The 72,089-nt window shown below is 37.8% G+C and overlaps 3 protein-coding genes across 4 annotated transcripts; 1 reads left to right on the forward strand and 2 right to left on the reverse strand.

Moving 5' to 3' along the window:
• The first annotated feature begins 11,701 nt into the window (after positions 1-11,701).
• Positions 11,702-24,642, forward strand: LOC143859981 (long chain acyl-CoA synthetase 4-like). Its single transcript, XM_077370473.1, has 19 exons — positions 11,702-12,090; positions 13,444-13,507; positions 13,624-13,713; positions 14,795-14,851; positions 15,145-15,193; positions 15,430-15,506; positions 18,550-18,589; positions 18,671-18,765; positions 19,840-20,007; positions 20,185-20,295; positions 20,376-20,463; positions 20,670-20,736; positions 21,066-21,141; positions 21,766-21,883; positions 22,115-22,360; positions 22,532-22,671; positions 23,427-23,609; positions 23,754-23,873; positions 24,347-24,642. Exons 1-19 carry the CDS (start codon positions 11,939-11,941, stop codon positions 24,380-24,382), a joined length of 1,977 nt encoding a protein of 658 aa, XP_077226588.1. The 5' UTR covers positions 11,702-11,938; the 3' UTR covers positions 24,383-24,642.
• Positions 24,643-29,214: 4,572 nt separating this feature from the next.
• Positions 29,215-37,739, reverse strand: LOC143860962 (Leucine-rich repeat (LRR) family protein). 2 transcript variants are annotated; one of them, XM_077371830.1, is made up of 7 exons: positions 37,417-37,739; positions 36,515-36,669; positions 35,840-36,057; positions 34,985-35,597; positions 34,371-34,895; positions 34,182-34,257; positions 29,215-29,561 (listed from the first exon to the last, which is right to left on the reverse strand). In XM_077371830.1, the coding sequence occupies exons 1-7, from the start codon at positions 37,605-37,607 to the stop codon at positions 29,534-29,536; spliced, it is 1,806 nt and encodes a 601-aa protein (XP_077227945.1). In that variant the 5' UTR covers positions 37,608-37,739; the 3' UTR covers positions 29,215-29,533. The 2 variants fall into 2 exon arrangements, with proteins under 2 accessions (XP_077227945.1, XP_077227944.1); XM_077371829.1 differs by lacking the exon at positions 29,215-29,561 and adding an exon at positions 30,602-33,026.
• Positions 37,740-50,717: 12,978 nt separating this feature from the next.
• LOC143860873 (spermine synthase-like) lies at positions 50,718-66,961 on the reverse strand. The gene is made up of 11 exons (XM_077371716.1): positions 66,753-66,961; positions 65,688-65,918; positions 65,451-65,495; positions 59,235-59,311; positions 58,983-59,105; positions 57,778-57,882; positions 57,599-57,671; positions 57,354-57,425; positions 56,412-56,607; positions 53,962-54,091; positions 50,718-51,045 (listed from the first exon to the last, which is right to left on the reverse strand). Exons 2-11 carry the CDS (start codon positions 65,878-65,880, stop codon positions 50,950-50,952), a joined length of 1,110 nt encoding a protein of 369 aa, XP_077227831.1. The 5' UTR covers positions 65,881-65,918; positions 66,753-66,961; the 3' UTR covers positions 50,718-50,949.
• Between the last annotated feature and the right edge of the window lie 5,128 nt (positions 66,962-72,089).

Below are 72,089 nucleotides of genomic sequence, written 5' to 3' on the forward strand. Positions count from 1 at the left end.
TGTGTGTGGAGAGAGAGAGAGAGAGAGAGAGAGGTCAAATGGTGGGAAAACCTTAGCCAGCCGGGGGGGGGGGGGAGAATATCAGCGCCCTATACTTTTCGTGCAATCCAGAAGGTGGAAATAAAAAGACTGGGCGGATAGTCATTGTCAGGATTAATGATAACATGCACTTTTTGGGCCAGGGAGACAGGAATGTGTGTAATCTGGAGTGTTGACAAGACTTTTATCTTGTAGAATAGTATGGGATCAACAGTCTTAACATCCCATGAGGAACCTTAGGCCGAGGATCATCCGATCATGATGTGATTTGTTCGGATTTATGATCACTATTTGGACAAACAGATGACGTTGGTAGGCACATGCAGGGCTTAATCAGGGTATATTTAGAAAGGAGTCTAACAATCCATTCTTTTTATCATTTTCCTTCTACAAAACATTTTTCTAATCTGGTTAGTCCTCAACAGATTGTACCTCTTTTGTGTAGTCTAATGGGGTTGTTCTCCATGCGGATAGCAAGCGGGGGGCTAATTTTATCCTTGGATAGGCTTGATCTTGGCAATATTACACGTAGAGTAGAGTAGAGAGAGAGAGAGAGAGGTCATGCCATGATCAAACGGTTCACAAGCGTTTGATGTACACTTAAATTGTAATTTGGGTCATTTTAGAGTGTAATTTATCCCTAAATTGTAGTTTAAGGACGCCGAATTCAACCCAAGATGTAATTTTCTTCTGCATAGAAATGCCCCTTAAAATCTGATTTCTATTGACAAGTTCATTCTATAGAAGTGTTTTTGGGTGTCTTTCTTCCCCACAAGATCAGCTGTCTTGATGACGATATTCACATGCCATATGTTTAGGCTTAGAAGGGGAGGGAAAATAGTTATAAAATTTCCTACTTTTTTTACACCACCAAAAAAAAAAAATCAACTCGAACAAACCCTACTCAATATTTCTTAGAGGGACCTTCAATTTATAATAATATCCATCAAAATTAACCATAAGCATTTCATCTGCCTCTAAATTTATAAGAGTCGGGTCGGTTTCCGGTTTTTTTACTTTAAATCCGGCCCTACCCAAGATTGAGTCGGATTTTCTAATTTAAAACCCGTCCCTACCCAAGACCCATGATTTCTAAACCCGACCCATGTTATTTTCTGGTTAGGTCGATGCGGGTCGGGTTTCCCAACCCAAGTTGCAACCCTACTGTCCAAAAAAAAAAAAATATAGATCAAACAAGCCCCACTTATTTTGCTACATGTGTGTTCGGGTCTTCTTCATTTAAACTCTCTCTGGGGCCCCACTTTTTAGCTAGCATGATGTTCGCGTGTTCAAATGATATGGTAACCCCAGGGCGCCACGTGGGTGGAGGGATTTGTGAGGTTATATTGAATTTCTGGAAAAAAAAAATCCATGCAAAACGATCCAAGGAAAAAGAAATTGAGAGCTTTTTTCCATTGATCCAAGCAGCCCCATCTGCTACATTGACTTAAGAGGAGTGCTAAAATTGAAAGAAGAGTTCCACATGAATCAAGGAAAAAACATGTTCCGCATGATTTAGTCTCCATCAGCTAGTTTGACTTAGAGTAGTGCTAAATTGAAGGGCGCTCTTTCATTTGGTATTTTTCAGTGCCTTTATAAATGCGGTTTGATGGGGTGGATCCAATGGGAGCGCCATACACTGCCCCAATGGCACCCCATTGGATCCACCATATCCAACTGTATTTATATCTGATACAGATGTTGGAACCAAAAACTCTACTCAAATAACTCTCTTTTGAAAAATGATATTTGCACCAGTGTATTTCTTCTACCGGATTAGGAGAAAGCTGGGGGGGAGAGAGATGTTAAGATTCGTCTGTCTTTTATTTCACACACATCATGCATTATATAGAATGCATGTCATTTTCATGTTACATTACATAGCACCTAACACATTCAATGCCATAAATACAATACGAAGAAAAATCAATACTAAAGGATTTTTACGAATCTTATTTGCATGCCTTGATATTTTCGGATTTGCATGCTTCGCATGCCTTGATATCTTCGGATTTGCATGCGCCAAATTTTTGACCAACCACCAAAGATCTACCAATCTCAAGAGTTGTCAACAAACATTGAAATATCGATCGATTTAATTTTCAACAATAAATGGGGCCTACAGTTTAGCACTTCTCATTCCACCAACCGCCCTTGACACTCTGAAAAGCCACGGATTGAATGCAACTTTAATGCCTCGAATGCCCAGTCCTTAAAACTGTCTTAACATTTAATTTAAATTAGTAAGAGGAAAATGATATTTCCACCCTTTATCCTCGAACATCAACATCGTGGTATTTATCGGGATTTTCTACTATTTTGGGGGCGTCACGCAAGCCATATTCATCACTTAATTGCCATTTCAAAATAGAAATCCTAGCCATTTTTTAGAGATATTGTTGGGGGCTCCACGCAAAAGCAAAGATCCGAAAAAGTTGAAGGACGTGGATGGGCATATAAGGATTTGGTCACCCTCGCCTTAACGGCTAGCTTTTAAGGGTGAGTACTACTACCCGGGTCCCAACAAGTGGTATCACTGCCAGGGTGTGTCCCCTTCTACTACTAGATTATCCAATTGATTGCCCTCCATCATTTTAATTCCATGGGCGCTGCTCTTACTTCTGCTTCATTAGAATCTTTAATCCCAATTGGACCTGAGAATGACCAAATTGTGCGTCCCTTAGGAGCCCTCCAATACCTTCTGGGCCCAGGTTGCCCAAATTAGAGCCATCAAAAATCCAATTTAAACCATCCAGGATCACTGGATCAAGAGGAGGCCGTTTGGGGCAACCAGCTCTTTATGCTCCCTACTCAAACAAACCTCCTTCCAACAACGCCTAATATCTGATGGTGAGTACAAACTGAAAATTGGAAGTACTTTGACCTAGGATATGACTAAAGATAATATCCTTGAGAAAGAGGATAGAGAGCTGAGGGCCACATTCTTAAATGACTGAGCATTCCTTTCTTTCCAAAGGACCAAGGAAAAAGCCAATAAAATCTTTTTCCATTACGTTCTTCCCTTGCTAGGAGCCATGTTGTACGGCTCAGAATGTTGGGCCATCAAGAAGCAGCATGTGCATAAGATGAGGGTAGCGGAGATGCAAATGCTTAGATGGATGTGCGACCACACTAGGTTAGATAGAATTAAAAATGAAGACATTCATAAAAAGGTTGGGGTGGCGCCAATTGAGGAGAAGATGAGAGAGCACCGTTTAAGATGGTTTTGAAATATCCAATGTTTGCCTTTGGATGCTCTGGTGAGAGGAGGCAACTCGTGCCAAATTGATGGAGTAAAAAGAGGTAGGGGCAGACCGAAAACAACTTGGGTAGAAACAGTGAGGAAAGACTTGATAGCTAGAAACATAATAGAGAACATGACATTGGATAGGATAGAAAGGAAGAAAATGATCCACATAGAAGAACGCAACTAGAGCCTGGATTAGAGCCGGATAGATTAATTCTTCAGGAAATTTTCTAAAGGATTCATTTAGCCGACCCCAACTAGTTTGGGACAAAGGCTTTGTTGAGTTGACTTGAGTTCTTCCCTTGCTGGGCAATGGCATAAAAAACCAGCTATGTAGGAGATCCATGACCGATGCCGAAAACACCCAAGAGACACGGGTCCAAAATTCTAGCCCAAACCTCCCTAGCAAGATTGTTCACGTTGTTTCCGCGTGGAGCGGGAGATTGTTGGGGGTTCCATGCAAAAGCAAAGATCCAACATTGAAAAAGTTGGAGGATGCATGTGGACGGGCTTATAAGGATTTGGGCACCCTTCCTTAACTGCTAGCTTTTAATGGTGTGTCCCACCTAGGCTCGAACGCATTCTCAATAACTTCTTTAAAATTGGAGGTAAAACATCGGGTAACTCCTTGGATTTGCTCTCTCTCTCTCTCTCTCTCTCTCTCTCTCTCTCTCTCTCTCTCCCCCCAAATCCCATAAAAAAAATCAGTGGCGTAAAACCAGCGGCGACAACAAGCTTCTCTGGTTGGCGACAAGGAGCTTCTCCAGAAAAAATCTATGGTGTTATGGAGATTGACGATGGTTTTCTGGGTTTCATTTTTTTCTCTAAGATATATCGGTTTTTTCGTCGTTGGAAGAAGAAACCAATAAAAAAGACAAAATAAGATGTAACTAGTATTTTACATTTTGTTCTTTGGGGACATGATACGATTGGCTTTTGACAATTTCATTTACATTTTCTTTTTCCTCTTCTATCTTTTATTCTTTTCTTCGATTTCTCCCGCAACCAAACAATAGAAAGCCAAATAAGTTCTAGGGTTTTCCAATTCCTGTCTCCTCCCTGCTTTCTACTTACCCCACTACTCTACATTCACCTTGAATCCAACTATGCAGCCCTTAGGCTCTGTTTGGACTGCAAGAAAAAATATTTCTTGAGGAAAAAATTTAGTAAGATTTTTTGTTTCCACAATTTAGAGGCAAATGATAAATTTTAGGGATATCATCATAAATTATAGGGCCTTGTAGATAAAAGTTTTACTTCTGTGGTTCAAGTGACTTTTTTTCATGTGTTATCAAATGATAGAAATTCATGAAATTTGGATTAGTATTTCTTTCCCAAAATTTTTCAAACAAATCGTGTGATCCTGATAGAATCAATCTTTGGGTCTCACACGGGACCCATGCGAATGAGCATTCATCCTAATTCATTTATGATTAGCCATAAAAACAAAAACATTAGTTGAGGAATGCAGAAAGTTCTGTGGATTTCCTCCATAAAATATCAAAGTTGAATTGTTCATCCATTACGAATGAAAAGAAACCAAAGGAGGACCAAAGACATTTGCTTTTTGAATATGGACCATTTCTTAATTTCGAGGTGACCTCTTCCAAAAAGGGATTTAGATTGGAAAATAGAGACAAGTGGAATTGATAGAAGATTTGGTCGTTTCCAGTGTTTTATTGCAATTCGTGAGGACCCGAGCCCACTGCCTCGCCTTCTTGCGCATGTGTCACGATGGGGTCCCAGTCTTTATTTTCCAATGAAATCCGGTTTTGCCAGTAGCCCTCCAATTTCTATTTTCTAACACCATCCATTTGTAGTCCTCAAAATCTTCCAATTGGGTGGAGTAAAACCGTCGGGTAATATTAAAGGCCACGAAAACTAGCAATTTAGGCTATGTTAAGTTGCTCAGGGTGGCTTGGAGAGGAGTAGAATAAAAAGTCAAAAGGGGGAAGACAAGCATTTGATTTGTCTAGAAGAATAGTGTAATAGTGGTACAATACTTCTCTCCAAGAGTAGCAGAAAAAGTAGGGGTGTCATTACAAAAAAAAACAGAGAGTGAAGAGAGAAAAAGAGATAAAAGGAGAGAAAGACAACCCCTTTTTCTACTATTCTTCTACTTTTTGAAAAAAATTGGTTGGAGGATGACGAGGGGACATTAGTGCCACATGTGCAAAAAAGCAATATTGATATCTAGAAGATGTTTGGGAGTCAAATGGAACTTCAATAGAATATTGGCAATCAAATAAGGAATCGGCATTCATTGGCATTTGAAATTCTGATGAATGCCAAGCATTTGTGGATCAATTGGTTGAGTCATATCTTTTGCTACCGTTTGAGACCAAGGGGTTGGGCCGATAACTGAATTGGTTTAGGCTTTGTATCTCAACTTGAGGTCGCAGGTTCAATCCCAACTTACCTACCAAAAAAAAAAGAGGCCTGGTGGATCAAGAGCTTTGTATTATCCCATCATCGTATTCTCAATGGCATTTGTCCAGACTTATATATGGTTGTCATTGGCACAATGGATCTGATCATGTAAACAATCCAAAAGTGACGCTCACTAAATGGCCTTTAGGAAGGAGCATAAAAGTGGCTTTCTTCTCAATGGCATTTTCCGGCCTTATGTTGGCGTTTGTCAAGTGAAAGATACAAATTCTTCTACAGCGAAAAGGAAACAAAAAACATTTTTTTGGTCGGTGAAACAAAGTACTTAGCAAAAGTTTGTTATTGTTGAGAAAATCCGCCGGGTAAAACAATCCGATCACGCACAAATTAAACGGAAAAGTAAAATAAACAAACAAGCCACAAGATGAACACTGGTATTTTACGTGGTTCGGCCAAGCCTACTCCACAGGCGAGAAACACGATCTTCCACTATGAGAAAAACAATATACAAGGATTACAATGGATTAATCGCAAACCCAAAAACCCGCAACCATTTTCTTGCTTCTCACCCAAGACCGTACACAAGAGATAATGCTAGAGATAAACCCAAAAAAGAACCCAAGAGAAAACCCCGAGATGAAAGACCTCTTCTCCCTTTCTCTCTCTTTTTCTTCTCTCTCCTTTGGCAGCCGACACACCAAAGACGTCTTGCTTCGCCGCAACCCAAGAGAACAACATTTCTCTTTTTATAGTTTAGTTTTCCCCAAAGGCTAAAAATAGAAATCTCTAATTTTGCCTTTGCCTTTGCCTTCCCACCCAAGCAACTACCATGGGTGGGAAATAAGGCAACTTTCCCAACAGTTATATTAAAGGTTTGTATACTCAATCTCCGGTATTTTGTTTTTTGGTTTGTGAAACAAAATACTTAACAAAAGCTTGTTATATTAAATGTTTGTATACTCAATCTCCTCTCTTTCTTAATGCTCTTACGAAATTACAAGAGGAGCCCTGCATATGTGAAACGATTCACCAATTCCCATTGGTTTGTTTTTTAACGACCTAAAGATTTTTAATTAGTGTTCTACTTGTTTGTCATCAACAAAAATATTCATTGGTTGCAATCTTTGGCTACATATCATCGAATCATCTTGATCCTGACTTTACTTAACATGATAAAATTGACTAATGCAAATGTGTAGCTTGTTATGAGTAAACTATTACTTACCCAACTCTAGAGAGAGCACTTGATCTATTCTCTCAAACTCATCATCGTCTATCTTTTTTGGCTTATCATGTTCCCTTTAATGCAATTGCACTAATTGTGATCTTAGGAATGTGATGCGGACAAAAATCACCAAGAATAGTTCGGTTTATTGGCGTGAACAAGTTTCTTATTTTCTAATTTGTATTTTCGTCATTTTATTTGTAGTATTATTTTAGGGTATCAAATCTTGTTCTTTTGCCATGATTTTAGTGTTTTTAGAAAGGTTTTTCAATTTCCTATCTAAAGAGCACAAGATTATGCGATTTGGAATTGATTTGACAAAGTTAAAGGCGTTTTACTAATGTGGTATAGGTATATTACGGGAGTACTACTTATGTAAGTTTTAGTCAAGTTTTAAGTTTTATTTATGTTATTTTAGATGGACGGTTATGATTAGTTGCTTGGATATTAAGTTAGCTTTTAGAATTTCTTTTATTATAAATATATGTTATGTAAGCATTGTAAGAGACTTATTATTGAATGAAATTTGCCTTTAGCCTTTTGAGAACTTTTGGTTGCTTGGATCAGCACCTGTCGGAGTATTTTCTAGTTTCGCTCTGAGAAACTCGACCTCGATTGGATCGAAGTAAATCACATCCCCTTCGACAGTGATCAAAGTATTATATTTCCTACGACGGTGTTCGAAGGGCCCCGTTTTCATTTATTTTATCAATCTTGCATCCGCTGCTCGCCATGAAGAGCGTCCAGATTTTTGAACTACATCAACCTCTAGCTGATTGGAGCCTCCTCTAAAGAGAAACAATCTTCCACCTATGAGAGAGAGAGAGAGAGAGAGAGAGAGTTCTTTCTCTACTTCTTAGGACCTTTTCATTTAAGATTATAACAACCGATTGTGACTGCTACAATGAATATTGGACTAAAATTTAAATTTAATTTTGAGTCCAATAGTCATAGGTTTGGCACTCACAATCACTTGTCATAATCTTAAACTAAAATGGCCTTAGTTATGACAGACCTATCTTTTCTGGAGTCGTTAGCAACCTTACGTGCACTCTTCCCATAAAATCTTCTTATATTTTATATCTGCTCATATTAAATGTAAGCACGCGCATTCCCTAAATCTTATTATATAACATATCTGCTCATCTTAAATGTAAAAGTGAGGGTCAATCTTATATTAATCTCACTATAGATAGGCCATTAGGGGTGCAACTCGGGCGGGCTCAACTCGAACCCGGTGGGTTCAACCCGGTGGGTTCAACCCGGAAAAAACTCAGGTTGGGTTGAGTTCAAGTCAGGTACAGGTTGGATTTTCTCAACCCGGGTTGAGTTCGGGTCGGGTTCGGTTTGAGGGCTTGGGCAACCTGACCCGAGTTCAACCTGGAATTTTTAATAACTTTTTTAGTTTTTAAGCTTAAAATCTCGGGTTGGGTTGGGTCGGGTTGAACTCGGGTTGGGTCGGGTTCGGGTTGGCAAAAAGGGTTGCTCGGGTCGGGTCGGGTTGAACCTCGTGGGGTTGGAACTCGGGTTTGGGTTGGGTAAATGGTTGCTCGGGCCTAACCCAAACCCGAACCGACCCGCCCGAGTTGCACCCCTAAGGCCATGCCCCAACTTGTTCCTCCTCAATCACCAGTAATGTCATTTATCTACTATAATAAGCCGGGATGAAAAGAGAGAGTTTTTTCGATTTTTTTGAAAAATCCGTGAGAATTACACTTCACATTTTTTGACTTTTTTGAACAAATGCCCCCATTCAACTCATATAATTGCAATCCTACCCCCCTCCTTTATGCTTTTAACAAAGGCACCCATTAGATCATATAATTTCAATCCTACCCCTCCTTTATGCTTTTAACAAAGGCACCCATTAGAGCCGTATAATTTCGATCTTACCCCCCTCCTTTGGTTTTTTAATTAAAAAACTATAGGGTGATCTTGACCATCCGATTTAAGATAAGAGGAATTATGGAAACATCTATAGATTGGAGGGCTAGGATCGGCCTATGGAAATGATTTTTGGGGCACAACCTATTTATGTTGTGTTCCATCACAAGGACGGTTTGGATCAACCTATCACGTGGTCCGTACCGTTCTTTGTCGGCCCGTGCATCGCACGGGTTTTTTACTAGTATCTGAAATATTCTAGAAAAATAGGCTAATGTTTTGACATAAAAAGAAGGGCCATCACCATGAGACACGTGGTGAAGGATTGATGAAAAAAATCTGCAAGATTGGGACACAAAATTGTTTTATGAGATGACAATGCCCTTACTTTAGGGGCTAATTTACAAGTAAATGGAATTGCTCTATCGGGCACCTCGATTCCTAATCCTGGACAAGTCCCTCTATCAGGAAATCAATATAAAATCTATGTTAGATTTTTTTATTTTGTGAACAATCTTAATAAGACTTGTCCTTTTTTTAACCGTCCATTCTAAACACACTCAGGGATCCCCATATCTTCTAGTGGGTCACGCCAAACTCAGCTTAAATGGGCCTGATATTTGTTTTATGCCCATCTTATGTCGAAAGAAACAGAGCCATAGAGGCACGTTTGGCTAGCGTGATTTTTTTTTCCCTGGAATATTAGCTTACACAGGGATTTGCTTTCCTAGAATACGAGGGAGTTGGTGAGGACTGAGGAGACGGTAAGAGAAAGCTTTATTAAAATTTAATGGAGATGATTTTTGTCGCCGCATGTAGGATAGTACACCCCACTTTTCACGTGATTTGACGTCGAAAAACGACAAAGTTTGCCCATAATTCACGTTAAAAGTGGGGTGTATTACCCTTGGGGCGGGGCGGGGCGGGGCGGGGCGGGGCGCGGGGGTGATGGGATGGGATGAGTCTAGATCAATGAATCATATACTCTGTTTGGTTGGCTATTTTTTAGGAGATTGAGGGGAGAACATCTTCTTGAGATCTTCTTGAGATTGTTTGGTTGCCTTTTAAGGTCTTTGACCACTAGCACTGTCGGGTGATGCGGCGCGCTCGAGATCTTCTCTCCAAATTTCTTCAAATCAAAGAAATTTGTGGAGAAGATCTTGGGGAGATCTTTTTGCCCTTATCCGAAACCCCCCCAATATTTGCAAGACAAACCAAACAATGTTTCTTTCTTCCACCCTTAATTTCCCCGTTGACTGATCTGCTTTAGATCTCCCCTTTAATCTCCCCTTTGACCGCTGGGATATAGATCTCCCAACGAATTAATGGCATCCAAACAGAGCATATTAGGTACTAAAAGCCCCACATTTAAGATGGACTAGAATTTAAGATGGACTAGAGGGCATTTCGTGGGCAGCTCATATTTTAGGAGAGTAGATTTTGTCTTATTCATTTAATCCACGTGACTGGTTGTTCTCTCCTTAAAAAGTGATATATGCCCGACACTTGTCCGCCAACAAATTCATCGGATTGGCACACCAACCCGCGGGTCCCATATATCATTGCCCTTCTGGTAATTATCACAATTTAGGGTATTTTTATTGGAGGAATGCTAAAATTAAAGGTTGCCCTTGCAAAAATCAGCTACAAGGGTTCCTCTATCGGACAATCTCACCAAAATGTATTTATATTGGCAGAAAATTAAAGGAATAAGAGAAAGGAATTTGTTGAGATTGTCCAGTGAGGGCTCCCTTGTAGCTAGTTTTTTGAAAAGGCGCCATTCAGTTTAGCATCCGACTAAGTCCTCTCTTTGTTTTTTGATAGGTGACTAAAGTCCTTTCTTCTGGATGACTTCAGGAAATATAGGGTCGAATACTGAATAGCCCGAATCCGTACCTGGCCCGGTTACAATATAATTTCTTGGTCCAATCTGCCCGTTTATCCTCCCAGCCGAGTTTAGTTGAACTATAATTAGTGTCACCCTGTAATTTATCCTTCCATAAACACTCCCCCTGCAGTAAGCATCCGCTCCCCCTTTTAACGTTGATTGGACGTCAAAAAGCGTTATAATGGGTGGGAATGCATAGCGTTCAAATCCAGCCCCCGACTTACCTGATACACGTGGTGAGTGGGTTGTTGCGTGTATCCGGGACTAGTCCTACTCCCGAAGGGGGTGGGGACAGCCTACGTCATCAAGAAAAAAAAAAGGCGTAGTGCAAGGGGAGTGAAAGTAGGGCTGCAAATGAGCCGAGCCAAGCCGAGCTTTGGGGTGTTTGGGCTCGGCTTGTTTAGTTTTTATAAAGGCTCGTGTTCGGCTCAGCTCGGGCTTGTCTCAAGAATGATAAAAACATACATATGTGGGGATTTGAACCCAAGCCCCTTCTAAATCCAGTGCCTTAACCACTTAGCCAAACTTTCATTTATAATAAATAACTCACATTCTTTTATTTTATATATAAAAAGCAAACATAATCCAAGCTTTAAAGCTCGGCTCGGCTCGGCTCGTTTATGAATCGAGCCTAAAAAACTCGCAAGCTTTTCCGAGCCGAACTATACAAAGCTCAAGTTCGGCTCGTTTATTTGGCGAGCCTAATTTTTGGGCTTGGGTTCGGCTCGTTTAGTAAACAAACGAGTCCGAGCCGAACTTTTAACGAGCCGAACCGAAACATGTTCGTGAGCCGGCTCGGTTCATTTGCAGCCCTCAGTGAAAATATCATCGCCCTTCAATAAATTCTATTTATAGCAAGAAACTAAAATTCTTGCACCAGTCACCCCAAAAAACCCCAACCACACGTTCCCGATCCGAGATAAAGCAAGTGTAAGATCCTACGGTCCAGAATCGCTAGAGAAATCTCGACCAAGCTAAAATGTTAACCCTAGATTAACTCAACCCTCGCCTTATAAAAACAAAGCGTGATAAGCTGGGAAAAGTCCTCTGTTTTTGTATAGAAGAAAGTCAAGCTAACGTTAGCAATAGCAGATACAACAGATTGAGAATATTGTCTAATGGCGTTGGTCACCAAAACTTTCTAAAATTCGACTTTTTGTCTCTGTTTCTTTGCATCATTCTCTTCAAATACACCACCACAATTCCTTCTCTTTTGGAACCCTAGAAATCGCCAAAAAGAAAAAAAGAAGCAAAGAAGCTCTGATAAATGGCGAGTAAAAAGTTCGTCTTCGAGGTCGAGAAAGCGAAAGAGGCTACCGGCGGTAGGCCGTCTGTCGGTCCGGTTTACCGGAGCATGTTTGCTAAGGACGGTTTTCCTCCGCCCGTTGATGGAATGGAAACCTGTTGGGACGTTTTCCGGTCAGTTATTTTCTTCTTCTTTCGTTGTCTTTTTAAAGATGATTCGGATTCTTGTTTCGGAATTCGAGACTTCAAATCTTTTCCTTGATCGATATGTAATTTCGGACTTTGTTTGGTTTTCTATGGTATTCCTTAATTTCGCTTTTGTTAAGTGTTCGTAATTTGTTACTTTAAGGTCATCGATCTCTCGCATGGAGATTATGAGCAATATGTAATCTTTATTCATGGATTGTTACTCCTCATATTTACGATCTTTATGTATAACTGACCGTCTCCTTATAAATCACAATTCTAGGATATGTATAACTAGGCATGATCCATATGTACATCTATTGCCTTATATTATTACTTTTGTGGTCTAGGATTATTTGGAGTATCGATTTAGTTCTTACCATTGACCAAAATTTTTATTTTATTTTTAGTAAGCCTCACAGTGTGCAACTGCAGGCAGCAGGCATACATGTGCCTGCATCTGTTTCTGTTCATCTTCTATAAAAATCTAAACCATAAAGCAATGATGGATTTGTGGTCTTCATTTGAAACGTCTAGATGCTTAGGGTTGAATTGGCCTCTTGACTATTGTCACGAGTTCCAAATTGAAGGGGAATTAATGGATTAACTGTTACATGGTAAGTGTCACGCCCCGATCTGAATGTGTAAATATTGCCCGGTTCTGGGTCTTCTACTCTCTCCGGTTTTGTTTTCCAGCAGCACTAACCGTGCCCTACCCTCTTCGCGGGGCCCTCCCCTTGGAGATGCTGAAAACACGTCTACACAGGGAGAGTGAGAGGGTTCACATATATATAGCGTATGAACTTTCTCCCTTTTTGATGTGAGATCTTACAGTAAGTGCATGCATTTCCTTAGGATATACATTAGCGGGCAAGAGTACCTGTGGGACAAACTTGTTCAGTGATTCACTTGGTTTCCCTGCTAGGGGTGGGCCATGACCCGAAAATCCCACACATCAAATGATTCTAACCCTCTCTAATTTGTGCCGTTTAAAATGGAAAATTAGAAAATAGAAAGGCAACAGTCCACATTTTCAGAAAATTTATCAGAGGTTTATGATAACTCTGACGAGAGATATTTCTGGAATGTGACCCATCAGTAGTCCCTATCAGATGAATAGTTTGGAAGTAGTTTGGAACTTTGGATCATCGAATAGGTATTCCTTTCTGTACTGTTCTCCGCTAATATATTTGAAAGGAAGTACATGTGCAGTTACCATATAACAACTCCTAATGGATATACCAATTAATGAGCTTAAATGGAGTTGAAGAATGCTTGTAGAAATGCGTGCTTGTTGATGTGTTGATAATCATTATTAAAATCGATTTATTTTTGTTGCAGCATTGCCGTGGAGAAGTTTCCTGAAAACCGCATGATTGGTCGTCGTGAGATTGTGAATGGGAAGGTGCATCATCCTCGCAAATTGTTAATTTTTGTTTTCTTATATCATCTGTACTCTGTTAATATCTTGAAGTATTATAAAGTGTTAATGTTCTTATATCATCTGTACATTGTTTTCAGGCTGGTAAATATGTATGGCTAACATACAAAGAAGTTTATGACAAAGTAGTAAAAGTTGGACTTTCCATCCGCAGTTGCGGTGTCGAGCAGGTGAGTTGTCTCTAATATAATATTGTGTTCTTGTACGATGGCTTGATGTGAGGGCCTGAATTATGAATCATATGTCAACTGTCTTGTCATATTCAAGGCTCCAGATGTGATTACACATTTATAATGACAAGGGCTTACTTCCTTATTAAAATTGGTACCTAGCAATCCCTCATATTGATTGTTCATGACTATAGTTTAACACACATGCAAATGTAAAGAAGTATATAATGGTTTGGATCTAATGCCACCACAATGGGTAATGAACACATGAACTTTTTTTGGAATTATGATAATATTCAACAGAGAAACAGAACACCCAACATGCATACCTTGATGGTCTCACAGCAGGAAAAAAAAGAACAATTCCCACAAACTAATCAGAGCAGATATACGTAAGGATGTTGAATACCCTCTTTTGTGCTTTCATCTGCAATCTCATTAGCAGAGTGCCACACATGCTTGAAACATCTTGATTTTGTCTTTGCTCTAAAGTGGTTGAATTATGAAAAAGGAAATGTGAAAATGAGAAAGCATCGAAATCTTTAGTTCATGTTATGAACCAAGCTACTCAGATGTAATTTAATGCTATTAAGCCAAAAAATTCTATGAATCTCTTTTAGACTCGCGGTGCCACACTACTCAGTGTCCTTTAGCAATGCCACAAAATAGTTCTATAATCTATGTCAAGGTAGTTTTTAGCTGACCTGTTATTGAAACTTGAAGAGGTTAAATTATTCTGTAAACTGCGTGATTATGGGTTGAATTTCAGTCTTCTGATTATTTGTTTTGTAAACCTTTTGTTTGCTGACATTGCAGTTGTATAATTATTTTTCATTGTTTTATATCCCTAATATAAGAAGAATGGAATATCTTTTGTTTTTTCCATCACGAGTTTCATTATTCGGATCCTTCTGTGAGTTTGTGAAATTGGGCTTATTTATATTTAACATATTGTTATTGCTGTCTTTGGTTTGGCTTGATTAGCACTGAATATATCCTTTTTTGTTTCCATTAAACTTTAAATCTTTTGAAATATTCACCTTCCCTGCAGCTTGGAAATTGATTTTTATTTTGTTTTCAGGGAGGACGATGTGGTATATATGGTGTTAATTGTCCTGAGTGGATAATGAGTATGGAGGTATTGATTCGCTTTCCTGTGAAGGACATCATACTTTGAAAAAAAAAAAAGCATATCTTGACCGACTGTTTATTTGTAGATTTTCGTAGTTATTGCATGAAGACACATATAGAAGCCTCTTTATCTCTTCTTATGGGTTTATCTGGTGATATTTGCTAATGTGTGGAGGAATTTCTGTACAAATGGATGTGGTTTTGTGGTGCAAGCTATTTTAGTTACTATGTGCTCAAATATCCTCACCTCCTTTTAAGATTGTTGTGTGGTTACTTATTGGTGCTTCATAACTTGTGCAGGCCTGCAATGCTCATGGGATTTATTGCGTTCCTTTATATGATACCCTTGGTATGCAATTTGCAGTATTTTCAGTACTCAAAAACGAGTATTAGATGTTCAAAAGATGTGGGCTTTTTATGGGTGATAATGGCTTAGTTGCATATACTGATTTTTAAGTTGTTTCGCAAACATAATGATATATGCTCTCCACTTTAAAGCATTGTCTATTTCATGCTATGACCTGCTGATATGGAGGGGTTAGCAAAATTTACTGATTTGTTTGCCTCTCATTTATGATAATATAGGAGCTGGTGCGGTGGAGTATATTATATGCCATGCAGAAGTTTCAATTGTTTTTGTGGAAGAAAAAAAGATTCATGAGGTATGTGATAATATGTTTGCTGAGTTTAGTGGATCCAAAGGCTTAGGAGATATCAAATTGGAACACAGTTGAAAAAATCATAAAAGTATTTTATCAAAAGCAATGTGCCTTGAAAATTTAAAATTCATATTTTAGAATTTGATATATTTTTTGGAAGAACCTAATCCAAAACAAAATGATAAATGTCACCTTTGCTTTTATTTTCGTATTCGATTTTTATATTGATGGGAAACATGATTCCATAATGAAAAATATGGATATCACAAGACTGAGCTTTATGCAACTTGTTGTCACTGCAAACCATAAAAAAGCAATATTTTTTTTTTGAAATTGTTTATTATTGCCAAATTCACAATTATAAGAGTAGGAATTGGTATGTCACATAATTCCTTTCTCAATTTCATCATTTAAACATGATTCCAGTCCCGTCTCCTAGCATTTGTCATCCAATGAAAGAATTTGGTGTTTTATCGGCTTCGGCCACTTCAGTTCTTGTTCTTCAAATAACCCCCTCCCATGATGGCATCTTCGAAATTCCTTCTTCAATCATTATTGTCTTATTTACTGTGAATATGATGCCCACTCTTTCTTCACTATTTAGTGAAACAATTTCTTGTGGTACTAATCTTTCGCCTTCTTAATCTTCCGAAAAGAGTTTCCTTTTCTGCTCTTTTATCTTTGCCTCATGTCTATTAATTTTTTTATGGCCTCTTTTGATTTCCATTATTCCTCTTCTAGTTCTTGTAACCATGCAATTCAAAACACAGCGTCAAACTTAAAATGGAATTGAACCACATGTTATCCCCGCTGACTAGTAACACCCGAAGGGGATTCAAATTTGGTCTCAATATAACACTTTATTCCACCCTCATAAAATGTTCCTCTTAATCGGTTGAAATCAAGAAGCGGTCCGACCACCAGCATACCATTTTTTATTGTCAGTTCGTGGTGACTCAAAATTCTGAAAAGCTCTCCCTACTTATAGTTATCCTACACCTTTCTCTCTTTCCATAGGAGTATGGTTTCGAGCTAAAGTCTTCCTCAAATAACAAGGATTACTCCATCTATGTCTTGCAAAAACCTTTCTCCTACCTTTCTGTCCAATTTGCGCTATATGTGAAGGCGAACTTTTTTTTTAGCAATAATGTAAAGCCGTAGTATCCTCCTACAATTTTCTCCTACCAGGATGTGTTTGCCGAAGCAGAGCTCTTCACGCTTCTCCTCTTCTAATCTCACCACTCGTATTTTTAAATGATGAAATTTTATTAGTGCAAAGGGGCAAGAGCCAAATGACCAAGATGGTCACAGAAAAGTAATACAAAATAAGAAATGAAGAAGAATATAAAGGGAAAGACAGCCCAAGAAAAATACAACAATAGAAAGAGGCAAAAGAAAACAGTCTGGAAGCCAAAATGTAATGTCGACTCTCTGGGGAGGCATTTTCTCTCCTATAGATCTTTGACCATGTGTCACAAATATCTCAGATACGATGTTCCAAAATACTCAAACTAAGGTTTGGAAAGGTCTAAAAGGTGTTTTCATGTAATAAATCAATATGTTTCATTTACTTGAAGTCTGTGTTGCGCGGATTTGTGGTGTCAATGTGCCGTATCACTTGTCGAGACGTTTGGACACGGATTCGGACATGGATTCACTTTAGATTCGGCTAGAGACGTCTCTGTACGTCTCCACGACGTTACTTAAATTTGAAGCGAGGAATCTGACACGTCAATTGCTAATTTCTAGGCGAATCTGGGAAAACCCGCTGCTTTTACGATTTTTTCCTTTGACAAAAAGGCAACCGACCAATATATTATGATAAAAGGAAGGGCTTTGGAAAGTTGCCTCTTTTTTGCAGGACTCTTCAATACTAAAAATAGCTCAATACAGCCCAAAAAAAAAATACAACCTCAAGCCTTCTCCATCGTTTCTTTCTTGTTCAACCCTCCATCAGTTGCACTCTAGAAGAAGAAGAAGAAGAAGAAGAAGAAGAAGAAGACCCACCAGGTTGTTCCATCTTTCTTCTTCTCTCCTCTCTCTACTCTCTTCCCTCTTTTTGTCTACTTCTCCTCATGAGAACTTCTCTTTATTTTTCCACCGATCGAAAACCTTTTTTTCCTCTGGATTTGCAGACCTGATTGAAACCCCATTTTTTCCTTTGCATTAGGAGAACCAATTGAAACCCCTTTTTATTCTTTGGATTTTGAGAACCTTTGTTTTCTTTGGATTTTGAGAACCGATTGATACCACCTTTAATTTTTCTTTTGATTTTGAGAACCGATTGAAATCCCGCTTTTTTCTTTGATTTTTAAAACATTGAAGCCCTTTTAATTCTTAGGCCCTGTTCGTTTCAGATTTTTGCAGCCGTTTGTGGACCACAAACTGATTAATAGACTCCAAATTAAACGTAATTTGGAGTCCAATAATCAGTTTTGGGGCCACACTCAGTTGCAAATTAGCACTATGCAGTGGTTTTAATTTGGAAGGTGAAGTAGCTTCTTTATATTATTTTATTGGGTGCTTCGGTTTTGGGTCTTCTCCTTATTGTGGAATAGTGGAATGTATGCATTATTTTTCATTAAATTAGGCAACTGATATATTCACCCCCTTTTATTCCCCAATCCACCCCACTTTAGTGTATTTAATACAACTTTTTTACACTGGAAGGGTGTGGACCAGGGAAGAAAAAGGAGAATATACAACTTCTTTGTTGCAGGATTTTTAGATAAGAAAATCATTTTTATTTTTAATTAATTTAATAAAAATGCCGAATCCGAATCCTTGTTTTTGGGGCTAGCCGAATCCGACACCTCGAATCCGTGTCGGATTCTGACACCCGAATCCGAATCCGTGCAACATAGCTTGAAGTAGATGGAGAAATGCAAGTCAGTCAATGCTAGCATTTTTCCATTAAGTACATATTATATTGCTTAAGTTCGTGATTACATTTTTGTTGGTTCTTGAAAGGACCATTGATCTAATAGATATGCACACTTTGTTGTTTATACTGGATTATTTTCTCTGATGGATTGTCTCATTTCAGGTTTTGAAAACATTTCCTAATACAACAAATTTCTTGAGAAGTAAGTGATATTATGCTCATTTCTTTTTAATGCTAATGCACAACTTAGATCACAAATTGATGTGGACATTTTATGCTGCAGCCATTGTGAGCTTTGGCAAGGTTACACCCGAACAAAGAGAAGAGACCGGAAAGTTTGGTTTGGCATTATATTCTTGGGATGAATTTTTGCTTCTGGTAGGCCAAGTGCTTTTCCTTATAGATATTTTCATCCATAGTTGTTGATACTTCTTCTCATAGGCTGATGAAGTAGTCATTATTTCAGTGGTTATTGGATTTATATCTTTTCTTGTTTCTGGTTGATGAAGTAGTCATTTAAAAAACCAACTTTGCCCTACTCATCACAGTCAATGTCTATTTTTAAATTAGCCCCCCTTAATTTTCAGTTATTGCTTGTTTTTTTTCTATTTTGCAAGTAGTAACCTGTGAGTTTTGAATTGGTTCATTGTTTAGTGAAATTTCTTCGCATTGGTTCAATTGTTGTCTTATTCAAGGTTTTAAATTTCAGTTTTAGTCAACATTGAAACAGAAATGTTTCATTTTTGGTTGGAAAATTTGGTGGAAATGCTGTAAAAACTACACATTAAGGATGAAACTTCAGGAAATGCTTATGCACAAATACTCACTTAGAAACCATCATATAGGCAAGACAATCATCCATGATGGTTTAAAAACATCGAAGTCGAACACCTAGTCACATGCACAGTTGCACATGTTTGATAATTTAATACAAACCAAAGTTCACATGTAATTCGTATAAATATTTAGAAATATTACATGCACCGCATTTTGCATGCAGTTCATATAAATATAATTATGCAATACATACTAATATAGTGCGACTATGACACATGATTTTGGTTTATGCATTTCAGTCGTTTTGCTTTCGATTTCGTTGCGGGTGGAAATGGAAAATTTTCAGTCATTTTGTGTCGGTTTCAGTGGAAATTTAAAACCATGGTCTTATTTGACTGGAAACTGGAGGCTGTAAGCAGTGGGAAATTATGAAATTCAATGGGTTGATGTGGTTGAGGAATTGAAAGAAGTGTAGATCTAAAATATTATGAATATTATGATTTTTATCTTGAGTGACATGATGAATTGGTTCATCGTTTCTATGTATATCAAGATTTAATTTGACTTTCATATCTTTGTCATCTCTATTTTCTCTTCACATGTCAGTTTGGTTCGGGTTTACATAATTTATGAACAATCACTAACTATGATATGTTGGACTTGTTTTGCCTACAGGGAGATGATAAACAATTTGACCTTCCAATGTCAAAACAAAGTGACATCTGTACTATTATGTATACTAGTGGAACAACCGGTGACCCTAAAGGGGTATTGATTTCCAATGAAAGCATTGTTACTCTTATTGCTGGAGTGAAACGACTGCTCAAGTCTGTGAATGAAGAGGTGAAGTCTTTATTTTCATTGCATACTTGTGAATAATGTAAATTTAAATATAAAAGAGACGTTTGAGGCTGTATCCAGTATCTGTGGAGCGGTTATTGGCACTGGCAAGGGTAAACATACAAATGATACAATTTTATTATGTTTTCTTACAAATTTTGTTCTTGGAAATTTTTTCAGTTGAGTCAAGATGATGTGTTTTTATCGTATCTCCCTCTTGCACATATATTTGATCGGGTGATTGAGGAGTTGTTTATTTCTAGTGGTGCCTCCATAGGGTTTTGGCGTGGGGTAAGTTGCTTGAGTATATGATGTCCCTCTTTTACGAATAGGCTACCAATTCAATAATTGATTATGGTTATCATCTCCAGGATGTCAAGTTACTGATTGAAGATCTCGGGGAATTAAAACCAACTATTTTCTGTGCCGTTCCCCGTGTGTTGGATCGGGTTTATTCAGGTACCATTGTCTCCCTTTATATTATTGTAATAACACATCACAATCCCTGATTCTCTGATATCCTACTAGCCGCTCTTCATTCTCTAGCCATTACCTTACACCAATAACTGACGCAGAAATACAAGAATGTAAACTTATCCATGCCATATATGTTTGTCTTTTTTATCTTATAGATATTTTCTTAGCTGCTGTGCATTTATTTTCAGGTCTGACAGAGAAGATTTCTTCAGGAGGTTTATTGAAACATACACTTTTTAACATTGCATATGCATAGTAAGTTCTACGAATTCTAACTTTAAAAGCATGATCCATTTATCCATGACGGATTACCTTGACTTGGCTACTTGTTATAGTAGTTTCATGAATCATTATAATCCTGTTTGGACATGATCGAGTTTTAGATATTATGCATTTCTTGTTGTGTCTTTCCTCCCATAGCAAGCTGTTTCCTTCGTATATTTTTTTTTGTAACAATGTGCATATTCACTTCATTTTATTATGGCTGTTCCCATTTTGTTTGGTAGCATGTCCCCCAAGTATCAAATTTCTTGTTTTGATTGGGCAATTCTGGTGGTTTAATCTGTGAGTTGGAAATGGTGCAGCAAACAGTGGAACATGCGGAAGGGAAGTAAACATGTAGAGGCAGCTCCAATTTTTGACAAAGTAGTTTTCAATAAGGTAGCTAAACTTTTTTCTTAATGGTAATAAAGTTTATTTCCCCACAGAGAACCTTTTTTCTTTTACTTTTCAAAGTCTATTTTTTCACGGAGAACCTTTTCTATTCTTTTATTTTTTTTCTGGTACATCAGTCGGCTCATTTATATCAATACCTAATGGTAGCAGGATTAGAAGCCATGACCTAAATATCGGTTGCATAGAATGTTTTCTATTGCTTGCACACTGATAAATATTGCCAAGCTTATTAAAATATTTATTTTTCGGTAGGTTGGCTTTTAAAATGTTACCCTCATTTTTAAAGTCTCAGGACACACACATGGACTTCCTTGTGTAAACATCGCAATACTTTTTTGCGATATTTTCATTTTCATCTTTAATATTTATTTCCATTTTTCCTATTTTAAGATTACTCATACACTTGAATTATTTCCCCAAGAAACCCACCCACCCCCCCCCCCCCCCCAAAAAAAAAAAAAAAAAAAAAAAAAAAAAAAAAAAAAAAAAACAACTGAGAAAATATTGGGAATGAGATTTATCACTATGATTGCAAGGAGTAGTAGCTATCATAATATCAAGTCTGGACTGCCAGAATCTTGATAATCGTGGTTTTTGTGGTTTCTTCAGGTAAAGCAAGGGTTGGGTGGAAATGTACGACTTATTCTATCCGGAGCGGCTCCACTTGCTACTCATGTAGAAGCTTTTCTACGGGTGGTGGCATGTTCTCATGTCCTACAAGGCTATGGTATCATCCTTGTGAATCTTTTTTGTACTTTATCTTCATTACGGATTCTAGAACGAGCTTATGATTTGATTCTTCCTCTTATAATGTTAGAACTCAGTAACGGCAGTTTTTTATTCCTCAACCAATTTAAGAGCTCATGCCAAATCTGTCATGGGCCATAGCAGAAATGATATGTTTCTTAGTGAATGGATTATCTTGGATAGTTAGATACATTTTTGTTTTTCACTGTAGGTCTGACCGAAACCTGTGCGGGGACATTTGTCTCGCTACCGGATCAACTGTCAATGCTTGGTACAGTGGGCCCTCCTGTACCGAATGTGGATGTGTGCCTGGAGTCTGTTCCTGAAATGGGTTATGATGCCAATTCAAGCACACCACGTGGGGAAGTCTGTGTGAAGGGGAAGACATTATTCTCAGGATACTACAAACGGGAAGACCTCACTAAAGAGGTTATGGTTGATGGATGGTTCCACACAGGTTTTCCATCTTTTACATTTATCTGGACCATTGGCATCCATCTTATATTGCATCCAATTTCATTAATCACACTGTGCTGTTTATCAATTATGATTGGATCCAATTTTCCTATCTTGCATCCTTTTCAAGGCCATTTCACCAACCACACTGTTCAATGATCTCTGTTCACAGGGGATATTGGTGAGTGGCAACCAGACGGAAGCATGAAAATTATTGACAGGAAAAAGAACATATTCAAGCTTTCACAAGGAGAATATGTTGCAGTTGAAAATCTGGAGAACATTTATGGTCTTGTTCCTGAAGTCGACTCTGTATGTATTGACCTTCATGGGCTACTTTTGAAATGGATCTGTGCAGTTACTGTTTCTAGTTTCTTTTACATTATTCTTGCTCATTTCATAAGTTCAATCTGAGAAAGGTTCTACATAATAATTGATACTATCCTAATTTGCAACAAAATTACCTCTTGAATTTTAAAGAGCTTCATCTAAATACCATTGTCATGAGCAATAATCATTGGTATTATCATCATCTGCAACAAAGTTTCATCTTCTTGAATTTTAAAGAGATTCACCTAGATACCATTGTCATGAGTGGTCGGTCTTATATTTCTGCATTGGTTTGCTTCACATCGTTAAACTTCCTTCTTCTTCTTCTCCTTTCTTTTTTTTTTGAGTTTAAAGCAGTGTCACTTTTTTAACCCAGTGAGTTGAATAAAATTACTGAAATTGTTGATTCGGTGGCCTGCTCAGCTGGATCGGTATTCACTGGTTTCTTAAAGTCGCTTCTTTTGAACTCCAGTATTTCAGTTTTATTCCAACGTCTGGTTGGGGTTTCTAATCTTATGAAAGCCGTGTTTTAGGAACATGTTTTAATTTAGGGATGGTTGAGACAAAGTTTAAACAATGAGCAGTCAGAAGCTTGAGTTCTTTTGTATGGAGGCAAAGGATTTTAGACTTTTTCCCTTCATCACATACCTAAATCCATGTTCTCAATAATTTGTCTAGTTGCCCTATTTTGTCTGAAGTTCTGCTTATGAAAACATTGTGGTTATCTTGTGCTCCAGATATGGATATACGGAAACAGCTTCGAGTCTTTCCTTGTCGCCGTTGCCAATCCCAACCAGCAAGCACTTGAGCGCTGGGCTCAAGAGAATGGGCAGACTGGGGATTTTACTGCCCTTTGTGAGAATGCCAAGGCTAAAGAATTCATTCTCGGGGAACTGGCAAAGACTGCAAAAGCAAAGCAGGTAATCAGGAGCTTTCCCAGAGCTTTAATGACATTTCTTTCTTCTCTTCCTTGAAATACTTTTTCTTCGTTTCCAAGTTAAAAAGGTTTTGAACTCCTGAAACATCTTCTCAAATCTTGATCATTACTTGTTATTGATTGGCAGTTAAAAGGTTTTGAGTTTGTGAAAGCTATCCGCCTTGAACCAGTACCATTCGACATGGAGCGGGACCTTCTCACACCGACCTATAAGAAAAAGCGGCCTCAGTTGCTTAAATACTATCAGGTTGGATTCTCTTGTTGGAACCTGTTTTCGACAGCAATTTTATAGTTTTAATGATGACTAAAACATGTTGAAATTTAAAAAATGATAGACTAATTCCAAAATATAATTCATATCAAGCGACTAGGATACTGTTTAAAAAAAGAAAAAAAAATCAAGCGACTAGGCTACTACTCGTTTGGCATTAAATGTGGTGGATTAATTAGCAAAAGTGTATTCCTGTTACACTGAATGGAAAAGCCAGTGGTTTTGAAAAATCAAGGCATGAACAAATACTTTTAGATTTCCAGTTCTTTGTGAACAATCTTTGCTGTTTTGACTGTCTCCACAAAATGCTGATAAGATATTAAACCTAAAATAATCGATACTGACAAATGTTCCTAGCTTCAAAAAACCCTGAAACTCTCTCTCTCTCTTATGTAATTTTGTTATATTTTCTTGAGCATCAAATACTAACTGAAGAATTTTATTCTCAGAGCGTTATTGATGGCATGTACAAAAATCCCAAGTGATCAACTGATCCCAGGAGTGTATGATAAGCAGCCAAATACATGGGGAGGTCATGTTATTGAGACTTTTATCTCACCGCGCATATTCAATCGACCAAATTAGTTGCCTGTTTATTTGATTATTTTATTTTGACTGTACATATGGTTGAAATTATTTATATTAGATGTTCTGGTATGAATTCTGTTGTAATTATCAATACAGTTATATATGGTCGAAAAATGCATGCATCGCAGTGAGGAAAGCTATCCTCTTTCAGTTGGGATTTCTGAAATCGTGTTTTGAACTTGTTTTTAGATATTCAGTTTTCTTTGAATTTATTTCATACATTGTTTTTACTGAATCAGTAGAATTTATCAAGGGGAAGAAAAAGATACAACAAGTAAGAAGTGAACGAATTCTGCTGGTAATGTCTGTAAGAATGGAGGAATTGAGTATTTCCCCATGATAATATCTACTGGAAAAGTATCGGAATCTGCACTTTATTCTGATTTTTCGGAAGAACAGGGCGGAATAGAAACTTAGCCCATCTAATTGTTCCATCTGTTTCCCACCCGGGAGATGGTATTTTGATTTCGGCAAAATTGGAATGGGATGCCAATTCTGATTACTGATTCCGATAATCCAAATGCAAGGCGATCGCATTAGCATCCTATTCCGACTCTAGCCAATTCTAGTGTTCTGTTCAAATAATGAACAAAATAATTGGGCGGAACCGATGTACTTTGTTGGAGTTGCCTTGATTAATTAGGCCCTGTTTGGTTTGGATTTTGAGAATTGATTGTGAGTCCAAAAGTGATTATTGGACTCAAATTTATTTTATGTTTAGAATCTTCAGATACGGTTATTTAAAGGGGTTGCGGATAAATTAACCACAGAATTTCACCTGGCCACCCTCAATCTAGATTATGAAAGAAACAATCAGTTGCAACCCTGTCAGTGGAGGGATGTTTTTGTAGGGCTAGGGTTGTCCATGGTAGAATTCAGGATCCACTAGATTAATGCTATATATTCAAACTATTTGTATGATAAAATGTGATGACGTATTAGATCAACGTTCCGGATCACCAATAACATATGCCACATTTGCATTTGTATGATCATTTTCGTTCATCAAGACGAGATGTCTTGCGTTGGTGATAAAGAAGACAGGAAGAGAAAGGGAAGAAATGGCAATGTGGTTGAAAAAAAGTAACTTAAAACATTCTCAAATACTTCAAAGTTTCATAAGAAATATATAGCTACTACATGAAATGAAAATCCTACATAGAGACTAGTTTAGACTCATCCATCAGTTCAATTCACTGTTCCTTCAACACAGAGCCACTGACCCACGAAGAGCTTGTCGCAGTTGAGATTAGGGTTTATCCCAGCAAAGAAATTTGCAGTGAGGCTGAATAACTGTGTCACCCCAAAACATGTATCTCCCGTTCGAACTCCAAACACAGTTTTGCAGTTTGGGGTTGCAGCTTTCTTTGGGAAACCAACTGTTTTGTTTGTCAGATCATCAAAGAGAAGAGACATTACTTAACATATTTGAAAGACAAAAAATCATAGTAAGGTCACAAGAGTAATTAGAGTTTAAACAAGTAGACACAGTAAATGATTATTTTGATTAGAATTAATATGTAACTCTTTAAACTTACTTTCTCCAGATAATCTGCCTTCAGCCATGGATACATTGAGAAGAAGAGAGAGCATCAAAACCAGATTAAGAAACCTTACAGTTTTGCTGTTTGCCTCACCCATGCTTTCTATCTCTTCTCTTTTCTCAAGTTGGAAAGTACTCTCGTTTTACTTGGATGTGGCTTTAAATCTCTCTTTATTTATAGTACAATTCGTTAGCATATAAGTCACAAATGACGTTCTTATTTAAGATGTCTATAGAGGCCGGCTTTTACATAGGTTTTTCCTCTATTTTTTTTTTTACTTCTTTTTCTTCAGTCGCCCATTTGAAGACCACTATGTATGAGCCGACCTCTTGGGACGATAATATATAAGCAACTAATGGGGATGATTTTTGGAGCATTTCCATCTATGGTGGGCCCATCACGGGCCCACTTATTGTTTGCGGGCCTTCGAAGAATGGAAGTGATATCATAGCAAGAGAATAAGATAATTATGGAAAGATACTATCCTAATCTAATTCATTAGCCTAATCTTTCTAACCCAACCAACCAATATAGCCTAATCAAATCAAATCTTCTAATATCAGAATATTTGATCTTGATTTGATTTCATTCTCTAATAAAAACAAGGATGACTTAGTGCACATGTGGTACATCTTCTTGATGATTGGGACTGTTGATCTGGCAGGCCATTAAGGTTCACCTAGTGGGTCCACTTCTGATGCAAAAGGAAGATCTAATTTTCAAGATTGAGGGTTGCAAAAATCAACGGTCTGAAGTTAAAGTAAAGGACGTGTTTCTCTTCATGCTTGATCAAAGGTCAAAGAATTACCCTCTTTTATCCATGGGAAGGAATGTTTCAATCGGGTGTAATATGATTATAATTATATATATAATTAAGCACTCACTATTAAATAGCGAGCATGATCATTTATTCAGACCATTGAGCAACCTTTGCAAAGGTCACAAGGAGTGTGAAGGTCAACCATATATGATGACTACATTGTCTATTTGAATAAGGGGAGTGATAAATCGACTCCCCAAATTGTTAAATCGACTCCCCATGTGTCTTTCTCTCTCCTCTAGGTTAGAGAGAGAAAGAGGAGAGAGATAGTCACATGGGGAGTCATTTTATCACTGCCCCAATAAGTGTGATTATATATGGCAGTGAAATAGTTGATGATCCCATTTCAGAAAAAAAAGAAAAAAAAGAAAAAGAAACAGAGAGGAGTTGATGATCCTATTTCATGCAATTGATCCATAGTGAGTTAATCTTTACGGAGAAAACCCTTGTTTGAAAAGTGAATAAGTTACTGACCGTCAAAGCAACAAGCCACCTAGCCCTTGTGATTCTCACGGTCGGGCATCATATAAAAACTCTAAGTTACTAAAGAGAGTCAACTTAATTCCCTGCAAAAGGGTTCATAAGACCAAACGTGCCTCTATAGGTCATGACTCTATAGGTGGTCTTGAGAGATGCTTCACTCAAAAAGATGAAATTGACCATAAAGAACTTTTTTTTGTTTTTTAAAGAATTTTCAGGTTAGTTATAGTATGAGCAGCTCATTTTGATTTAGAGTTACATCAAATTGATGTCGGATTTGCCTTTTTAAGTGAAGCATCCTAAGTAATAGGAGTAGAGGTTCATCGAGATACAACTCATGGATTGTTGGAATTATCTTAAAAAACCTATATTGAGAAAATCATTGAAGGGTTTAACATGGGTAAAAGATCGCTGGTGTAGACCTCATGGTTTGGAGCAATATATTCATTTAATTTCAAGTACTAGGAACGATTTCAAATGGGAATAAATTAAGTGAATTTCTTATACTTACAATTAGAAGTCTCATGTATAGACACATTTGTACGCTGTCTTGACATAGCTTGTGTGTTGGGCATACTTAGAAGGTATCAAGTGATCTTTGTGTGGATCGTTGAAAATTTGCTAAGGTGGTTATGCGTCCCAGTAAGGGACTAAGGATTACATGCGAACATATTAAAAGTTGGATAACCTTGAGGTGATTGGTTACTCCTAAGTCCTAACTCTAACTATGCTAGTTATTAAGACACCAAGAAATTCACGTTAAGATATCATTACAGGTGGTCTTGTCTTGTGAAAAAGTCCTAAACAAACATTGAAGGTGACTTCCACCACAGAATTAATGAGGTTTATTGCGTGTTTTGAAAACAACAACAGAATAATTATTTAAGTAGCTGGGCATCGATTGACCAAATTAATGAATTCTAACCATATTAAATTAAGACTTAAGGCATACACGAGTTAAGTGGGTGAATGTAAACTAATTTCCTATCTTATTGGCCTTACGAATGCCTTGAATCTTACTAGGTTTTGGAAGTGGAGTCAGGGAAGCAGCTTACTGCTAGTTTTTATTCGATTTCTAACTTGGCAACATGATAAGTTAATGCTTGAAAAGAACGTGTAAAAAGCAAAAGCTTTGTATGGGCAAGGTATGATGGAAACCTCCTTGCTTGAGCTATATATAATGCTCGTGTCCGACTTCATTAAACGAAACATAGCCCATTAAGGCTTTCAAATCCACGTGAATGCATTGAAAATGATTTAGATTATTATTTTTTGCACTTTAAATGGCCCAGATCCAGTTAAATTTAATCCTCATATTGTTTAAGATGATAATGTTGGGGTTCCTCCGAAAGCAAAGATCACACATTGAAAAAGTGAGAGAAGTGGATGGGCTTATAAGGGCTTGGCCACTTGGGCACCCTCCCCGTAATGGTTAGCTTTTAAGGGTGAGTTATACCTAGAAACAACCTATTACTCCAAATGCTTAAGCTATATATTTTGTTATTTAACCATTTATATTTCAATAATGCTCTCACTCACGTGTGGCCCCTCTTTTTTTTAGGTTGGCCGTACACATGGATTTTTGCTGTTAGGTTTTGAATCCAAGACCTTCCACGAGACAATAGCTCTAATATCATGTGAAACAACCAATTACTCCATAAGCTTAAGCTATTAGAGTTATTATTATTTAATCATCTTTATTTCAACGCTACCCGAGTCCCTACCACTGGTATCAGAGCGAGGCTATCTTTTATGGGTGACTTCTACACGGGTCCCAACAGATAACACCTAAGACAATATTTTCTTAATTATGAGATAACCAGTGTTTTGCTCAAGTAAAATTTCAAGAAGTTCACTTTGCACTTGTTATTATAAGATAGTTCAAGAACATTATCCAATCAATGTTGCTGACAGAGAAGACAGAATAGAGGGGTAGGAAGAAATGCCAATCTAATGTAAAAGAGTAGCTTAAGACACTCTCAAATACTAAAAGGTTTCATAAAACAGTACAGAGACAAGTTTATTCTCGTCAATAGATTCATCCATCAGCTCAATTCACTGTCCCTGCAACACAGAGCCACTGACCCACGAAGAGACTTGTGCAGTTGAGATTAGGGTTGATTCCACTAAAGAATTCCGCCGTAAGGTTGAATAATTGTGTCACCTCAAAGCATGTATCGCCCGATCGAACTCCAAACACCGTTTCACAGTTTGGGGGGGTCGGGAAACCAACTGTTTAATTTGTTGAATGATCAAACAAAAAAAAAGGCATTACTTACATAGAAAGATCACAAGAGTAATTAAAATTTGAACAACTAAACACAGAAATGATTAGTTTTTATTAGATTTATTATATAAGTAAGTCTCTATACTTACTTTGGCCGAATAATCTGCCCTCAGCCATGGAAACAATGAGAAGAAGAGAGAGCATAAAAACCAGATTCAGAAACATGACTGTTTTGTTGTTTGCCTCAGCCATGGCTTCACTCTTAGCTTCTCTTTCCTCTGGGTGGAAACTCTCTCTTTACTTGGATGTCATGTGGGTTTAAATCTCCCTCTTTATTTATAGTAGAATTCGTTAGACATGAATAGAATGTAAGTCAGAAATAGCGTTGTTATTTATGATCTCCAAAGAGGCCGGCATTTACATAGGTTTTTCCTCTATTATCTTCTCTTGTTTTTTACATTTTCAATCACCCATTTGCAGATCACTATCTGAACAGTTGGCAATGGGCAATGGCTGATGGGGGATGATTTTTGGAGCATTTCCATCCATGGTGGGCCCAAAAGGTCATTAGTCTTGAATATCTCAGTCATCCATTGATGGGCCCAGTTATGGCTTCCTGACCCCATCAAAATGGGTCCCAGCAATTAGTTTTAGAAAAAATTGAACATAAATATGACATGATTGAAGAATTTTAGAGAATTTCTATTATTCTTGAATTTCTTGGATAAATTACAAAGACAATTGATGGTGCTTATAAAGAGCACTTACATGATAAACATAGAAATAAATATAGACAACTATGGAAAGAGATAACACTAGAATATTCTAATCTAACCTAATCAAATCTACTTTCCTAATCTCTCTTGCTTGCCTCTTCTAATCCACTTGGTTAATTTATCTAGTTGCTTCATTTAGCCAACTTACCCAATCTACCTCCAAGATGATCCAACGGTGAGATCTTAACCCAATCCAACCGTTGGATCCCACATATTGTAACAATGATATCAATGACATCCTAAAATTTATAGGGACGTCCCCTTTTACGCATGGGAAGAATGCTTTAATGGGGCGAACCGTAATCATTCGATGATCTGGACCACCGATCTGAAAGATCTTTGGACAATCTAATATCCAATATATAACATATATTTTTGGTTGTTGACTATGTACATCAGTCTATATGTGTTAGAGTAGATCAGATCTGATGAGATCTGACCGTTGATTATCAACCAGTTAGTTTTGCATTAGATGTTTGGATCGTCCAATTGGTGTGATCATTGGGCTATTAGAGATCAAATAAAGGGCCTAGTAGATTCACAGCCTCAATCAGCCAAAGGTGGGACCCTTTTTGTAATAGTATGCCTGCCTCATTGTTAATTTCGTAGCCATCTAGTAGGTTTGCAATTTTTCTTGAAAAGAAGAAAAAATTTGTGATTTTGGAAAAAAAAAGTTTCTGTCGAAAATAGGTAGTGCTGCACAATTCAAGAAAAAGGGGGAAAAAAGAAAAGAAAATAGGGAGGGCTGGTTTGAATTGATAGCCATTCATAAAAAATCTTATTTCTCGAAATCTCATTTTCCACAAAAAAAAAAGTCTTGGAAATTTTTTTCCATTCATAGCCTAGTGTGTGGCCCCACTAAATTGTCCGAGTTAATCTAGTCATAATCTAATGGACATCCTGAATCAACCCCTACTAGTCATAATCAAATAGGTTTGCAATTTTTCACTCATTGGACGTAACGTCCAGGAATTTGAAGCCATAGCTACGTTTTATAAGATGCTCGAATTGGGGTGCCCACTTTTCTCATGAAATCAGGTTATCAGGGGGGGTTTGCACGTAATGCAGGGAGAGTGAAAATATCATCTCCCTTTTTTTTATTGTTATATTATATATCAACCATTCTGCCCCTGCCCCTGGCCCTCTCCCTGATCAAAGAGCTCCACCAATTTTCAGCATACCATCGTAGTCCACACCGCAAAGTCCCTGCTTCAGCTTCATTTGCACCGCATATCCCCGCCAGGAGAACAACATTAGTTTTCTTCCATTATTGTCTCGAATTTGGCCACCAATCCCTGCTCTACCCAGTTTTCCTTTGAACTTCTATCAAAATTAAGATTGACCCACCTGAAGGAGGAGGGGAACATCTAAGAGTCACTAGTGTTTTTTTCTCTTTTATCATTCATTGCTGCTTTTCAATTTCTTAAAAGTTTCACCAACAGTATACCATGGTCTATCACCTTCGCCAAACCTGCTCCGATGGATATGATCGATTTTCATATCAGTGATTATTTCTTCCCCGCATTTTAGTTTATCATTGAAGATCCATTATCTCCATATATGCCATATCGTCACGTATGGTATCAACCGCCACACCACTTGACCTGCCCTGTCAAATGGTCGATCTGCTCTGTCGATCAAGCGTTTTAAAAAAAACCCTTATTTTCATTCACTCAATACCTTTTAAAGCTGATGCTTTGGTTTGTCTAAACATTGGTTGGAGTGGGCAGTATACACAGAAATATCGAGCTTGGAGAACTACCACCTATACATATTTCAGAGCAGGAATCGCATGATCCAGAAGCAAACATCCTACTTTCGAACTTGCATGCTGCTTGCTTCGAGCGGCCAGTAGGATGATGTGACTAAGATAAGGAGAAGAATGAAAGAAAAAGAGAAACCTGATAAAGAAGCTGGGTGCGGCTGGATGGAGGTAAACAACAATGTACACCATTTCTACGTAGGGTACACATATCATCCACAATCAAGGGAGATCGTTGCAAAGCTGGAGGACAGGATATGTACCTGATACAAGTTTTGTACTAAAAATGTGAGGGAAATCAGAGGACTCTCTCACGATACAGGCTTGATATTAAAGCATTGGAACTCAATCATATTTGAACGGAAGATAGTTGAGAAAATTTCACCGAAATGGACGGCACCTCCGGAAGGGTGGATAAAATTAAATTTTGATGGCAGCGCTAAGGGCAACCCCAGTCTGGCTGGAATTGGTGGAATTATCAGGGATGACAAGGGACAGATGATCATGTCGTACTCCGGGCCAATTGGAGAATGCGACGCGAATGAGGCGGAAATTAGGGCTCTACTGTTTGGGATCAAATGGTATGCTTCAAATCTCTCCAAGCCTTTAATCGTCGAGGGAGACTCAACAAATGCTATTGCCTGGGAGAAAGGCAAATCGAAGGGGCCTTGGAGACTCGACAATTACATTTTCGAAGTAATGGACCTTGTACAGCTGATTCAGCCCACTATTGTGCACAAGAGGCGAACAGCTAATGAGGTGGCTGACGTGTTGGCAACACAGGGTGTATTTCTCGATGCTATGAGCATTAATATTCTGGGATCTGTAATGGGAGCTGGGGCTAGGTAGATAAATTTTGATTTTGCTCCTCTCATGTTCTCTGGCTGAAGGGCCTTCTCTGTGTAGGGGACATCTTGTCCCCATCTTCTTTTCTGCATTGGATTAATAAAGTTACCTTTCAAAAGAAATGTGAGGGAAAACAGGAGCAGTAAATATTCCAACACACTGAGAAGCTATATGTAGCTTTTGGTATTCTGAGCTCCCTGTCCGTGGAGATCATCACTCAAAACACTTCCATCAGTGATGCACATGAAATGGGTGAATGAGACAAATTTCGAATTTCATTGACATCAAACCAGGTATGGATGGATACAGAGAAGGCAGTCTCTGCCCCAGGAAACCAACTACCTGACAAGAAGTTTCACTCATAGGGTTGTCTCCAAGCTCTCTAGCTATTGAAATACTGAAGCATCCTCTCCTAAGTTCAGAGGCACAATGCAATGTAAAAGCATGTATTTAGATCCTGATGCGTCTAATGTTCATAATCATATAAGTTGCTCATAAGAGTGCAGTTCTTTATAGTTCGTAGGGTGAGGTTTAACCTTTTAATGAAGTCTGGTTCAGGTTGAATCCAAATCAATTTTAGCAAAAGCTCAGCTGAGAAGTTGCACCCTCAAGAATTCTTTTATCGTTTAAAAGTGACCCAGTCAGTCTCCGAATGATTGAAAACTTATAGAAAAAATCCCAAATATTTAATGCCAGGTTTTAAGTTTAAAAATTGGAATTTTTTAATTAAATGCAAATTTTCTGAACCACACCAGACTTTTCTGAATTAAACACGTCTGACAAATAATTCATCAATTTCTGGTATATTATTTGCAAATCTAATGAGCAATTTAAATTCATTCAAAAGGCATCGTAGTCAAATTGAACTCAAACCCGAGTCGGGTAAAAACCTGCACTTATATAGATTTCTGCACTTTTGTTATTAAGAAAAAAGTATACATAGAAGTTATACATGCTCTAAATAGAAAAATACATGCATTTTTTCCAAAATTTTCTCGGAACTCTTGGCAAACATTTCCTGACTGTCTCAAACAATTGCCTCTCCAAATTATTCCTGAATCAGAGCTTTGTAACTATGATCTAATATTGCTTATTAGATGAAAATGTAACTATGATCTAATATTGCTTATTAGATGAAAATGTTTGCCATAATAACTAAATGTATGAAAAACTTACGCCAAGATACCAATATATTATAAACTTGAAGCAAAAAATCAGATGTACTGAACATTCTGACTCACCCATTCGCATCTGGAAGAGAAAGACCCAAAAACTGCAACTCCAGCAATTGCTCTCTGCTGTACTTTATCCTTTGATCTATTTCAGAATGATCAAAACAGCCCAAATTAGATGAACCGGACAAATGCTCATAACTTTCCAACCTGGAAAGTGGAGACAGTGCAAGGAAAAGGTCACTAGAAAGCCATTACCTATGAAATTCTCCTTATGGAATCCACTGGAAGCACGCGGTAGCTTCCCCCTCTTTATTCTTGATTGTGTCGCCCTGGTAGCTCCACGCAAAGGAGGTGAACCATCACCAACGTTTGGGTCAGCGGACGGCACTTGAACAAGTTCATGCCTCACATTAATCGAAGGGTATTTCTTACAAAATGCCACAATTGCATCCCCAGTTAAAAGCCAACATTCCCTTATATCCAACATCTGTAGCATTGCTGGTGGCTTAAATGAAAGGAGTCCATCATTGCTCAGCACGGAACCTTGAATTCCAACAGATTTTAACTTTGGAAAATATGACAAGATATGTAAGGACATATCCGATAGAAAATCACTTTTGAGAGCTAAATGGTCCAACTCTCTTAAAACACGCAGAGGATGGAGCGCCTCATCTCTAACTAGTGTGTCTTCCAAATTCAAGCTTTCCAAATGATCGAGGCTCTGGAGTGCTGTCAGTGATAGAATTCTATCTCGATCATGCCCTCGAAAGTAAGTAAAACCTGGAATTCCATCAGGTAAGAATAATAATTACAAAAAAAAAACCTTTCTTCTCCATATTTGAAATGTAATCTTCAGGTACAGATATTACCTTTAATATTCGTATTGCTTAAATTAATCACCCTCAAAGAAGGTATCATGCTGATATAAGATAGGGCAACATCATCAACAGCTGTATGCGACAGGGATAAATTTTTAAGATTTGGAACATTTCCGGGTAAATTGGCTATTCCCCTTGAGCTGACTCTAGTATTGCCGAGATTTAGATCTCTCAGATTAACTAGAAAACTTGCAATCTGTTCAATTAGATTATCATCCATTTTGCTAAAACTAAGGTCCAAATATTCCAGTCCATCCATGTTAAACAAAAAACGGAAATCAACAATGAGCGAGCCAGATATATCCAAGAAGGACAGTTGGCTTGCATCCAGATAAGAGAAGGCTTCATGCACATCTATGAATGTGGCTCCGGGAACAAGAAGCTTCGATAGAGGAGCTTTAACCTCACTCCGTCCTTCAAATATAGATTCAATGGTGCATCTGCTCATGTTTAAGCATGTAACAAAGGGCAGATTTGGCAACTTAGTGACATTGGTCCAAGCTATATTCAGAAAACTCAAGTTGGGGAACATTTTAAGAACAGAGACTCCCTTGTTGGAAATTTTACTTCCCCACAAATCCAAGTATTCCAGTTTTTTCAATACCTAACAACAAGACATGTGCAGAAATCAAAATGATTACTTCAATAATCATGCAAGCTTGAAATTAATAAGATAACCGCAAGAAATTCAGCTATATCTAAATCAAGAAAACTAAAAAATATATGTAATCATTGGCTTTATGAACGTAAGGAAAAAAATCCTATCGAAAAAAGTGAAGTCCAAATTGAAAAATCTATGAAGAAAATGTGGGAACCTAATTGAATCAAGAGAAGTAAACAGCTTACCTGCAATGATGATAGTGCCAAATCAGTGACGGGTAGCCCTCCCAAATCCAAGAAACAAAGGTTCTTAAGAGAAGAGAGGCGTGTGATTGCGTCTGTGGTCATACCAGTTTCCGAAATACATAACTTCGTCAAATTCGGAATAGATACGAGATGCTCAATGGCAGCATCAGTAATCTTTGAGCATCTTGAAAGGTCCAGCTCTTTCAAACTAGTCATTCCTAAAACCAGGAAAACAAAAACATCCATAAGTAATCCTTTCTAGAACAAAAAAAATTGACCATAAATCATGTGCCCTGATACAGTTGAAGCATTGCATCCAGACATCCAGTAACATTAATTCTCAAAAAACAGTAACATTATACTTATACCCTTCAAGTAACGGGCATTAACATCTGATGAATTTCTGCAAAAAAAGATTATTATAATTGAAACCACAAAAAAAGATAAATACACTCCAAGCAGAAAATGAGATTCTAGACACTATGGCACGGTGCATCAGTACAGCAAGGGTGTGTTAAGTATTTGTAGTTCTTTATTTCGCAAAAGCCCAAGTAAGAAGCATTATCTCATCACATCAAACCCACATTTTGTTTGCTAAAGATAACTGAAAAGTGCTACTGAATTCAAAATGTAAGAAATGATGGTTTTTAAGCAAGATATCAACACATTGCATACCCGTAATAGACCAAAGAGCAGAATTAGTGATTCCCCTGCAATCCGCTATGTTTAAGGTACGAAGGTGGCGAAATGCACCCAAATATGCCATCCATTCAGCATCCACAAAGCTCTCACCCTTTAAATCAATATCCTCTATAGAATGTTGGAAGACTCTACAGAAGCAATTCGCATAATCAGAAGCCAAACTCAAACCAAAGTCAATCCCAATATCAAAAAGAAAAAACACGATGAACTTTGCGGGAATGTTACAAATCTATAAAAACTCGAAAACCCCACTCCTACCAATTCCAATCCAGAACTAAATATGAAGTACAATATATCTTCTACCTCCTACGTATCAAGACCCTTATTAAGAGTAGGTTTGGGCATCCACCAAATTTGCAATTTGGGCGCAAAAACTGCAACCCCTAAAGCCCTGTCTGGACTGTAAGAAAAACATTTCTGATGGATTTTTCTTTTCTTTCCATGATTTAGAGGGAAATGATATGAGATTATGGTTAAATTGGACAGATATTATCATAAATTGCAAGTCTATCTAAATAAAATTTGAATAGGAATGGTTCCAATTATCTTTCTCGTGTGTAAAAAAAAAAGTAGGAAATTTTAGAAATATTTTTCCATTCTGATGGTTTGGGCATCCACCAAAATTGCAATTAGGCCTAATTCGGCTCTTAACCAATTAGATTACAGTTTTGTGTGTAAATTTCAATATAAAAATACCCAGATTGCCCTAAATTTCTGGACTAGAAGAAAAAGAAAAACCCTAGACTTCCAGATTATTCAACATACAACTAAGTTTCAATTCCCCTAAATCAATCATTCAATAATGAAAACGAGAGTGAATGAAGCAGATAAAAAACAGCAGAAATGAAAAAGGAGAAAAAAAAAAGGAACCCTACTCGAGCAAGGAAGGGGATACAAGTCGACGATGGAAAAGACGAGAGAGAAGGGATTGGGCGAGGTGGAAGGGCATCCGCTCGAGAGTTCTGCGTTGCCTCCGCCATTTTTCGACTGTGCCTTTGCTATCAGTCGCGGCTTCAATGCAGAGTCGAACCAGACCCCTTTCCATCTCTATCCTCTCCTTCGCCATTTTTTCCCCTTTCTAGGCTTTCTTTTCTTCAGCGAGGAGGAGGAGGAGGAGGAGGAGGTTGGTTTAGGTTTTGCCTTGCCTGATTGACTGGTTGTTCTCTCGCCTCAGTGCTGACCGCCTTTTACATTTTAATAATAGAGGAAGCATGTTCATCTTCGGACTATCATCATTCAGTGGGTCCCACCTTTCCAAACATTTAATAATAGTGTAATGTCACTAATGAGATGATTTTTTCACCCCCTGTAGGATGGATACACCCCACTGTCAACGTGATTTAACGTCAAAAAGCGTTAAAGTCTGTCCACACTCCATAATTCACGTAAAAGGGGTGTACCATCAATAAGAGAGTAATGAGATGATTTTTTCACTGTAGTAGGATGATGCGCGCGCCGCCCGTTAACGTGAATTGTGGGCAGACTTTAACGCTTTTTTTTTTTTTTTAACGTCAAATCAAGTTACAAGGGGGCGCATCATCCTACAGGAGGGTGAAAAAATCAGGGGCTGGTAATTTATCCCCCTTTTTACTTGGGACCGCCCCCTTCAGTCCAAAAGAGTAGTAATAAATATACTAGAAGTGGCTGTAGAAAGTAAAACAAGGGGGAGAATATATATCACTTCCCTTAATGATAGAGACGGAGTGTCTGTTTGGTCATGTAGGTCACCTATGATGGGCCAGCAGATCAACAGTCCCGATTATACCCACGAGTGCTCTTGTGGGACCTGCTATTGACTGATACAATATGCATTGCTATGGATGGGCCATGCATCAAAAAATCTAACCCAATTGAATGATCCTAACCCATTGCTATGGATGGGCCATGCATCAAAATCTAACCAAATTGAATGATCCTAACCCTCCGATTTGTATCCAATGAATAGGCGGTGTGAAAATAAAGAAACCACAGTCTATATTCATACCCACAAATTGGAGGGTTAGGATTGTGCAATGGATTGGATGGTCTCACATTTTTTTTTATAAACGAAGTCATTCAAATTTTAGGCGTTGCTATGGATGGACCATGCATAAAAATCCAGCCCAATTGGATGGTCCTAAGTCCTAACCTTCCAGTTTGTATCCAATGAATAGACTGTGAGAAAATAGAAGAACAGCAGTCTATATCCTTTGGAGAGGATTTCAATCCATGGCCCATCCATAGCAAGGCCTCAAAGATGAATGGTTTGGATCATAGAACAAATGGCCCCCACTTGTGCTTTTACCCTCATATGTTTCCTTCTGCATCCATCCCTATAGCCTCCTATTTGATAACAAAATATACCCTCACGGCAGAGCTAAAAGTAAAAACAGCTTTCATGTGTGCATGTAGTTTAGCTATTTGGATCCACTGACAGGAGTGATTTTTTTTTTCTATTTTTTTTAGAGGATGACCAGAGATGATGTCAACGGTTTGGTTGGGCCAGGGATAAGACTTTACTGTGTAAAAGATTTAAATGCATTTCAATTCCATTTATTTAATACTCTCCATGAAGGGTGTCAATTTTAGCTCGGGCTCGGAAGCTCGCTCGAGCTCGTCTCAAATCCTTAACGAGCGGCTGAGCCAAGCCGGCTGGCCAGGCTCGGCTCGTTAAGTATTAAATATATATTATATATTAATATACACTAAAAGGGTTGTCCAGGGAGTGAAAGGGGGAGGCAAAATATGGCACTTCTTTTTTGGAACCTCATTTATTACTTGGACCACCTCCCGTGGTGTAAAAAGAGTAGTCAAATTACACTAAATAGCGTTGTCCAGGGAAGATGAGGGGTGTGAATAGATCATTGCCCTTAGTATAACTCGAGCTCGGGAAGGCTCGTGAGCCGCTCATGAGCCTGGCCGAGCCGAGCCCGAGCTTTTGAGCTTAACGAGCCGAGCCGAGCTGGGCTCAGCTCGGCTCGTTTACACCCCTATTTCTCCGTACTCCCGAACTCGGCTCGGCTCGTTTACACCCCTACTCTCCGCACTCCTCTTTCTTCTTTTGCAAGCCTTGAACAGCTCTCATCCCTCCTTTTCTTCTTATGCAAGCTTTGAACAGCCCTCCTCTTGGCAGTAGTAATCCCTTAGTTTCCCGTCATAGTGGTAGAAATCTCTTTTCCATCCATCCCGAATTTTAAGTGCAATAATCAGTTTTGGAATCAAATAAAAAAACAAACAACCCTTAACTGAGTCCAATTATCAGTTTTAAACTCAAAATCAGTTCTCAACATCCAAAGGCACTATTCGTTTAGGCCTGTTTGTTTTAGATTATGACAGATTATTGTCAGTCCAAAAATGTAATAATTGGTTTTGAACTAACAATCAGGTGTCAACCCAAAAAGAACAGGGCCTTAAGATTATGACAACCAATTGAGTCCAAAACCAGTTCTTGGACTCATTATTAAACGTAACTTAGTCCAATTCTCGTACAAAGGGAGAGAATTTTGGCTCATGACCCTTTAATAACAAATTCTAGTGGCTAAATGGTTAATGCCACCCACCATACAAACAGCTCACATTTTAAAAATTCAGGCGTCGAACATGCATATTTGGATGATCAGAGGTGATTGGACGATCCAAACAAGAGGCAGATAAAAAACCATGGATAAGAACCACTCTACATTCAATTAGGAAATTCGAACCATTTCTGCCCTATTGTGACAACCGGTGATCAGGGCGCCAACCGATTATTGGCCCAAAATTATGTTGGGCCCTCACCATCTGTTGTCACAATCTGAAACGAACAGTGCCATAGTATCTATCATCCAATCAATGTGATCTGTACGTAAGTGTCCACTAAAATGGATAGCCTGAATCTTCCAACCATGCCACCACTAAGGTTGCAACTTGGGTCACGTTTTATCCGACCCATATCAACTAGGGGTGCAACTTCGGTCGGGTTGAGCTTTTGCTAAAGAGAATGATTTGGATTCAACTCGAACCTGCCCCAATTTTATGGTGAAAACTCAACCCAAAATCCCAAAAAATGGACCCGAGTTGCAACCCTAATATTTACCCTACTGAAAAATAACCAGGGCTGGGTTTGGAAATCATTTGGGTCTTGAATTGGGTCGGGTTTAAGTTGAAAAACACGCTCAATCTTCGGTTAAGTTGTGTCAGTTCTTAAAAAAAACCCAAAACCATAATGTCATATGTGTAGTGACATTCTTAAATATCTCTTGAATAACATGAAAGTTTATTTTCCTATATTGATATAACAAGTGAACGGACCTAAGGCAAAATCCAAAGAAAGATTTTCGGCCCCCTGTCTTTACTTAGAACAGCTCCTCTTTTTTTTTGATAATTGAGCTGGGGTTAGGCAAGACCCCTACCAGATTTGATTAATAAACATAAGACGAAATTACAAAAGGGGGCCTGGAACAGAGCCAGGCAGGGAAGAGGGCATCCACCCAAATACAAAAACGAAACCCAGAAAAGAGAAACTTACAACCGAGGATGTTTGAATTCCGAAGAGTCTAGAGCCATACAGTCCAGGAGAAGAGGAGAGATGGTAGGAAGGTCCAGATCTTCACCTTTAAACGAGAAATCAAGTTTTGAAAGGACATCAGCCACTGCATTCCCTTCTCTCCAGATATGGGAAGCTTTCCAAGAGTGGAACAGCTCCCTCCAGTGAATTTATGACTACTCGTTTACATTATAGGGGTTGTACCATGTAAAAATGGAGCGAATATATCATGCCCAAAAAAAGAGGATGAAATCATTGTCAGTAAATAGCTAGGTCGAAAAGGGCAATTGCGCCATTCATTCCAAAAACCAAGGAATAAAAGGGCAAAAGGGTATTTTATGAATTTAAACATATGTGAATTTCCTTGCACCCCTAAATTCGTTCAAAAAATAGGAAGCAATAAATACATATAAAGATGTATAAATAGGAAAACACTTTGATTTGGTTTGGGAAGTAACGAGGAAAGTGAAATTGGCCAAAAATTTGATCATTTGCAGAGTGATTTTTGCATCTACATAAAATTAAAACATACCTAGAACTAGAGAATTCGTAGAGCTTCACTGTACTAGAGAAAATGATGACAGAGACCTCGGCATCGCATAAAATTGAGAGACCTCGGCATAGTTGTTGGGCTTTATTGAACAATCCTTCACGGCGTTTCGAGAAAGTCACCTGTCAATCCTCTTTATTTCAATGTTCCTCATTTTATTGGTTGTGAGGCCAGGAATGGCAGCAAAGAGAAAATATTAAGATGCAGCTCCACCATAAAATGGTGGAGTACCATAGTGTACGTGGCAATGAGGCTGATTGCCACATACACTAATGCTGGGTGTCCCAAGTAATCAAAAGGGGCGGATATATCACTTCCCCCCATATTTATATGGGTGGGTCATCCATTTCCACCCCTCCATTTTTTTACCTCGTGTTTAATATGGTGGGAGACGTCATTTTACACACATGGTTAGTGTGAGCAGCTTGCCCTTAGTCTACCATGTATAGATACTAGTACTACATATAATGAAAACTTGGGAGGCATCTTGGGCTATTTTAAATGTTATAAATGTGAAGTTTCTTTTAACGGTTAATACCGAGATTTTATATGGTGTAAGCCCTTATAGTCCTATATTTTATAAAAACTACCGTACGGACCACATCATGGGATGATCCAAACCGTTCGTAAGATGGAACACAACGTAAATAGGCTGTTCCCAAAAAAAATTTTCATAAGATAATCCTAGCCCTCCCATCTAGAGAGTTTTCCATAATATGCAGTTCCTCCTATAGATTGGAGGGTTGGGTTTATCCTATGGAAATGATTTTTGGGGAACAGCCTAATTACGTTGTGTTCCATCTTATGAACGGTTCGGTTTGAATCATCCCATGATGTTGTCAGTACAACACTTTTTGAAAAATAAGGAACTATAAGGGCTCACACCATATAAAAACTCGTTAATGCCATATATCTACATTTAAGTATATTACTTATAAAGGGAGAAACGTGTGCAGACCTTACTCTATATGTAAAATCATATATGCTAGGAAAAATTCTCAAAAAAATGTGATTTTTAGCTAAAATTCTCAAAAAAGGTTAAGTTGGGTAAATTCTCAAAAAGGGGTTAAACGCATCCTAAAGCATGTTTTGAGACCAAAATGCCCTTGAGTTGCTTTTCCCCTACCATCATCTAACCTTCTCCCTTTACCTATGGTTTTTAACTTTTTTTTCAAACTCAAATCTCCCTCCTCTCCTGAAATAACGAGCTCTTGGCCGGGAAGACAAGATTGTCGCCGGAATTCTCCTCCTCTCGATTGGAATCTCCTCTCTACGGTATGTGTTGAATTTTTAGATTAGGGTTTCCTTGTTTATGGTTTTCTTCCTCAAAATGTTTAAATAAAAATCTTGGTTCGTATATTTTGATGTGGTTTGTGGTTTTTTGGGATAGGGTTTCGAATAAGAAACCCTTTGAAGGGTTTGGGATAGGATTTTTATCCTTTGATTTGGTTTGCTCATTTTCACAATCGTTCCATTTGTGGGTATTGTTTCGAAATTGTTGGAGGGTTTGGAACCTTTTGAATCCAGTACTAAGTGTGCTTCTAAAGCCATTATTTTTCTGCCTTGTAACTGTGGTTCCATTTATTTTGAAGAATTTTTGAGATTTGTAAGAGGTGATTAGTGGTTCCAGGGATGTAATTATTGTTCCTTGCATGTTCAAACAACTGTTTCTGATATTTTGGAGAGTGTATGATCCTTAGAACCACTAAGTGGTTCGTAGGTTTGTAACAGTGGTTTCAAGGCTTGTAATTGTAGTTCAAAGGCTGTGAAACCCATAATTCTTACATGTTGAAGAGTCTAGAACTCCTGGAACCACTAATAGCAGTAATTAGTTTATTAGTAGTTTCAGTGATTGTAATTGTGGTTCCAAGTATTTGAAACCAATATTGTTTACATGTTCCCTTGAAACCAATTTGGTTCCAGGTAGTTGTTTGTATTTAATTGTTGTTCCTTTAATGTAAATATGGTTCCATGGACCCTTCAACCCAGTAATATTTGTTAGAAGGAGGTCATACAACTGTTTCTGAGAGTTGGGAGAGTTTAGGACCCTTGGAACCACTATATAGATGCAAGGTTTTAAACAGTGGTTAGAAGGGTTCTAACTCTGGTTCCAAGGCCCTCAAACCAATAATTTTGAGATGTTTAAGAGTTTAGAACCATTGAAACCAGTAATTGTGTTTCCCAGTAATCTTAGAATAAGTATTTCTGAGATTGAAAGAGTTTAGGACTTTTGGAACCAGTAATTAGTTGAATAGTTGTTCGAAGGGTTGTAACCGTGTTTCCAAGTATCTCAAAGTAATATTTTTTAGGTATTTAAGAGTTGAGAATAGATGAAAGCAGCGAATTTGGTTGAATGCAATCGTCTGTTTAATAGTGGATATATAATGTGCTTGAAGGCACTAATTCTTGTTTCCCCTTGTGTGCAGATAAGGGCCGGAAGTTGTTATTCCATCTGCAGCTCCTCTCATGGTTAATAACTTTTTCTTTTCCATTTGAATCTTATAATGGTACGACTTCAACTGTTAATGTTTCCCTGTTCCATTTGCTGGCTAACTATGTTACATCTAGATGTTGTCCTTTCCGCTTTCACGAGTGCGTCGAGGTGTTTCACTTAGGGGAGGCACATAGAAATTTGATAAATAAAACCCCGTTTGGAGATATGCTACTACACCTTGGAGGTGTTGAGTTGCACAAGAAGATTTTGGCATCGTTAGTGAAATCAGGGGAACCGAAATGAAAAGCATTCAAAATAGGTAGCATTTTGGTTCCGTTTGTAGCTAGTGATGTAGCGAAAATTTTAGGTTTAAGTATGAGAGGCGAGAGCCCGAAATTAGTATGGGATACCACGACCGCTGTGGATGGATGGAGGTTCGGGGCTCTAACAACCACCGTTGAACATATTTTAGAGGTAATAAATGACAAAATGTTCTCAGAAGAATCGATTAGGTCCACTGTGAAGCATGTGATCTTGCTGTTTTGTAACACTTTCTTGTTTACACAGAGGGATCACAAGGCATGTTCTTGCCTATTTTTGTATATTGATCTGGAGACAGTAGGAAATGTTGCATGGGCCTACGTCGTCTATGACTTCTTGATAGAGTCATTAAATTCATATGCTGCGAATGGAAATGGGCATATAGTGGGATGCTCTATCTTATTACAGGTAAATTTCACATACAGTCTTTAATGTTTCGTGTTTGTTAAGTATTGGATTGTGTAAGCCATATTGCTTGATTTCAAGTATGACTATTTGAGCATACCGTGTTATGGGTACCTTCTCATCGCGATGCGTATCCACATCTATTGAAGTGGACCGGTAAGATGGATACAAGGAGGAGGGAGTATAGAAAGTTGATTATGCATATTGCTGATGGGGTGTTGGAAGCATCACAGGTGAGATAATAATTCTTACTGGTCATTCTATTACATGTCTATTGGGTTATTATAGTCAAATTTGTGATCCAAAAATGAAATGCATTTCAGGTTGTGATGCGGGTAGAAGCTGTGGAAAGAGAAGAATGCCTACTAGTCGCCGAGGATGAGGTTGACGGCGTTGGAATTGCGGATGATGACATCGCTCTAAATGTTTCTCTGGTGGGAGATGAGGGGAGAGCAGAAAGTTTTTCGTTAAAGAGGGAAGAAAGGAGGAGGAGGAAAGGAAGAGTAGGAGATGGGAAAGCGAAGAGAGGAAGTTTTTCGTTGAAGATGGATGAAAGGAGGAGAGAGAGGAAAGGAAGAGCTTCATATGGGAAAGCGGGGAGAGAAAGGTTTTTATTGAAGAGGGTGGAGAAACTTGAATGTCAAGTTAGGGAGTTAGAAAGTGAGGTGAGATTTTTAAAGAAGAGGAAAGTGAGATATTTAATGAAGAGGAAACTGAGAGATTTAAAGAAGAGGAAAAGTATAGGGACAGGTAGTGTCCCTGATAAGGAGGAGATGTGGGAGAAGGGGAAGGATGAAAAAGAAGATGCTTTAAAGAAGAGGAAGATTGTAGAGGAAGAATGTGACCTGGAGAAAATAGTGGAGGGTCGAAAGAAAGATAGGGTGTTGGATGAAATAGTAGAGGAAATAGGGGAGGGTCAAAAGAAAGACGGGGACGGCGATGAAAAATACCCTTTGTACGTTGACAGCCAAGTGAGCATAGATGAGAAAGACCATATCATTACACTTAGACTACTGGAATGACATTTACATCAATGGATGATACAAATTCCCCTACGAATCCGTCTCTAGTTTACCTTTGGGTAGTATGTCCTTTGATGTATCTTCTTCGTTTTCCAGGAGCAACTTCAGGTCGAGTAGGTGTTGCAGAGACTGCAGGGACAGAATTATTTCTGGGGCTCAAGGACGATGCCATTAGAGTAGAAGAAGGTACACCAATATTTCCATACAAAATAGGATCTTCATAATGTTCATTCATATCCACTTCATTTCTGACCAATAGTGAGTTATAATAATGGAATTAGAATTTCAAGAATGGATGCAAAAAGACCCAGTTTGCTTAATATTTTACCTCTAGATGGGTGCAATCAGTCTAGAATACAGTAAAGCAATATTTGTAGGGTTCTGAGAAGCAATTCCTCCACCTCTGTACTCTTTATCTATGTACAGGCTCTTAGAATTACATACGCCATTCTCAAAAAGAATCATCACCATACGTAGGTCATCATCATCTCCAATGTCATATAACAAGATTTGATATGGATCCACGACATATCGGCATTTTATAGATAACAACACGTTGGTTCCTGTGGTCCCAATTTTCTGTTGAATAAGAGACTGCAATTCCAAAACTTTAATTTGGCGATTTACAATTAGACACATCTTCGTCCCACCAACATATTGGAATGATATTTCATCCTTCAAGTATCCATCAACGTGTAAGATAATAGCCCTTCTTTCTACCATCTTCGCAACAATCGACCCGTAAGATCAAAGAACCACTATTAGGACATCTAAACTGTGAACCACCATAACATCTGTGGCTCAACTCTTTTGTTTGGGGTTCAAATTGCGCGAGGTCGGATCCGATGGATTCGTATCGACGAGAGGAATCCATCAAACTCGACTTCACTCTCCGAATTCAAACACACGATTTAAGAAAAATCGATAAAGATTCTTATTTGAATCTCCAAAACACAAATTTCTAAATTCGGATTCTTATCAATCGATTTTGAGTTCGTTGGAATTGTAAATCAATATTAGATCCAAAAAACTCAAGATCAACCCAAAGATTCATATTTCTAATCCATATTAATCAAAGTTCTTATTTCTTTTTCTTTTCAAACCCTTGTTTTAGGGTTTCTAATATTTCAAATTCGTTCATGGTTCATAAGTCTTCCCTTGGTTCGCGGCTTCGACCTCGAAATCGCAATCTCCTTGGTATTCTTCTTCTCTTTCTCTGATTTCTCTTTCTAGGGCTGCGCAACCGTTTAGGGTTTGTTTTAGCCACAAAGCAATCTATTTATAGTCTTTATTAGAAAGCCCTAATCTGAGTTTAATATGAACAGACAAAAACGCCCCTATTTATCAAGGGGGGACGAAATTTTAAGTGGGGGTATTTTGGGTATTTACAAAAATGTTAGCTTAAAATAATTAAAATAAGGAATTTGCTAGCATCCATCGCAAAAGGCATTTCGCGGATGGCCTATTGCATGTGAGAGCAGCCACACCAGCTCACTTTTCAGCAGATTTTCTCTTCATTCATGATATGGTTGCTCTCACATGCAACAAGCCATCTGCGAAACGCCTTCTGCCATGGATGCTAACAAATCCCTTAAAATAATAAATTTAATAATAAATTGGATCTAAGACTATTATAAAAAGGATTGAACCTAGTAATTAAGTAGTGACTCACTTAAATTGGCTTCTATTATTAAGTCCCTTTCTACTTCTTGTTGTTGTTGTCTATATTCAAGTAGCATATATATATATATATATATATATATATATATAGCCTATTTGGCCTTGTAAGACTGAACCACGTTGGAATAATGAGTTGATTTATTCACCACACTTAGAGTGTGTTTATGGTTTGATTTATTCACCACACTTAGTGTGTGTTTTATGGTTTAATTTATTCACCAGACTAATTTGATTTATTCACTGCACTTAGTGCATGTTTTTTGGTTGTTTCGAAGGAGTAAGGACCAATTAATATAAAGTAGACTATGAAAAGGATTTATATTTGGTACGTGATTTAATGGTTATTTGGTGGGGCCTCTCAGGAAAATGTAGTCATTATCGAGAAGAAATGACAAAGAAATTAGCAAATTGATTCACTAACAACCCATCGTGTGTTTTTATGGTTATTTGGAGGGGCCAATTAGCAAATAGGTATTGTCCAAGCAAAGGTTCCTTATGCATACATACATACATCTATCTTTACCACATACTAACCATGTTTGATGTTTCTTTCCATTGTCATTCATTTTCTTTTCAAGAAAAATTTATATTGAAAATACTTTTTCTCTAGAAATGTGGTAACCCCACTCTCTCTCTCTCTCTCTCCCTAAAAACACCAGGAGTAAAGGGGTAGCCCCACCCCCTCAAAATATATGTGGTGGGCCCACCATCTCCATCAAAAGGGAAATGATATATTCACCCCTCTTTCTTCCTCAGGCCACCGCCTCAGTGTTATTATGACTTTTCGTTTACACTACATCTGGGTGACCAGGGGAAGAAAAGGAGGTGAATGTATCATTTCATCCATCAAAACCATGCATAGGGTTGGACCCACCATTTTACGACCATGCGCGGCATGGGCATAATTCAAAATGAAATTGAAAGTTATTTAAGATACAAATAAATTGAAAGTCGAATAAAGAAAGAAACACTGAAACAGTGGGGGAAACAATGCTATGAGTTTTTACCCTTGGGTAGGGACGGTGAAAAAAGGACTCCGAAAACTTCGGACCCATAAAGGGAACGTGATCCGGGCATCGATCCGATCCAAAAAGGACCCATTGACACCCCTACGAATGAGACATGTGTGAGGTTTTTGAGGGGCTGCGTGGTGCTTATGAGGAGGATTCTGCCCCATTGGGTCTAGTGATCTCCTCTGCAAATGATAGCTAACTTTCAGCCCAACCCGGAAGCATGTAGGTGCTGCCATACACGTGCTGGAATCAAGGATGACAATGGCCCACCAAGATCCTGCATAGGATAGGGTCCACCATTTTAAACTTTAATTATGCTTTGATGGGGTGGGACTAACCATTTTATATCACATGCATAGCATGTTGGGGCCCACCATTTTACAGGGCGAGGCACAACTTTACACTTCATGTTTTGATAATCTAGGCTCACCAACTCCCACAAACCCATGCATAAGGTGGGGCCCATAATTTGCACCTCATATTTTGTTGTACCGACGCCCATTATTTACACATGACACAGGTTTTGACTAGTGGGACCAACCGTGCATCGCACGGTTGGAAATTTTTTTAAGATTTTGAGCATTAATTAAAGAACATAGAGGTTGGAGCACTGCTAGGAAAACGGGATCCCGTTTTGGAAAAAAAAAAAAAGGTGGTCAGATGATCGGTGATGTCACTCCCCTTTTTAATTTTCCAATCAGAATCCCGTTTTCAAAGTGTTTTCTTATAAGTTGATTGGAGTAATGCTGATATGAGTTTTACCCTTGGGCAGGGACCTTGAAAAAGACTCCAAAAAATCAGAGATGTTAAGGGGCCTTGATCATGGAATAGGTGGATCCGATCCCAACGGGATTCGGATCCATTCACAGAGTAAGGAAAAATGGGATAGCACGACTGTTGTGGGCACGTTTGGCCACCATGGGATCTCCCTGATTAGATAATGTTTTACCCAATTGGCATAAGGAATCAAGTTTAGGGCACGTTTGGCCACCATGAAAAATTATTTCATGGAAAACTCATGGGAACAACTGTGAAATAGGAGCTGAGAAGGAAGAGGAGACCCGAGAAGGCATGAGTGGAAAGAGCATGAGAAATTCGTAAAAAAATTTAGGGAATCAAGGATTTTACTTTTGAGGGTTCAACACTCTATAATGAGATTTGCTTTGGATTTATCCTTGTTAAACTCTGCTTAGTTCAACCTTGTTAAACTCTGCTTAGTTCAGGAAATACCAATAGGCTAGGTTACACAATATCAATCAGACAAACAATGGGAATGGTAATGATAAAACAGATTCAATTGCAAGTTATCTTCACCAAGATTAAATGCAAGGATGTCTATAGTAAACGTAATAACTGCTAAGAAATCAATAATCATCTACCAATCCAAGATAATGTAAAGAGAATGTGTATCCATTCCATGCATAAGCTTAATAAACAACAATTGACCAAGCATATCCCTTCCAATTTTTTCTCAGGTATTGAAATTTGTAAGGAACAAAGAAAAACATGCTAAGAGGTTGGGTTTACTTCCATGGCCTGCCGGAGATACCGTTAAATGTCGTTCCGTCTTGCAAGCAGAAGAGCAGAGCCAAAGCCAATTGGCACGATCCGGCAGCTCAGTCATGGAACAACTTCGATTGCCGTTGAGATAGTAAGGTTCAGGTTGTGCAGACATTATTTGCTAAACCCAGGAAGAGGAGACAGGGGAGGCAACAATGGTAGGTTGAGAGAAGGTTGAGAAAAAGAAGAAAGAAAGTGACAGAAAAGGCCTTGGTGATGGAGATGGTGGTGGGGGAACACGGAGGCGGAGGAGTTAGTGGGAATGAGGATTTTCTAGAGAGAGAGAGAGATGGAGACTGTAAAATTAGCAGAGAGGGAGTAAGGTTTGTAATGTAAAAAAGTAGTTTCATTCTTAAATTTATGCATTTGATGACTTAAATTTAGAAATTTAAATTTAAGCATTTGTTGTTTTTCTATAATCATTGAAATTGTACATTATCCTAAGCTAAATATTAAAAACCCAATCCACCCATAGAAACTATCGCAGGTAGGGTCAGGCTTATGAATCTCTGATTTTCCCATAAAAAACTCGAACAGACCCAATCTGAGATAAATTCTCAAGTAGGGTAGGGTTCTCCGACCTACCCGAGTTGCGACCCTAGCAACCCACCTTTAAAAAGACGAGGGCCCTAAAAGACCTCATTTCATTGCTTTGTGTAAGAGGCCATTCCAGTCCAATAAACAAAATGAAGAGAAAACATAAAGAACTCATTCATGGAAAGCATTTGTATAACATATATTCCATAGAAATGGGCATGCAATATTCCTGTTGGTAATATTTAGAAATTCTTCTATAAGGAAAAATAATGAGGCACTGTCTAGGTCATATATCAGCTAATTAACAAAGTCGATTTACTGATAAGGGAGTTCCCATCCATCAAAAGCTGATAAAGAATAAAAAGCATCAATGATTAACTTATCAACAAAATGCTGATTTCTGCATAGGCCGAGAATCAAGAACGTCTCTAAGCTCCCTCTTTACAAAGGATGGCAAGGCGAATGCGGCCACATGGACCTGTCAATACTCAATAAGAAACAAAAACCACTCAGTATCTTCTTCAAAAATGATAGTTAAACGGAGAACAGAAATGGATTTATCCGCATATACAGTCTGAACATAAAAGAGAACAAGAATGGCTTATCTGCAAACACAATTTGACCACATTTACTAATTTTTCACCACCAGCCTTTTAGTACACAAACTTCTTCCTATGCTACCGTTGTTTTACGGTCTTGATACCTAGTGTACATTATTTGGCTTACTAGATGCAAATAGTGACTAGTGACATTTATGGCATGGTTACATGAGCTTTGTACAAGACTGACAAAATGAGTGATAGCTTGGAATAAAAAAAACATCTCGAATTTCAAAACTGCATATTAAGTTTTCCCAATTTTAAGTGCTGCTCCAGATTTAAAACATAAATTTTTTTCTCCAAATTCATTTAAGCAAAAGCTTGACTTACATGATCAAGAATTAAAACCGAGTTTTGACTCGGTTCCAAGCCAGACTCACAATGTATCCTGGTCAAGTTGTAGGGTTTTTAAACCTAGCCCCGATGCCGTCCGAGGATGCAGGACGGGTACCATCTAGGGTAGGGGTGAACCCCTTACTATCGATCAGTGTAGGAGTAATATGTGTTGGACCAAGATTGCAACACAGAAATAGCTGTTCACTTGGTTCAGATAGTCTATCGCTAGGTTAACAGATGTAGGAAGGGGCAGGTAGAAGTAAGAGGAGCATCAAATTATACAGAGTAACTTGCTTTAAGACCCAAAATTCATGGGGCGGACCATGAGTGTCCAAAGCGGGAGATTTGTGTATATTCCATATCACTGGCTTAAGTTTAGCAACAAGTGCACAAGATGACATATAAGAGTGGTAGAACAAACACCCAAGAGGAAACCAACCGAGAATGTAAAATCAAATTGGCAAGCATAGTTGGTTAAGTCATAAAAGCATAACATGAAATAAAAGAGAAGGTTGACGCTTGACCAAATGCTGTCAAGCCAAATGAGTCACATTTAAGTCATGCACATCTGATATAGTTGCAATCACTTTCGTTCTCGCAATGAATGAGGTGGTTTCTCTTTTGCATATGAATCCAGTTTTTTTATTTTATTTTGAATCGAGAGTTTGCCATCTTTCGACACTAATCTAGATTCTAGACCGTCTACTCAGAGATATTGTAGGGCCGAATCTGTCTGTCACTGTTGTTAGAGAAAGTCTCATTTCATGCAGATTTGTATAGCTAGGACATTCTTGAATCATTTCTGGAGAACTTTATGGAGCAAAATGAGGACTGCAGTTCAGTGGTGCCTATGATTCCCAGACGGATGGGCAGACAGAAGCGGTATCATTACCTTTCCTCTTTTCACCCATCTCAGTTGGCTTTACAAAATACAAACTGCTTCCACTTTTCCCCCTTTCTTTTCTCTTCCGTGATCTAGACTTCCACTTTTCTTGATCTTGATCTTTCTTGATCTTCATTCTTCATTTCATTGTCTCTCCTTAGTTTTGCTGAGATGAATGAATCACCTTACATCTCTACTCTAGCTATTTCTCTTCCCACTTCTTGGATACCACGTGCAGTGGGACGATGTCCAGTACATCACAGGTCCGTATCCATCATTTTTTTCAGTAGTATACCTGTATTATTACCCTTTACTTCCCAGTTTCCACCTCCCCAAACCTTAACTTACGTTTCCCATGTTATCTCCCCAGCTTCATACCACAATCTTATAAGCCCCATTAGCCTTATATCTTACTACACACCTTTGGGGCCATAATTAGACTTTACTTGGTAGAATTGATTTATTTTATAGACTTATATTGAGGTCTGATTTCTTTTAATGAACTAGTTGATTTCCCATTGCTTAGAACTTAACGTTGGAATTTTACTCGGACAAATTGATTTCTATTGATGAAATTTACTTGGACTTTTAAAAGATCTGAATATGAAATTCTAGCTGTCACTTATTATGTGCTGTCTAATATGATTTGGGATAGTTTGTCGCTAAAAAATTGAAGTATAAACCATTTCTAAGCTCCAAATTTCCCCAAAAATGATCCGTGAACCCTAAGATGAAGACCACTTAGAATCACCACATCATCACCATCCTAGATAGCTAGATACTGTCTCATACAATGAAAGCCTCATAACCCAATGACTACAAAGAAAAATATAACCATTGTTCAAGTATATGAAATGGAATAAGTTAGACAACTTGACTATGGCCAGGCCTCAGTTACCAGGTCCAAAAGCAAAATTTACAGAAAATTAGTGAGTCTCATACAATGAAAGCCTCATAACCCAATGACTACAAAGAAAAATGTAACCATTGTTCAAGTATATGAAATGGACTAAGTTAGCCAACTTGACTATGGCCAGGCTCCAGTTACCAGGTCCAAAAGCAAAATTTACAGAAAATTAGTGAAGTTAATTATGGAAAAGGAAAGACCATTTTCCAAGTCAAGATAAAGCTTTTGCACATTGAAGAGAACCAACTGATTTCTAGATTCTAGTTGATGATCGCTACAAATCCATAATACTCAACAAAAATAACAACTATAATTACCCAACAGAAAAAATTATACAAGGAAACATCGTAAGTCCCTCAGACAAACCATTCCGAACAAAAAGGACGAATACCCAAACCCTGTATAGTTACCATGAGGAACCGAAAGCCGTAAAAATAAACTACTATCATTAATACCGAGAGGAAAGCTGGAAAGAAAACTGTTTTAACTTATTGAAATGAGCAGTTCAACCACAAAACCAGCCAAGAAAAACACTTATCTAAATCACAATTAGCCTTACCTTTCAATATCTCCTCAAATACTTGTCACTAATACATAACAATATAACATGAAAAAGAAAGATCAATGAAAGTAAGGTTAGCTAAATGCTTCGAGAAGTAAAACCGATACCTCTGAATTGTAGAATCTAAGTTCTCTCTTGAACTTGTGCGCTCCATCTAGCTTCTCGATGGGATTTATTGGATTCAAGAAGTCAACATAGGGACCTTCCGTTGAGCATAGCAAAAATCCAATCACGCCGCTGCATATCAAACCAAAAGCCACCCCTAAATGAAGCAATTAACAGTATGACGGATAATAACCAAGAAATATTGAAGTAAATTCCATAAATATGCATACATTATGAACAAAACCCTAGTCTCCTGTTGACCATGCTGCCATTTTCACAGATTGGCCTCTACATGAAAATGTTGCCTTAAAAAGGAAATTGAGGCACACTTTGGCATTTTAGAGGCATTTCTATCTACTTCTGATTTTTGGTGATATTTTGAGTAGGAATTGAGATGCAATCACTGCACATCCTCCCATTCCTAGATTTTATACTGTTTCAGTTAGACTGAAACCTCATCCCACCAAGTACTGTAGAAAAGACTCTATTCCACTAAGAGCAGATCTGCATCATTATTGCTTTTAAAGTGAACGTAATACATCTCTCCTTCACATAGTGAAGGATAACAATTTCTAGAAATTGAAATGGGCCATAAAAGTCTTAATAATTTGGAAAACGAATTGTAGATAGTACTTATATAAAATATAAAAATGATGTATAAATTAAAAAGTACAATGTAGACAAAATATGAATTATATTTTAAACACCACACACACGCCACCCCAAAACCCATTTATTCGATGAAGCTCACCTTTTCTATAACCTAGCTAGGCGATCTAGGGCCAAAGAGTATAGAAGTGATCTGTGGGGCTAATTTTTTTTTTGTTTTTTCTTTTTTGCAAAAAAATATTGTGAGAGAACTCTTGATAGAAGGTGACTAAATTAAATTAAATAGCATGGGCATCAAAGAGAAGTCTGGGTTCATGGGATTAGGAAGCTTCACTAATGAGACCATAGATTTGGCCAGCGGTCTAATTCGTGTTCTTGTCATATTTTGCATCAAGAAAACAAGGTAGTGGACATTCTTTCCACGAGTGTTAGAATGAGTTTATGCATCAGGGCCAGCTCTGCTGCTTCCTCAACTGTTGTCTACATCTCTTCAGAAAATTTGTTCTTTGTAAAGGAAACAAACATATGACAACCCATTTCTGAATGAGTACTACTATGTAAATCTGATCATAGTATCGAAACTTTAATGCACCAAAAGAGAAGATTTAAATAATACTTCAAATGGATTGTTAGTGTCATTGTTCAATTATCTAGCAAGTTTCTACTTCTGTGAAGTCCATCAAAAATTCATTTTGAAAAAATGAGTGATAGTTTATTATTTCACAGTTAATAGAATACTCATGTACAGTCTATCAGGAATTCACTTTTTCTTTAATGATATTTGAAATTCACATCAAAGTGATTGAGAACAAAAGATAAATAGAATCATGCGATCCAACGAGCAAACCACAAAGACAATTCATTGGAAAAGAAATTGAGATTCTATTGTAAAATGTGCAACCTGTTAAAAACTCAAAATAATGAGAATATTTTGTATCAAGGATGCTTTATCACTTAAAGAGAAATCCAATTCTCTAGTGCTACATGACCCAACGTTTCCACTGTGGACGACCTGCAATAATTGCGACTGTTGATATGATGAGCTACAATGGATCATAGCCCAAACTTCACCAACCATATGAAGCTAACCATTCAATTAATGTGATCTTCCGCACGGAAAGCAAAGAATCAAAATTTTCTATAATTATGGATTTGTAAGTCTCAACAATGGCTAAAGTGACAGATCACAGTGATTGGTGCTATGGCTCATTCATGTGGTGGCTCACCAAATCATAGATCTAATCACCATACATGTGGTCAAAGTGTACAATGGAGATGGTGGGGAATGCATGTCATGATGCACTGTAACCTATGTCACAAATATCTCCGATATTTTCAAAATATAGCGTCTTTATCGCGAGATTTTGATAAAACGACAAAATCCCGAACTAATCCCGATATTTTAAAAATATAGCGATATTTTCGTTTTTATCATAAATATCCCGATAATATCGCAATATTATCCCGATATTTTTACGCTATTTTTATTTTATATTTTTTCTTAAATTGCATATTTTTATATATTTTTTAAATAATTTTAATTTTAATGTTTAATTCCCGATATAAACCTGAAAAAATTAATATACCCCAAGATTTTCCCTTGCCGAGAAATTCCCGAGAACGACATTTGTGACAAACCATTCCTATTCCCATTTGTTCTAGTTACCCCACTTTCATCAATTTTTTCTGTGAAGATCCCAATGGAATGTATACAGTTCAGATTTCATACTAAAAAGAAAATGAAAAAGAATTAGTTGAGTAATCAACTAATCATCCGTTCATTAAATCTGGACAAAAAACCATGTGGTTGCAAGGATCAGCGAGAACAAAGGAAATAGAATACCTTGGATATGTAGGGACACTTGTCCATGCATAATGGACAGAGCCTTTAAATGTTTCACGGCAAATAGAAAGCATATCATGAATCAGATGAGTATGAAGCCACATACTTTCTGCCATATTACAAAGAACGCCACCTGGCCTTAAAGCCCTTGCTGTTGTCTCAAAAAATGGCTTTTCAACAAGCTCTTGGGCTGGACCTATATCAAGAAAAAGTAAAAACCAAATACTTGAGAAAATCCCTTTGTTACCAAATATCTGTTTTTATAGGAAGAAAAATTAGTTTAGGAAAATCTAACATCATAAACATAGACTTTCTGGAATTTCATTCAATTTTTTTTTGGAAGAAAAAGAAAATAGCAGAAAGGTAACAATGCCAATATTCGAGAAAAAGGAATATTTCCATGGATTTTGAAATTGGCTTCGTAAGTTTGGACTTCCAACAGAAAAATAAAGCAAAAGAAGAGAAAATATATTTAACCAAAGAAATCCACTCATGAGCAGATTAATATAAATAAACCAAAACAACAAAGGAGAATGGGTTTCATTGCAAACAGTCTAGGTGGGCCCTTTGCGGATGTCACTAATACGGATCAGTGTTTCACTACTCGGAGTTCGACAAGAACTCAACCATGTTAAAAATGAGTCAACTCCGGCAAGTTGATGATTGGTGTAGCCAATTTTTCATTAACTTGGGTGGCAAGTCAAAACAGTTTTGAATGAGTGGGTAGGGCAAAATCTCGGATACGGACGAGCACTCGGTCAAGGTAAAAGGGAGTCAACTCGGGCAAGTTGATGATTGACCCTGAGAGTCTTTAAACAGTGGTATAAGTGCACCTTTACCAGCCTGTTTTTTTTTTTTTTTGGTACTTTACGGACTTGTATAAATGTCCAGAAAAACAGTATCGAAGATAATGAATCTGCAAAACAAGAAATCGTGACATACCAATTGGGTCAGATGAATCCACAATAACAGCATCATACATCCCTTCAGGTGCATTTCGTAGAAACTCAGCCGCTGAAAATTCCCCAATTGCAAGATTAAAAAGTCTCAAACATAGCTGTGAAAGAAACAACTTCACTAGCTTTACCCTTAGCAAGTCTCGCTAATAAAATGATACACCAACATGAAATGCAAACTGGTGGAGTAATACCAGTAACAACAGAAAAGATCGTCATGTTATAACGTACCATCACCAACATGAAGTCGCACACGATCATCCTCAAACCCAACATATAAATCTGGAAAAAACTGCTTACACACCTACAAAAGAAATATAAGAGTGTTTAATTATGTAAGAAAATACAACAAATAATTGCAGAGGCAAACAACAGCTACATATCATAGAGGTGTATAAGACCATACGTACTTCTATGACCAATTTATCTATTTCACAAATATCAATGACCTCTACGGATCTATGGCGAGAGATTTCCCTAAGAACTCCACCATCACCACCGCCAACTACCAGAACCTGCAGTCAGCAGTTCTGCAAAAATTAGTATACATACCAACCACAGTATTTTGACTAAGAGCCAAAGGATATATGCAAGAACAGATTATTCATTCCCCAAAAGGTATACAAAATGAATCCAAATTTGACGAGGAGGTGCACATGATAAAGTAAAATAAATTATGCTAGCTTTCTCATCCCATGTACTTTAGCACTATTTGTGAGTACATGCGTCATTCTTCAATCAAAGCATGTAATCCTAACATAACCCTTCCAACTGAACAACTCAAAAGTAAAACTGAAATCTAACATTCATATGCACAATGGTTATTAAATTGTACAATTTTCAATTCAAATTTCAGGCTTACGGCTTACAGGCTAATAATTCTTCTTGGTGCAAAATGAAAATTTTATGCAATTGTGTCATTGAGGGGATGCAATAGATATACTTCTAGACAAAGTAGTCAGCAGAAAAATTCATCAAGAACCTAGATCGTGCAATCAACAGAAAGACATGATGGTCAGCCAAGTTTCACACTCTAAACTCTAAAGTGAATTCAATTATCAGAAGCAAAAACATGCAATAAAAAATACTTCCAGATAGCCTAGGTCATAAACTCAAAGGAAGGCATGTTGGTCAGCCAAGTTTCACACTCTATTTCACACTCTAAACTTTGTACTAGTAATGGAAAAGCAAGAGAACCATGACTAGTTCATCTATCCGTAGAATTGAACGTCGACCGAAGTTTATAGCTAATATTTCCTTAATTTCTGCATCGGGCCCTTTCTATCTATCTAGGAATCTATCAGCTGTCTACTAGAGTCTTGGATAAATCCCCTGGGGTCGATCAACCCTAGAAGACTCGATGGCTTAACAGCCCAGTGAATAACCTGATTCAGAGAGATAACCCGGTCTTTAGACACTCGCCCTAAGGTAAGCGGGGTTGGGCCAGAAAGTGAATTCAATTATCAGTAACAAAAACATGCAATAAAAAATACTTCCAGATAGTCTAGGTCATAAACTCAAAGGGAAGGCATGATACTACCCTGTCAGATTTGACACTCTAAACATCAAACACCAATAACAAAAACCTATGAGGCTGAAAATCAGTAAAATTTACAGTTTTGGGGGATGGAATCGAACAAAGGGGAAGATGAACAATCATCTCTTGGTAGGCACATTCGTCCTTCTCCGTCAACTGAACAATACCATCAAGCACAAGCACCTTTCCATATGTTGAAGACTGCACATATAAGTCATTAGTATTAGTCAAGGTAAAAAGAAGAAATCCTACAAAAAAGGATTAAAAGGCAAGAAGTGGAATCAGCTCTGCATATCGGACAGTCAAAATATGATACAAAGAAAGATGAACCTCAAAAACTAAGATCTCTTGATACTCCGACTTCCCCTTGTATAAAATCTTTTCCACCTTCAGAGAATGTGCTTCTCCTACAAGCCAGCAAAAACATTAGAAAAATATTAGTGCAGTTTAAAGACAAAGAGGCTTTCCATTCAACATAATGTGAAACCAAATGATGTAGGCAAGCAAAAGCCTCCCATGATCTCTTTGCATTAGAAAAAAAACTTGTCGATAATAACTACTGTGAGAGACACATTAAACATTGGAGTAAATGGTTAAAGCCTGAGAGAAACACATCTATTTTGCTAGCTTTCTACTTCATTGTTTAAAATACGACATTCCAGCCCCTGATTTTAAAAATAAAAAATGTTGAATAAATTGTGCTTTCTCTTTATTTTTATGTTTTTTACCTTTCTCCTTTATAAGCCAAGAAGTTGTACTCAGAATATTTGAATGGCTACCAAGTTGGGAAACGAATTTGGGAATCAAAACGTGAAACGGAAGCGGAAAACGCGATGAAAATATTGGAGGGGAAACGAAAAATGGGAAAGCCATAGAAAATCATACAAGAAACTAATTGAGAAACGTCTTAGGAAATGTGTTAGAAAATTTTCACAAACGATATAGAAACGTCAAGTGAAACACATATGAAACACAAGGAAAACACAAAATATACATGTTGGTAGATTTTGAATTTGTTAATTTCAAATTTCTAAGAGCTTTTGTGCATAAGTACATGTATTTATAATTTTTCTCATAATTTTTATTTAAATTAGAGGCATACATAAATGAATTATATATGCGCTTTACATATTTTATTTTTACTTATTTCTATCTTTTATTACTATAGAACTATTATTTACCCTTTCAATATGTATTTCCACAATTTTTTTAGTCTGATTTTTGCAAACGTTTCCTGTACATTTCACACGATGCGTTTCACCAATGTTTCACGTAAGTTTCTCATATATTTCCCTGGTGTTTCCCATATGTTTTTTTTTTTAAATGATCCCATATGTTTCCCACGAGTTTCAGAAACGTTTCCCCAATAAACATTTCAGAGAAACATGTTTCCCAACTGTCCAACCCCCCCTCTCTCTAAAAAAAAAAAAACTGTTGAAGGGATTTTCAGCCGCCAACTATGGAATGTAGTTCCAAATTTCATAACTGCCCTAGTAATAAAGAAGCCACGTGGCCATTCCGCTTTTGCTAGATTGGAATGGTTTGGTGCTCTGGCAATTCCGGTGTTCTGTTTCAGAAAAAAAGAGAGACTAGGACTGGTTGAAATTAAGAGTGTTTTGATGTGTTTTAACCCTCATTCATTTGGGAAGGCAAAAATGGCAAGAAACGGTCATCTTCAAGCTCGGATAGGGTCTTAAGACGGTTTTAGGAATGAATGAAATTCTAGCTCGGGTAGGGTCTTAAGAGGGTTTTAGGAATGAATGAAATTCTCAAATGTCTAAAATGAAGGGGTTTCGATGTGTTTTTTAATGATAAAATTTTATTAAAGAGGGGGTGAGGCCCATGACAGAGGTGGTCAAATATTAAGAGGGTTGAAGAAATAGGAAAAAAATTAAGAGGGTTTTGATGTGTTTTAACCCTCATTCATTTGGGAAGGTTAAAATGGCAAGAAATAGGCATCTTCAAGCTCGGGTAGGGTTTTAAGAGGGTTTTAGGAATGAATGAAATTCTCAAATGTCTAGAAATGTGTTTTGATGTGTTTTTTAATGATAAAATTTTATTAAAGAGGGGGTGAGGCCCATGACACAGGTGGTCAAATATAGCAAAAGCAAGAAATAAGAAAAAATACAAGAACGAAACAACAAGACACAAATATCAAATATTTTAACCGAAAATGCCAAAACTGAAACAACGATCAGCCGGGGAGGTCAATCAGAATGGTTGTCTCCTCAGAAATCCAAGCTCTAGCTAGAGCATCTGAGTTGGCCAATCACCAGACATGTCCAAAATCTATGTGCTAACCCTCTAAGGTGCCCTGAATCTCCTCAATGGCATCTTCCAGTTTCCAAGGGTGTCTGACACCATCTCTCAGCAATCTGATTGCGTTGAGGGAGTCACCCTCAATAACGAGTTGATGCTAATCCAGTAATCTAATGCCAAGGAGAGGGAGAAGTGTCTGAATCTCCGCTTACAGAGGGTCTTTTACACCGATTGGGCCCGAAAGGCCAAAACCAGTCCACTATCCACAGTCCTTAAATACCAGTCGGTCCACGGTTCCCTAGGAAACACACCCGGGTACATGGAGGGTTTTGATGTGTTTTAACCCACTCATTCATTTGGGAAGGTTAAAAGACATCAAATGCCCCTCAAACGGCTAGAAAACAGCACTAACAAGGGGTAAAATGGAAACCCCCAAAATACCCAAAATTTGCAAAATTTGAAGCAACAGAAATGCAAACAAGCAGAAATATCAACACGGTTCTGGGCAGAGTGGAATGTTCCAGCCAGATGATCATAACTGGGCAGAATTCTGCCCAAATGTTTCCAGTTTAGTTCTGTTTTCTGCCTGGAACATTCCAGTAACTCTACCTAAGATAGAACAGAATTGATAACTGAGACATGATATCTTCACATTATACACACGTCAAAAGGTCGTTGATAGCTGCGTCCATCACTTTTTGGTGGCTCCCCACCGACGTAGAAATCTCCAACCAGTATGCCACTACCCTAGTATTACAAGGGTTTTTAGCCCAATTTTGGTTCAGACTTAATTTCAGCCATATTCTGATGTACAAATAATAGGGAACTATCGGACTTCATCTCGTTGCAGACAAAAGATGAAGAGAATATGATACAATAGGATAAGTTTTTAGTCCAAATTTGGTTCAGACTTAATTTCAGCCTATTCTGAGGTATGAATAATATGGAACTATGGGACGTCATCTCATTTGATACAAAATATGAAGAAAATATGATAGAATGGGATAAATAACTGTTGTTCATGGCAATGAACCAGTGCATGGACAATTTAGCAGAAATTCATAGGCACTAATGAGAGAATCAGCACTCATTATGAAACCAGACTAAACAATAACTTGCTTGTAATGCCATATATTGCAGACTAAACAACAAAGTTGTGATAATTAGGCCTGCAACCAGGCCAACACATGTATTCATGTAACAGGGAAAAGTGCCCTACCACAGGGACAACATTGATTATGAGTTAATGACCGACCATTAAGCACCCAATGAAGCAATAACTTGCTTGACACCATGAATCAAGGTTGCATCTTCAACCTTCCCATGTTAATTGGGTGCAACATGAAGCACTATAATTCACCAGCGCAACCTAAACAAGAAACTGCAAGGTTCGCTTAGCCTTCACAGCCACTTAATTTTATGAAGTAAATGTGGGTGGGGGGAACTACCATGCAATGAGGTGTCCCATTAGGGTTCATGAATTGGGCAACAATGATACACTTCTCATATTCATTCACAACATGAAGACAATCAGACGGTTAACAGAAAGTGGGAGTCGCTTAATAATAATTCTGTCTGTGAATGTCTAAATGAATCGGATTACAAGTATACATGAGAACAGAGAAGCTGACATTGACAATGAATAAAACAAAATTAAAGAAGGGGATTTTTGGTCATAAGTTTATAATTTTATTAGCCATTAAAAATACCTTATCTAACAACTACCATTTTAAAAATTAATTTCCAAAACATCATTAAAATAAACTTTCCTTTTTTTTTTTTTTTTGAATGGTAAAAAAAAAACTTTCCTTAATAATCACTGCCATTACTTTTAGAATGACAGTTTTACCCTTAGTTTATAAACTTAAAATTGCTTCGATAACCGTTCCTACCTGACAGAGCATCCCTCGCATAACGTTCTCCTTCTCCCTCCTAGTCTTCTCGATAGCTTTAAGCTCAAGCCTAAACTTGCCACTAGATATTGGCTCTAATCGTTGTAACTATGAAAGACACAAAACCCATTTTTCTTATCGTCGAGGTCAAGATTGAAGATGAGGAGGAAAAGATGAAGTGGTTAGAACTCATTTAAAAAAAAATTCCTTTTATAAAAAAAAAAAAAAAATTACATTGTTACAGTTGGCTCGAACCACCACAACAGCAGATCTTCCCTGAAGAGAGAATCTTGGTCAGTTTAATAGGTACAAATCCAGTCACAGGGGTGGGAGAAGGAAACAATGGGCTAACCCCTTCTTTTGCAACAGTTTTCAAGGGGAAATAAAAAATGATCAATAAGATAACTTTGAAAAATTATTGTTTCCTCTCGATCCATCAGCCATGAAAGCTCGTCCCGAGCTCTGCTCTTCTAATCTTAAGCAATTGACTCAGCTCCAACCCCTGCAAAATGTTGAACTACTCATTCTGACAAGCTAGTAAATTTAGAGTTGAATTTATTGCTCCAACAACTTACTACAATCCCTTGCAGCATCAACAGTACAATGTTTCAATTCCATAGTATCTAACAATTGGCTATCACACATGATGGATTTCTACACAATAGGCAAAGAACATCAAATTCCAACCTCACTTCACAGTCGATTCACTTCGTCTACAGGAAATTTGAAATAGAAAATCCAACATGAATTTAAAGGGAAAGGTCTGAAAGGAAAGTAGACATGTATTGCATTGCAAAAACCCTAACTTAGAGGAGGAAATCAAAGATGATGAAAAAAAATTAGGGATAGGAATAAATAGCGTGATGAAAGAGTAACAAGAATGGAAAGATCATAAAATTCAGAAGAAAATACAATGAAATAAGTGATTTGGGGGGACTAAATTGAATGTGATCTCATGCTTCAGATATGTGACGCAAAAAAAATCAAGATGATTTTGGTCACTAAGAACTTATGAATGTCAAAAAATGTGAGAGTAAAAAATCCACTCTCAAGTCTCGAACACAAAGCAATAGATTTCAGAAGCGAATGCAGAGAGGAGTAATAAAGCCGCTCTTCTCCACATTCTGACACCATGCATGCAACAACCAAAAAAATGGAGGATTTTTATTTCTTTTTCACTTGAGAGTGGAACTATGGAAGAGAAAGACAATAGAGAGACACCCATGGAAGCAAACGGGTTGTTTTGTTTCGACTAAGCAAACTGAGTAGGTGAGTTCAAGAAAATGGTTTAAAGTTTTTAAAATAAGGGTAAATTCTTGATTTAATAAAAAAAATGGGAAATTGACAGAACTTGATATGAGGGATTCTTTGGAAATTACATTTTAAAATGTTTTTGGACAATATAAAATTTTTACAGAATAATTGAAAATTACTTTCCAAAATAGGGACTTATCGGTAAAATCCTTAAAGAAGCCTATGATTTAGCCAACAATTTGAATTTATTGCTGACACCTGTGTCGTGCCGTGTCCGACACGACACACGTGTGGCCACACATGTAGACACACCTTTGGACACTTTTAAATGTACTGCTAGAAATGTTACTTAATGTGGGCGTGTGGACAAGCTTTTGTACCGGGTCAAGTGTGACATTTTATTTTATTATAGAATATTGTGTTTACCTCTTTTATTATTAACTCTTCTTTTATTATAAACTCTTCTTTTAGCTCTTCTTTAACTAATATTTGTTGTTATACCCCCTCCCATAAACCTAAAATCCTAAGCAAACTCATAATCCAATACTATATTCATGGCATCATATTAGTCTCCTTTTCTCGTTGTATATTGGAGATGGAAGAGAACTAGATTAAATTGATGGATACGTTGTTATTTGATCTCATAATTGTTTTAGATTATAGTTGATTATTTCTAAGATTTATTAGTTTGTTAAATGAATACCATATTTATATTGTTACAAATTATGATAGTAATCAATAAATATGTATGTATGCGACACTATTTCTAGATTTTTAGATGTTGCCATGTAAGACAACTCGTATCCGTGTCGAAACTCGGCACATGAATCTGTATCGACAAATTATGATTATATGTACTCTCTATTTTAGCCGTGTCCCCGCTTCTAAGTTTTGAGGGTTTGCAATGTTTGACACTCCGTGTCCATGTCGACGCACGACACTCGTGTTCATGTCCACAAATCATAGAAGAAAGCTATTATAGAAGTATATAAAACAACAAAAGAGGACATCATAAAATAAAACGATGACAACCCATGAAATGAAACCTTGTTAAGTTAAATAGATAACAACCACAGAAAAATATTTAAAGGGGAAATAAATACCATATTACATTTGCCAGTGCATGGAGTAGAATATTTACCAGGCCACATAGGATTGTTATAATAAAGGACCTTGTGAGCTCCATCTGCAACAAAAAACCAAAATGAAAAAAGATCCCTGCAGCAATCCCAGTCCCATCGTGTCCAGACTTCAGACTAATAACATTTTAAAAATAATAGAATCCTCCGGGTTTTAAAGTGACAAGGTTAGGGAAAAAATAGCATTTATTATACGAAAGGAGGGAAAGAGCCAAAGAAGAAACACGATAGATAATGACCAGAGCATGACCGAGGTTCAGAGAACCAGCCAGAAACGCATGTCGAGTGGATAATTGACTCAGGTCCAGCTGCTGTGTCCCTTGCCTTCAAACAACAGGGAGGAATAACCTTAGCTGGACCATTCTCGCGATGCCCCGTCTCCATCGAAATCTTCTGACAATCCAAACCCTTTCCTGCACCTTCTCCCTCCATAGAATTTTCTTCCTTTAGCTGTCTCCAGCCTCTATTCACTGAAAAAGACAAACATCCATCTAATCACTCAAAAAGGAAAAAAAAAATGTACCCAATTCTGACATTAAATCTTACTGAAAATGTAATATGTATATCAATTGGAAAAAAAAACATAAAATTGCTACTCATGTATCAAAATATTACAGATGCCTCTGAAATTAACATTTCCTAGAACAGGCAAAAAGCAGCAAAATTTCCTTTGAATACAAAGTGCCACTACATTTCAGAAAAGGAACACTAAAAAACAAAATAATTTTTCGCCTTCCACCTAGCGAGAACTCCAATTTCAAACCAAACTCCCATAAAAAAGAGAAGTTCAAAATAAAGAAGAAGCAGAACAACAACAGTCTAGCTGAAAAAATAAAATAACAAAATCATATACACCAAACAACAATAAACTTCACCAGAATCACAACCATTATAACATAAAGCATCAAAACCACTAGATTCAAAACAGACCTAACCAAAACATAAAAAAAGATAAGTTGAAAATAAAAGATGCAAAATCAGAAGAAAAAATTAGAAGAAAAAATAACAAAATCACATACATCTAACAACAATAAACATCACCAGATTCAACAACCATTATATCATAAAACATTAAAGCCACTAAATTCAAAAACGACCTAAACAAACCATAAGCCAATACTTCTTACACTAAAAAGGGAAAAAATAAAATAAAAAATGCAAAAACTAGGGTTCAATGGAGCCCGAAAGATTCAAGAATTTCAAGACCTGTGCTAAGATTTATCATCTACTAGAAAGAAAGCATTAATTACATCACGTTCTGCAGAAAAAGAGTGTGTGAGAGAGAAAGAGAGTGTGTTTCTTGCCTGGCTCTAATGGCGGGGGAGGGAAAATACAGAGGATTTTGGGGAAAATAGGGTTTTAAGAGGGAAAATGAACAGGGGGGATTTATTTTCGTCGGCTCTTCCTCTTTACTCGCACTGTTCGGATGGAGGATTGAGCGGGCAATGACACCGCTATATCTATGTACCTCCACCTTTTTCTTAAATACCTGACATGTCCCCAATTCGTTTCCTCTTTTTCCATCCGTTATATAATATAAGTAGAAGGAATCTTTTACTATCGAGATTTTTCTCATGATTTGAGACGCAAAATGAAACAAAAAACTAGGGAGATGATTTTTTCGCCCCACTGTAGGATAATGCACCCCACTTGTAAGTTGTAACGTGAATTGGCGTCAAAAAGCGATCAAATTTAGTCAGCCCACAATTCACGTTAACATGTGGGGTGTATTATCCTACAGAGGGGGCGAAAAATCATTTCTCAAAAACTATTGCGTTTTTTCTTTTTTTGGAAAATTTGCCGAGTAGGACCCTTACGTGAATTGTGAATGGCAACACGAATAAGTAAGAGACAGGAAAATGTTTCCTTACACTTTCATTTTCCTATCAAAACCAGATTTTGGGTGTAAAGCTTCCAAACGCAAGCCTTGATTTTTTAAAGCTTCCAAACGGAAGCCTATTCGTAATATTTTACCTCCCTCTCAAGTCATGAGAAAAAAAAAGGAAAGTTAAGAAATGTGAATCTAGAAGATTTTATACGCTATGTGCGCATGAAGGCCCCAGGGGAATGATTTATTCACCCTTTTTTTTATACTTGAGATTGAGATAGCCCCTGTAGTATTTACGACTAAGGGTGTGTTTGGCGTACCGTTTGAAATAGCGTTTAAAACGCCGTTTTGCAAAACGGTGTTTTGGTTCAAAACGGTGTTTTGCCAAACGGCATTTTCATGTTTGGTTGCCAGATCAAAACGGCATATTAAACGGCAAACGGAGGTATTGTGTGTTTAGTTGCAAATGCTACAAAACAGAGTTTTAGTGGTAAAATGACCAAAAAGGGCATTGTTTGGTTGGCCTCAATGTAACTCAACTACTCTCTCATTAGGCCAAATATTAAAAGGTCATTAGGATCTCATTCAAACACTACTAAAATTAAACATCATTGCCAAAAACATACAAAACAAAAGGTATAGGGTATGCTAACGAGGAGGTGGGAAATCATTTTCAATTCAGGAAAAAACAGACAAGTTTCTCACATGGTGATGGGTAGGGTAGTGGACTAGTGGGTCCCACTATCACATCTTAAAAATGTGGGACCCACCTTTTGACTCATAAATACACGATATCCTCATAATTTTGCAGGTGGCCCCACTATCTTTCACATCCAGATTATTTGTCGGTGGGTCGGCCGATAAACTCTGGTTCCGCCCACTGCCTATCTTCCACGGAGCCATTACGAGACGTGTAATCCAGTAAAAGAGAGGTCTTTTTTCAAAGAATTGTGCATGTATAGAAGACCCCTATGGTCATGTTTGTATGGCAAGAATTTTGTGGAAAAGTTAGGGAAGGACAAATATTTCTAAAATTTCTTACATTTTTTAGGCTTGAAAAAAAGATAATCGGAACAAACCCAATTCAAATTTTGTTTAGAGAGACTTACAATTTATGATAATATCCTTCCAAATTAATCATAATCAGAGATTTTGTACGGTGTAATGTAAGCTCTTCCAAAAAATAAAAGGTGTAAAAATGGGTTTGGTGAGGGTAAACATGTAAAAACCCAAAACCCAAAAACTCCGTTCAAAACGGCGTTTTGCAAACGGACCTCCCCCCCTCCGTTTGCAAAACACCGTTTTGAGGGTTTAAAACGGTGTTTCAAACGGCGTTTCAAACGGAGGCTGCACACCCAAACACTCCAAAACGGCCGTTTGGCCCCAAAACGGTGTTTCAAACGCCAAACGGTGTTTCAAACGCCAAACGGCGTTTTAAACGGTACGCCAAACACGCACTAAGTCTTTACACGAGGGGCTCTCACAAGTTAAAAAGAGAGAGAGAGGGAGAGAGAGAATATATAATTGGGTGATGATATTTTCACCCTCTGCAGTACTTGCACACCTCTCTTATAATGTGATTTGACATTAAGTTGCCCACTTTTCACGTCAAATCAGGTTATAAGGGGGTGTGCATGTAGTATAGGGGGTGAAAATATCATCTCCTTTTATAAAGTACTGAGAGGCCCACTTCATAAAATATATCAAACCGTTCATTTATCAGGCCACAACATGAATGTGTTGTACCCTGTAAATCATCTTCATATGATGAGCATAACCCTCCGATCTGTAGAAGTTTCCATTATGTGTGGTCATTTTACAGATCGGAGGGTGAGTATTTTTAAAAAAAAGTACTGTGGGTCATAGAGGCGTGGTGATTGTGTTTTTTGTTGGGTGAATTTATGGTATGTGGATCAGTTCAACAATATGATTGATATATCATGTAACTGTAAAAAAGAAGACAAACTCACCGACAATAGCAGTGTATGCAAGATTCAAACCAAGAAAAAACAGAGAAAGAAACTTGCAAAAGCTACCCTAAGATATATCGTCCCGCCACCATTGGAATACAATCACGTTTCTTGCGACCTATTGTTGAGAGTCATCGCTGACTCGTCTACACGTTTGCCGGAGGGGACGGGCCGGCATGGCACGGCACAGACCCACATGGGCAGCCGGTATCCTAGTTAAACTAGGAATTTTAGTTAGAGTTTGAGTTAGAATAGGATTTTGGCAGTTAAGAGTTAGAGTTGGGATTTTATTTGGTTGCTAATTGTTTGGGTAGAAGTCTAATTATACTGGGAATCTTGTTTGTGTTGATTAAAGCCTTTGCTTTACAAAGTGGAGGAGAGGATACACATGTAGATTGGATGACACTTTTTTTACTTATATTAGGATTGTCTTGCTTTTGGTTTATAAATAGGCTGTAGTATGAAATGAAACGTTATTATATCGCAGAGAGTTGGAGAAAAGAAGACGTTAACATAGAAAGTGCAAAACGTGAAATACATTATTGTGCAAAAGAGGAGTGTGTGCACGGTACTATTGTGATTGGAATAAAGTTATTCAAAGTGAAATTTCTCTCTCTCTCCATCTCCTTTGTCTTTTATGTGAGTGGGCTTTGCTTTTTGCTTTGTTATCTTTGTGAACTAGTGTATCGCTTAGGTGCTGTTAATCTCTTGATTTTCTACAAGTGATATCAGAGCCACCGGTGTGGGATCGGTGTTTGGACGTCGAATTCATCTATCAGGGACGGTGAACGGTCGTTGAAGAAACCACTAGTCAGAGACTAGTGAAAGAAAGCCAAAGGAAGAAGATCAAGCCTTGAGGGATGAGTTCTGACACGTCTGCGCTCAAAGATCAGACGTAGAAGTTGTACATCCGGGATCCAACTTCAAGTTTGTCACTCGTCAAAAGCTTTGATCAAAGAAATGGATTTCGCTAATTCCGTCAACGGAATTGAGAAGTTGAATAATACTAATTTTTCATATTGAAAATCTTGCATATAGTCGTATCTTCAAGGATAAGATTTATGAGAAATAGTGAATGGTACATAAATCACTTCTCCCATTGAAGGTGTTGAAACATCAAACACTTTGAAAAAGTGGAAGATCAAAGCCGGTAAAGCTATGTTCGTGTTGAAGGCAGCCATCCAGAGGGATTTTCTTGATTATATTCAAGATGCCAAGACGCCGAAGGAAGCATGGGATATCTTTGCCACTTTATTTTCAAAAACAAATGACACTAGACTCCAGATGCTTGAGAACGAGATAGGCTCCGATCACAAGGAAATATGTCAATTCCTAAGTATTTCATGAAGGTGAAGAAGATCTGCCATGAAATATCGCAACTCGACTAAGAGTCCAGAATTTCGGATACACGGATGAGGATGATTATTATTCGCGGTTTGAAACCTGAGTACAGTGCTTTCATCACATGAATCCAAGGGTGGCCAACTCAACCAATGCTAGTGGAATTGGAGAGTCTCTTGGCAAACCAAGAGAGCCTATCAAAGCAGATAGCAAAAGCTACGATAAAGGAGAACGAGGAACTTCCTTCGTTGGGCAAGGAAGAAACTTCCAAAATTCTAAGAATTAGAAAGCTAAGCCAAAGGTTAGATTATATCAAAGGGAAGGAAGCTCTGATAAGGGGGAGAATCGAGCAGCAGTGGTTTTAAGAAACAACCTTCGAACAAGGGACAAAGGTGAACGTGCTATAATTGTGGTAAATCGGGTCACTTTGCGAGAAATTACTATGCACCAAAGGAGCAAAATGAGGAAGGTAATTCTGCAAGATCTGAAGATCTCCAAAAGGTAGATAGCGACGAGGAGTGGTGTTCTCTTCTCTCCATCGTAGAAGAGCAAACCGATACGTGTGAGGTTGCTCTTACGGCTACAGAGGTTGTGGATGTCGCTAGTTCGGCAGATACGAACAAAGGTGATCGAATAGACTATTCCAGGGATTGGATAGTTGATTCGGGATGTTCGAATCACATGACCAGGGACGAGCAAAAGTTTGTGATAAAGACCGATTACAAAGGCAGTCGGATGGTGGTAACATCGAATGATGCGAAATTGCCTATTACCCACATAGGTAATGTTTCCCGATCTAGTGGAGAGCTCGATTTATTGGAGGATGTCTATCATGTTCCAGACATGAAGAGGAACTTAATATCTGTATCTCGGTTTACGAGAGCAGAAAATTATGTTCTTTTTGGCCTAAACGATGTGAAGGTCTTCAAGGAATTACGTATTTCGGGCGCTCCTCTTATGGAGGGAAAAAGAGTAGACTCTGTTTACATGATATCGGCTCAGAAAGCGTATGTACAGAGAACCCGAAAGAATAAGACTGCAAATTTATGACATGCGAGATTGGTGCATGTTGGGCACTCAAAGCTGAAGGTGATGATGAAAAAGCAATTGGTGAAGGGGCTTTCTGATCTAGAAGTTCGACATGACACAGTGTGCGCTGGGTGTCAATATGAAAAGGCGCATCAACTTCCATATGCCGATTCAACGTTTTAAGCGAAGAAGCTACCCGCTCAAGCTAGTGCACTCAGACGTTTTTGGGAAAGTGAGAATACCATCAATTGGAGGTATGAATTATTTGCTTACATTCATTGATGATTTTTCACGTTTTGTGTGGGTTTATTTTCTCAAAGAAAAATCAGAAGTTTTTGGAAAGTTCAAAGAGTTCCAAGAACAGGTGGAGAGTGATCTTGGTTGCAAGATCAAGTACTGAGAACCGATAATAGTGGCGAGTATACATCGAACGAATTCACAACTTACGTAAGCACGAGATTCGTAGACAGCTC

The sequence above is a fragment of the Tasmannia lanceolata genome, unplaced genomic scaffold (assembly GCF_043159265.1).
Source record: "Tasmannia lanceolata isolate RefF3 unplaced genomic scaffold, GAP_Taslan_0.1 ptg000037l, whole genome shotgun sequence".
Lineage (NCBI taxonomy): Eukaryota > Viridiplantae > Streptophyta > Magnoliopsida > Canellales > Winteraceae > Tasmannia > Tasmannia lanceolata.

Bases quoted from the DNA above. Each gene is read 5' to 3' on its own strand.
- LOC143859981 (XM_077370473.1), top strand. From the start codon at position 11,939: ATGGCGAGTAAAAAGTTCGTCTTCGAGGTCGAGAAAGCGAAAGAGGCT. The intron at 13,508-13,623 runs GTGCATCATCCT...CATTGTTTTCAG, and splicing joins GTGAGATTGTGAATGGGAAG to GCTGGTAAATATGTATGGCT. The intron at 21,142-21,765 runs GTAGCTAAACTT...TGGTTTCTTCAG, and splicing joins ACAAAGTAGTTTTCAATAAG to GTAAAGCAAGGGTTGGGTGG.
- LOC143860873 (XM_077371716.1), bottom strand. From the start codon at position 65,880: ATGGAGGGAGAAGGTGCAGGAAAGGGTTTGGATTGTCAGAAGATTTCG. The intron at 57,883-58,982 runs GTAAATTTTACT...TGCTGACTGCAG, and splicing joins CGATTCCATCCCCCAAAACT to GTTCTGGTAGTTGGCGGTGG. The intron at 54,092-56,411 runs GTATTCTATTTC...TTTGATATGCAG, and splicing joins AGTGTCCCTACATATCCAAG to CGGCGTGATTGGATTTTTGC.
- LOC143860962 (XM_077371829.1), bottom strand. From the start codon at position 37,607: ATGGCGAAGGAGAGGATAGAGATGGAAAGGGGTCTGGTTCGACTCTGC. The intron at 36,670-37,416 runs GTAGGGTTCCTT...TTGCTTCTGTAG, and splicing joins GTATCCCCTTCCTTGCTCGA to AGTCTTCCAACATTCTATAG. The intron at 35,598-35,839 runs GTAAGCTGTTTA...TCTTGTTGTTAG, and splicing joins TGGCACTATCATCATTGCAG to GTATTGAAAAAACTGGAATA.